The sequence below is a fragment of the Nelumbo lutea genome, chromosome 2 (genome assembly GCF_056320005.1).
Source record: "Nelumbo lutea isolate HS-2025 chromosome 2, American lotus-T2T, whole genome shotgun sequence".
NCBI lineage: Eukaryota > Viridiplantae > Streptophyta > Magnoliopsida > Proteales > Nelumbonaceae > Nelumbo > Nelumbo lutea.
In genome coordinates, this window is record NC_142685.1 from 2,648,984 (window position 1) to 2,711,422 (window position 62,439).

General features: G+C 39.2%; 2 protein-coding genes and 1 long non-coding RNA gene across 4 annotated transcripts; 1 reads left to right on the forward strand and 2 right to left on the reverse strand.

Moving 5' to 3' along the window:
- Positions 1 to 1,428: 1,428 nt before the first annotated feature.
- LOC148868084 (uncharacterized) lies at positions 1,429 to 5,877 on the reverse strand. The gene is made up of 2 exons (XR_016107979.1): positions 5,474 to 5,877; positions 1,429 to 1,923 (listed from the first exon to the last, which is right to left on the reverse strand). It is a non-coding gene; the product is annotated as an uncharacterized LOC148868084 (long non-coding RNA).
- Positions 5,878 to 10,358: 4,481 nt separating this feature from the next.
- LOC148868085 (putative protein phosphatase 2C 23) lies at positions 10,359 to 14,230 on the forward strand. Its single transcript, XM_088973051.1, has 4 exons — positions 10,359 to 12,474; positions 12,674 to 12,787; positions 13,350 to 13,614; positions 13,737 to 14,230. Exons 1-4 carry the CDS (start codon positions 10,768 to 10,770, stop codon positions 13,850 to 13,852), a joined length of 2,202 nt encoding a protein of 733 aa, XP_088829177.1. The 5' UTR covers positions 10,359 to 10,767; the 3' UTR covers positions 13,853 to 14,230.
- Positions 14,231 to 19,238: 5,008 nt separating this feature from the next.
- Positions 19,239 to 53,366, reverse strand: LOC148868086 (pectin acetylesterase 5-like). Of its 2 annotated transcripts, XM_088971950.1 has the most exons (12): positions 52,911 to 53,366; positions 52,607 to 52,689; positions 52,260 to 52,389; positions 45,673 to 45,752; positions 45,438 to 45,527; positions 44,758 to 44,882; positions 27,986 to 28,046; positions 22,561 to 22,614; positions 22,359 to 22,436; positions 22,157 to 22,262; positions 21,668 to 21,816; positions 19,239 to 19,854 (listed from the first exon to the last, which is right to left on the reverse strand). In XM_088971950.1, exons 1-12 carry the CDS (start codon positions 53,122 to 53,124, stop codon positions 19,738 to 19,740), a joined length of 1,287 nt encoding a protein of 428 aa, XP_088828076.1. In that variant the 5' UTR covers positions 53,125 to 53,366; the 3' UTR covers positions 19,239 to 19,737. The 2 variants fall into 2 exon arrangements, with proteins under 2 accessions (XP_088828076.1, XP_088828077.1); XM_088971951.1 differs by lacking the exon at positions 44,758 to 44,882 and having other exon boundaries at positions 27,986 to 28,066.
- Positions 53,367 to 62,439: the final 9,073 nt, after the last annotated feature.

Consider the following 62,439-nt stretch of genomic DNA (forward strand, 5'->3'; position numbering starts at 1 on the left):
CGGTGCTTACAGCGAGGCCGTGGCCGGTAAAGCCTACCCGAACTGCGAAGCCATCCCTTGTGACCAGTTCGAAGAAGTAGCCTTTCAAGTGGTGGAGCTCTGGATTGCCGATCGGGCCATGTTGCCCGTAGAGAATTCGCTGGGATGTAGCATTCACCGGAATTATGATATACTCCTCCGTCACCACCTCCACATCGTGGGAGAAGTTTAGAGGGCTTATTCATTCATTGAGGGCTGATATGACAACTCTAGATTGTACATTTGGAGAAGATATAAAAAAATAGGGGACAATAATGTTTGTTCAGAACTGATCTAAGGCCTGTCTTTATTTCCATGCTTGGTTGCAGCTGTTCTTGGCCGTTGTATACAAGAGGACTTGGGATTAACTAGCAGTCGGTTAATATTGTAGTAGGATTTCTTCCAAAGTGATGCCCAATCAATCACTTGAAGTTCTGTTGGAAGGCTTAAAACCTCCTTGTCCCATTCCAAAGTGATGCCCATACTCGATTCGCCCGTCTGGCTTTCCCTCCCTTCCCTCCTCCTCTGTCTCTCTCATGCTCAATCACTGGATCAGCTACGATGGTGTTGGGACTGAGCTTCGTGCTCAATATTTGCTGTATTTTTCTCTGGGAAGAATAAAGGGGAGGAGAGAAAAGGGAAGGGGAAGAAGAGAGGGAGGGAGGACTTCGAAAATCCGCCGCCGCTGCAACAGTTATCATCGCTGCTGTTCGTATATGGAAGGTGGGGAAGATGAATATATATTTTTTAATTATTATAAGGATAATATGAGAATTAAATAATATTACAATGGCGGATTTTAACCAAATGCTAATGGAATCTCACGGACATAATAAAGGGGGTCTTTGTCACAGACTCCGTCGTACGGAGTTCTTTATAATTTACCCAAAGTGAAAATATAAAATACAAAATTCCTTTCTTTCCTTTCTTTTGACCAGAGACTGTGTTGAATGGTTATTTTTTTGGTGTTTTATTCCACTTGCACATTAAGTAAATTGCTTGAGAAATAAATGGTTTTTCTATTTTCAACAAAGTGAGTGGTAGTTATTGAAAAGTGATATCCATTCAAATTTTGTTAGGTCATTTTTCAAAGCGATCGTCATTTTCAACAGCTCAGCTTCACTTTTCAAATTCAACTGATTACCAAGAAAATTAGGAAATTGATTCATTTTCCTGTTGAACACCATATTCTTGGAAAATCATTCTTTTCTATTTTTTGGGTTTTATGTGTAATCAAAATACAGCTTCCATGAAAAATGGGTGTGAAAACAAAGTTTTGTTTTGGGTCTCAAACACCAGAAACATAAGACGGTGTGATTGAGATTTTATGCATTGAATTAATCTTTCACCTATTTTGTGATGAAACATAAGGCAGAAAATGGAAAAAGAAATCGAATAGTCAGATCAGTCTAAAGAATCGTTCAACTTATATGTGAATTTGTAAGGAACTAAGGACTGTCATTAAGAAATTCATTAATGAAACACTTGGCAAAAGCTGAAAAGCCTGGCGAAGTTGAATCATGACGGGTGATGGGTGGGGGAGCTGTATATCACCTGAAGACAAAATTAATTATGTGGGAACCCGTGAGTACAACAAATTATGAAGGTTGACATCACAACTTTAACCTTTTTCCAAATTTTGCCTGATTAGAACGTGGAGGTCACTGCAACCTTGCAACGCCCCTTCATTATAAAAATACAACATTAATGGTGTATTGCAAAATGCAAACAACTCACTCTCTCTCTCTCTCAAACCAAGCTTTTTCAAGTTTCAAGTTCCAACAATGCTTGCCGTATCACGCTCACGGGTGTCCAAGCACCATCACTATCTCACTGATCACTCAAAAAGAAAAATTTGCACCTACTAAGCGAGAATCTGCTTCTGGCCTCATAGGTACATTCACCCTGTATGGAAAACATCTTCCTATGAATAATAATTAATAAGTATTGAAGATATTCTTATGCATGAAGCAAATTCGGTCTCTGCTACTTTGCTTGTGCGGAATCGGATAGTTGGCTAACATTAGCCGGCCCCAACACAAGATGATACCACACATTCGCTCATCAATGTCGTAGCTTTCTCCTATTGGCTGTTGCCTAATGCCTACGGTTAAGGCAACCAAACAAATTCCTTCGGCTTTGTTGGGGTTTCAAATGACACTCAAGTTCCCCTTTTACACGAGGCGGGATCTGCTCCTCACAGGCGCCTTACATATACATCCACTATGCACTGGGAACATCTTCCGTAAATAATAACTAATATTCACGGAAAATATTGTCAATGCATCATAGGATGCGCATGTGAGTTGCAAGGTGTGAGGAGCAAATCTGGTCTCCTTTTACACAAGTATTTCTTGCAAGTAGTGACTTTAAAATGGATGATGCACTTTTTAGGAGTTTTTATTGGTTTCATTTTATTTAATAGCAGTTTTTTCTTATTATTAGAAAGTTTAGTTTGAAGAAAAAAAATAGGGAAAGGAAGGAAAATATAAGGAAATCTTTAAAAACTTTGTATTGGTTTCTTTATATTTTCTTTTCTTTTCCTATCTTTTCCTTCAAACCAAACATAGTCTAAAGGAGTTCCTTTTCCCTTTTCCCTTTTTTTTCTTTTCAATAACGGAAAAGCTTTATATATAAATGCAGCAGTGGGCTGGCTCTGCTTAACAGCAACTTGGTCTAATCCTAAGAATTGGGCCTAAGGCCTTGGATCAAGCTTTAGGTTAACCTAATCTGTTCAACCCAGGCCCAGCCCACTCAAATTTGATACAACCAAGTTGGGCAGTCTCTGGCTGGGCTCGGGTTGGGATAAAGTGAAATCAGACTCTGGCTACCTAAGATTCGAGCCCGGCCACCAAGTCCAGACCATGTAAAATTTTAAGCGAAAGTGTTGTGAGATATTGAAAAAGAATATTTAAGGTTATAATTGAACATGAAGGTGCAAGGTGGGTCAGATGGTAAAGCCAATTAATAAAGTTTGCACTGGTTGGGCTGAAACCCTCACCACCACAATTCTCAAATTTGACCAATTTTCCTATAAGTGCACTTCCTACCATTAAATTAAGGAAAAAGACTTGGCTGCTACGTGACTCCCACTAAAGTCATTTTACAAACTAATTTTACGGTTTCATCCAATCATGGTAGGAGCCGAGTTTTGCCCCCCAAATGAAGAAAATGATATGATATTAGGGATTACATAACTGGTGCTAGCCCAAATGTCTGGTCCGCAAATTTCCCCAAAATTTCCCGTTCAGGCCCAGTTTGGGTCTATTTTTCATTTTTCGGGCCCAGTTTCCGAGCTGGGGGCCTATGTAAACTCCTGAGAATAGGTCTTAGGCCCAATCCATAATCAACCTAATTAATTACCATCTACAAAGTTAGAACTTAGAAGCAGTCAAACAGTTAGACATGCAAACTGATGCAGGGTGATTTTGTCCAAACTAGTAATAGGGGGACACGTGGACACGACCTAATCGACAGGATGACAGTTCACTCCGACCCATCAAGTCTGTAACGAACCGAGTTCGGATAACCAAACCACCTCGGGACAAGTTTACCTCAGAACACGATCGCATCAGGACCACCTTGGTTCCGAGGCACTTCGGCATTCGTACCAGGTTGGATCCAAAGTGCACTAGCTCGGGTAATATTGACTGACCCCTGCATGACAACCCTGAAGATCTCGCCTCCAAATTCCATGCTTTATGGGATCATGCCTCTAACAACTAGTACTATCTCCCCATCCTATTCGGACGACAGTGATAAGCCTTATCAGCTAGCATCGTTATCTCCTGTTAATATGGAAACGAGCCTCATCATAGCAAGAATCCCAGAACCACTCCGAAAAACCCACGAAGACTCCAGTATATAAAGACCTCAATCCTTCAGGGGTGAAGGTACGCGTAATCTCTGCTCACTAGCTCCCTTACTTTCTAAGCTACCATAAGCTTGCAAGTTTCTGACTTAAGCATCGGAGCAACCTTGCCGGGTAAGCACCCCCGGGTTCTCTGATTTTCTTTGTACAGATTAGTCAAGTTTGTTGTCTACTGGAAGCTAAGTCATCTCCAGCTAGGAACAGCCGAATTGTGTCGCATCACAAACCTCTAAGTTCCAAAGAGAAACTAGAAAAAAGTAGATGGAACAAATTAATTTAAAGTCGTTTCTTTTCTCCGGGGGCTGGGTACATTGCATATTTTTGATAAAAATAAACTGGGCCGAGGCCCAACAATTTCAGAATTCTCTGGAGCAAATTAAGGTGGGGTGGATCTCTACTCTACATCAGCTGAAGCTGAGCTGAGCTCAATATGATGCCCTAGTAGATGTCAAATGTTGGGTAGTGTGGGGAGAGAGAGAGGGAAATTTATTCTAATCAAATGGAGTTATACTGCGAATCACATATATTTAATAAATAGCAAGCAGTAAGCACCCACCCACCTAGACCACCTGTAGTGGTAGAGGACAAGAGGTCCCTTCGTTCCACATGCGGACACTACCTTTATTTGCTTGTTTCTTAAATCTCCCAATGCCACATCCACTTTTTCAGCTTCTGTAGCTTTTCTTCTTTTAAAGCTGACGAGTGAGGGGTGACGACGATTCCCCCATAGCCAAGGCCCAATGCGTTGCGGCATACATATTTCATAATCAACAGCACTTAGACTTCATATATTCCATTGCCTCTCCTCAAATCTGCGTGCGTCCCACTCGCAATTTTCTCATTATTCCTCATAAGTCACAATATTCCAAATAATGCATCCAACTTCCAGCCAAGCCTTTGTATTGCCCAGGCGGAGTAGCTATTAATTTGGATAACTTTGGTAATTAAACATGCATTGTGCTTTGGGTTTGAGTAATTACTGATATTTTTCTTGTTTTCTCTTCTCTCTCTCTCTATATATATATGTATGAGAAACTTAACAATTTACAATTATTCTTCCTCTGTAATTTTTCCCATCTTCCTCACTCTTCTTTTATACCAAATTTAATTTATCCCATATCTCGTCTTTAATATATAATACCCAATTTCTATCATCGTCTTTATTTTTAGTTCCCTCTTCCCTGTGCATCTCCTCCTGCATGTATTTTTTTTTGTTCAAATTTGCAGTTTTAGCACTAACCCATCTCCATCCAGGAGAAGCCATGGGGATAAAATTCAACAAATTTGAAGTGATATATATATAAAGGAAGCCACACACAAAACCGGGGGTGATGGTGATAGTTCCAACAGAGATCACAGAAAGAAATATAATTAAGCTAGCTCGTTACGACAGGAACATATTGTCATTTGAAGAAGGGTATTACATTCTTTGATAAGCTATCCAATCACATATATGTGTGTGTGTTCTGGGTCATATTGATAATTAAAATATCACCCAAGAAAAATTCTAAATGTATAGAAGGATAAAATATTTAATATTGGCAGTATAACAAGTATGGAAATTAGTGGAAAGTGGAAACTTACCCTGGACGAGTAAATGCCGATGTCGAAGGTGCGCATGGTGGATCCCTTAGCTCTTCTTGCACATAACTCCGTCAGAGGAGAGAGCTGAAACTGGAAGGCCCGGCCGCGGCCAGGAATGATCATCAACCAGTGACTCTTTCATTCAGTACTGAATTTTCTTGGAATAACACTCTCGGCGGGCTACATATATATATGTTGGTGGGTTTGATCAAACACTTGCCTATTTCTCTTATTTACTATCAAACTAAACAAAAAACAGCCTTGAAGAGAGAGCGATATTGGTAAGGAAGAAGGGCTGTACAATTTCCTAGTTTGAAAGCATGGACACTGGTTGACGTACAGGACAAGCTCATCAGGAGCAGGAGCTTGTACTATATTATGGGGAGCCAGAAGGAAGGACCCCCTGACTCTAAGAATTAGGCCAAGAAAATGATACCCACCAATTTCAGCAAGGGCCACCACACAAGTAGGTCATCATGGGTTCGGATCTCTTGCCCACGTCTATCCATAATACACTATTCCCTGTGAATTAGGAATATCTTTCCCTGCATAATACTATGTAGAGGATAAGATGTTCTCCATGTGTGATTGCATAAATATGGACAGGGTTCTTATGGGTAAGAGATCTGGACTCGGTCATCATTAGCACGTTGCCACAGTGCCACTTGCCAGTGTTATCTAATAATCGATGTGGATTAGGGATATCCGGATCTCCTGCACTCAAAAATCAAAATGGTGTGGGGCAGGGTGCACTTCCAATCAGAAATGAACACGTCTGGTGTTCACATGAGCACCCTGCTCCCAGCATGGAGCAATACCAATCGGTAAAACTTCCATTAACTAATATTTTTATTTTAAAACTTAAAGAGAAGTTGAAAGTAAAAGAATAGAGGAAATCCAAGTCTTTTAGGCTTTAAAGAAAAACATAGTGATATTCGCTATTAACTATTACATAAGATGAGTTTAAACAAGCGTAGAAAATTTATCTCAAAGAAAAAGCTTAAACTGTCAAATAAAATCCATGAATCCTTTTTTTTTTCTCTCCATCAAGCAATCTCCCAACTCCCAACTGCATGCATTAATCCTTTTCCCTCATCATTCTGCATGCTCTGATCAGGATCATATATTTCTATAAATCTTGTAGCTACTTGGAAATTTGGTATATATACCTTGTTTGATATATATTTGGAGTATTGTGTGAATGAATTTTCCAAGGGGTTGACAATATCTGGCTAGCTATGAGTATTATTCATTTCACTCCAAAATCTAAATAATGAGATACTTGACTGGCCACCTGTCCTTTTGGTTGGAACTTGGAAGAATACTGAATACAGCACCTATGATCTGCAGGCAGGCTGCAGCTAGCTTATATATATATATATATATATATATATATATATATATATATCTTGTGTGGAAGAATGGGAATACTTGTTCATCCGTGTAGGCCATTCATTCCTATTCGTGGGTTTGTCTGCTATCAATGCACTCCATGTCAGCCATCCATGGTTGTCATCACCATAAAATTCCCACTTTTGTTCCTTTGTGTAGAATTTTAGTAAAATTTCACACACACATAAAAGTTCCCACGAAGGAAAAACCAAAATAAACGCTGATCAACAGCTTTAGGCCGGCAATGGATCACTACCCTCATCAGTTGGAGACTCTGTAGTCTGTACTGTTGTCTCTCTGTTTACCCAATATTTGGTCCTAGGCTCCCAGCTATCTGGGTTGCTTGAAGGGGTGGATCGGATATGGACTTCTTTGGTACTTTTTAGTACAAAAATGGCCGCTCTCTGGCTTCAATGTTGTGTGTTGTCATGCTGTTCATCTGGAGGTTTTACAACTACACACCAAACAATGGCTGTTCATTTGCATTCATGGTAATACATGTCTTTTGTCCTCAAAACTGATGCAAAACCTTTGCCCTCTCTTATAAAGTTGGACCACATCATTTTACTCTTCTCGTATAAACAAACATTTTTCCTACTTTGATTTTCTCTCTCACGGCTTTGGCAGATGGAGGATGTCCTTTGGTTAATTGTTTGAGTTCGATCGAGTCTGATGTATTTGTGTGAATACTGAACTGGGTTATCAACGAAAACAAGGAAGTATACTAAACTGGTTTGGGGATTCAATGAAAGTGACAACTCCAGACCTGAATCGAAATTCATTTTAGACCAGATTATTTGATGATGAGCCATTTTAGAATTTAGACCAGATTGATTAGACTTGAACAAAGTTAGACATTAAAGCAGAGCGTCCGAGTCTGACAATCTGAAGCCGAGTCAGGTAAATATTTTTCGGTGCCAATGAGAAGACAAAAGATTGGTTGGAACTGGATTCTAAAATTGGCAATGAATGTATTATTATTATTTTTAAAAGTGTCAGGTGAAAAAAAAGTCGAAGCAGAGAATAAAAAATGGATCAATACCGCACAAATAACTAATAATGTCCAAGATAAATAATGGTGGGAAGGGGTAAAGCAAATGCTGGCCCAACCTAAGACTAAGAGGAATGACGTGTATTATTCAAATATTCAGAGAGGAGACTAAGGAAGCTTCTAGGGCTGAGTCTAAGGTTGGGAACTTGTGACATTTAAAAAAAAAAAAAAAGAAATTATATTTACTTTTTCTTCTCCCCCATCTCGTTTTCTCCAGTAAACAAAATAATATTTTCAAGAGAAGGGGGGGGGGGGGTTGTGTATCTTGTTTTTATTTCTTTGGTTGTTTGTCTGAGCTAAAACTGAAATACATAATAGATTAGCTGGCCAAAGGAATGGAGAGTGGTAAGAATAAGGGTTGAGATGGGTGGGATGTGGAAAGGGGGGAAGAATTAGAAAGAGTGGGTGGGGTGGGACAAAGGGGGATAGATGGTGGTTTAGGAAGGTGTCTCCACTTGCCTTATTCAATGATGCTATCTTTGAAATTCTCAAGGGGGGGAGGGGGGGGATTTGTTTGTATTAGTTATATATAAGTGGAAATTGAGCTTTTTCTCTTGTTTGTATATAAGAAGATGCGTAGGCTTATGCTTATCATTCATAGGCTTTCCCTTGGCATATTTTATACCCTAAAGATTAGAGACTATAATAATCATAAGGTGAGGGGACTGAGGTGGGTCATATATATATATATATATATATATATATTGTACCCCCAACCCATTCATCCACTTTCTTTATTTTATAACTTTTTATTTTTGCTTCTTTTATTTTCCAGGTGTTGGATGCAATTATGTATGGCACGCACAGTGAGAGTATGAAGTGGATGAACATGGGGTACCCGATACGGGTGGTGGATTGCCACATGGCCCCCACAATTTAGCCACCTGTCCCAGTTTTATTTTATGAGTGTAGAGTGTAGATTGCACTTGCAGAACTGTATGATCATAATTGTAGTACTCTTGTTACTATTAGGAGGCGTTCTGACTTCCGCGTAGGCCTCTGGCCTGGCCATCCACATTGCAAATAATTTGCAATAGCAAATTAATTAGTAAGTCAATACAATAGGAAGCGCGGATTCTGATTTCTCATGGAGAGAAAATGTGTCGTCGTCAACGGTCAATCAGAACGAGGGTGAGGGCCGAGGGGTGAGGGGTGGTGGCTGCCTTGTGGGGGTGTGTGTGCAACTGTTGTGTATGACTTTGCTCCTTCTATATTTTGACCTTTGGGTTTGGGTTTTCTTCAATCTTATCCCACGTTTAAAATGATACAGCATTCACGCTTTAAACCTATTAATTGTTGCCCCTAAAAACCATTACTGACTTCACCATTATTAATATTAAAACCCAATTAATTACGATGAATTCAATGAAGTAATTGATGATGATCATTCATATCTCTCTGCCTCTAATTAAAAGTCTATCCCTTCCCTATCCTTCCATCACCCCCCCTTCCCAAACAAACACCTATAAATGGAATTTGGACCCTCCAAAATCCAAATCTAAATATATAATAATAAATAAATAAAAGGGCGATCATACCACACCATTACAAATTTAGACAACTGAAAAAAAAAAAAAGATAGTCCACCTCCACCTACAGTCCTACTTGGTGACGGTGTAAGGGCATGGAACCAACTTGTTGGCCTTTATAATTTTTATATAACATATAAAAATGTTTCTTTGTCAACGCGGTTGGCTCGAGATGTTTTGAGCAAAGGGGGATCTGAACCGTTCAACGAGGGAGGGAATCAAGGGATTTCAAGTCAACTGAGAGCAGGGGCATTTCCGTCAGGTTGCCGAATAATGCTCACGCGGTAGTAATAAGCCACATCTAACCACCCAACTCCTCACCAAAATAAAATTATTAATGGAAAACTCCATCCGCTTCCCTTCCGAGTTCACATCTGCGCCCCAAAATATAAATAATAAATAAAGAAGAGAGAGAGAGAAAGAGAAAGAGAAATCTATCTGAAATATATCTCCCTCTCCCCTCTCTATTCTACAGTCTACACCCTACACTTCCCTAACTTTTAACAAAACAAAATAAATAGGCCTCATAAAATTAAGGATAACCAAAATAAAAGTCAGCTGTCTGAAAGTAAAATAAAAACAAAAGTGGAGTGCTGTGCTTGTTTGTCTCTCACAGCCACAGGTTTAGATGAACGTCCACGGCTGCGACTCTAAACGGCCACGTGTCGGTCAACTATCACTGATCATCTGACTTTTACCAGAATCCAACGGCTGGATTTATTAGCTCTCCCTTTAAGGAGGGTTGGATTTCGGTCTTTGACTTTTTGGTATTATTAGCCCTCCCTTCTTCTTCCACTTCACCTTATCAGCTTTCGTTCGTTTACTCGCCTAAAGCAACCCAAAAAGTCCAAAACCCTATCCCTGCCTTCATATTCATATTCTTATATATTTAGTAGTTAGTCAACGCCTCCCCACAAAGCCAAGCCAGCCCCCCGTCCCCCTCTCCTCTCTCTCTCTCTCTCTCAAGTCTCAACTCTCAAAGTCTTAAGTTTCAACCAAAAAAAATCAACTTTTTTTTAATTTTTTCTCAAAACCCACACCCAAAAGTCAACGCCTTTCCTTCGCCCCCTTCTTGGCTTCTTCATCTCTTCCTCCTTTTTCCTCTGTCTTCCTCAATCCTCCTCCTCCTCCACATTTCTTTCTCTTTCTCCTTCTCTCTTTTATTAGTTATTATTTGAATTAAGAGCTGTTTGCTTCTCTCCTCTTCTCAAACGATAAAAATAAAAGGTACATCAAGAAAAAGCGGACACTAAATATCGGCAATGATATATCGATTCTGGGGATTGTAACGCCCGAAATTCTCTATCTCTCGGTTATTTTCCATGGGTAACGGTTGCGGGAAGCTTGGCACCTCCTGCTTCCTCGGCGCCGGTGGAGTTCGCCGCGGTCATGACATAGCTGTTGTTATATCCGAGCCTCTCGATGAAGGTCTTGGTCACTCCTTCTGCTACGTTCGCCCCGATCCCTCTCGTCTCTCCTCCTCCAAGGTTTACTCCGAGGAGACCACCACCTTTCGATCCATCTCTGGCGCTTCTGTAAGTGCTAACACGTCTACCCCTCTCTCTACAGCTTTGGTTAATCTCTATTCCTATAACAGTCTTGATCGAGCTGCCGCTTTTGAAAGCTCTACCTCCTTTGCTTCCATTCCCCTGCAACCTGTTCCTCGCTATCTCATGAATTCTGGCCCATTGTCCGGAAATTTCGGGGGAGTTATGGGTTCCGGTCCCCTCGATAGGGGATTTTTATCTGGTCCGATCGAGAGAGGCTTCATGTCTGGACCTCTTGAGCGTGGCTTGTTTTCAGGTCCTCTGGATAAGGGGTCTGATCAGTTTCAGAGGAGCTTCTCTCATGGGGGTTATGCGTTTAGACCAAGATCCAAAAAGGGGTCTCTGATTCAGGTTCTCCGGCAGGCCATCGCAAAGACCATCAGTCGTGGTCAGAACTCCGTGGTTGCCCCGGTCAAAGGGGTCGCCTCCGTCAAAGAATCTGATTGGGTTGTTGGGTCGGAGAAGAACGGGGAGAACCTCACCGTCAGTAGCACAAATTTGAGCAGCGAAGGGAGCTTGGATGACGACTATTCTTTCGAAAGCCAGAATCTTCAATGGGCTCAAGGGAAAGCCGGGGAAGATCGAGTCCATGTTGTGATCTCCGAGGAACACGGGTGGGTTTTCGTCGGGATTTATGATGGATTCAATGGCCCTGATGCGCCCGATTATCTTCTCTCTAATCTCTATTCTGCTGTGCACAAGGAGCTCAAGGGGTTATTATGGGATGACAAGTATGAATCTCCTTCCACCATCACCCCCGCCTCCCCCACTCCCGCAGCCACGGGTCCTAATGTGGAAAAGGATGCTACGGCTACCTCTCATACATCGACATCCGACGAGTCTGATCAGGGTAGGGTATGCGATCGAACGGCTGCTGGTTGCTCTCACTGTGTGGAGCCGGAAAATTATCCATCTCCGTCTGGTGTTGAAGATGCTAATTCGAATCCCAAGAGAAGTAGTCGTAGGAACTCGAAGAACAGGTATAAGGGGGCAGCGAAGAAATGGGAGGAGAGTCAGAGGAGGTGGAAGTGTGAATGGGACAGAGAGAGGTTGGAGCTTGATCGGAAGCTCAAGGAACAGTTGAGTCGTTCTAATTCACAGGGATCGGCGTTGGCGGCTATTAATCACTCGGACGTCTTAAAAGCTCTTTCTCAAGCTTTGAGAAAGACGGAGGAAGCCTATTTAGATATCGCGGATAAGATGGTAATGGAAAATCCGGAGCTGGCTCTGATGGGTTCATGTGTTCTGGTAATGTTAATGAAAGGAGAAGATGTCTACTTGATGAATGTGGGTGATAGTCGAGCGGTATTAGCTCATAAAGCAGAGCCCGACCTTTGGCTAGGAAAAGCCCGGCAGGACTTGGAACGGATCAATGAGGAAACTCTGTATGATCTTGAAGCATCTGGTGGTGATCGATTCGATACATTATCCAACTTAGCTGCCTTTCAGCTCACTATCGACCACAGTACTTCTATCGAGGAGGTAATGTCCTACAACCTTCCTCTCGAAAAGAAAGAAAGAAAGAACAAAAGAACCAAACAAAGTTTTCAAGCCTCTCTCAACCATACACAATACACAGTCTGGAATCTCCTCTATAGGATGGATGATTGATAGGCTTCCGTGGATCTGGAGTTGCGGATTCAGCAGCAATATATGACCTTTGTTTTATGTTGTATTTCAGGAAGTCCAGAGAATAAAGAACGAACACCCAGATGATGCTTCTGCTGTCACAAATGACCGCGTGAAAGGTTCCTTGAAGGTCACACGGGCTTTTGGCGCTGGCTTTCTGAAACAGGTATTTTCTTTTTTTGATAATTCACATTTGCATCACACACATAATTGATCAAACGAATGCCCATTAAATCTGGTTCTATTTCACCATTTCTCCTATGGTTGTGGTCCTCTTTCTGCCAAAATTGAGAAAACTCTAAGTCGGGGTAAGAAGGTAGAATAAGATGCCTCTCTGCCGAAATTGAAAAAACTCCTTATTGTATAAAATACTACTATTAACATTGTTAGGTATAGTTATAATTTCAATAGTAGACCACAACAATGTGATGGATCTTTGCTTTAGGTAGGATAGGAATCACTTCACTGAAATTTGGTCCAGACCAACCATGAACTCCGTAACGTTTGAAATAGATGCACAGCATGAAGATGGTTATTCCTGCCCTGAATTGGCGCTTCTGTAAAATAGAGAAATTAGTTGTTGTTAAAAGATCTTGATGTCGATTCAAAAGAAATTCCAAGATCAGGCAGAGTTTGAAAATGCTGTTCTTTTCTACATGTCTTGTTTGGTTAGATGTGTTGTTTTTTTTATATCATTTCTGATACACGACTTCTCTGGGTTTCTGCAGCCCAAATGGAATAATGCACTTCTGGAGATGTTCAGAATTGACTATGTAGGAACTTCCCCATACATCACCTGTTCCCCATCTCTCTATCACCATAGAGTGGGCCCTAAAGACAGGTTTTTGATACTGTCATCCGATGGACTCTACCAATACTTCACCAATGAGGAGGCTGTGTCTGAAGTTGAACTTTTCATTGCTTCATGGCCCGAAGGGGATCCCGCACAACACCTTGTTGAAGAAGTCCTATTTCGTGCAGCAAAGAAAGCTGGTAAGTTCCATGTTTCAAGTTTCAATCAAAACCAACAGATTAAAACAAGACAAGTAAGAAAAATGACTGAGAAAGCGAACTAGATTTGACTTGATTATTTATATATAATGCATAAATTGCAGGTATGGACTTTCACGAGTTGCTAGAAATACCACAGGGGGATCGTCGGCGGTACCATGATGATATCTCTATCATTGTTATTTCGTTGGAGGGAAGGATATGGCGGTCGTGTGTGTAAATATAGATATCCAATCCACAAACAGAAAATATATATATATAGAGAGAGAGAGAGATAGAGAGAGAGAGAGAGAGAACCCACAGAAAACAAAAATCAGGCTTTTTTGTTTCTTTATTTCATTTTTAATTTCTTTCCTTTTTTTCTTCCCGTTCACCTTTGTAACATACTTTGAACAACTGCGGAGAGAGACAGAGAGACTAGTTGTGACTTGTGTATCAGGTGGTGGGAAAACTGTAAAGGTGTACAAGCTGCTGCATTTTAATTTTAAGCTGCCATAGATACTTGTAATTTTCTAATAAATGGTGCTCCTCGAAGGAGTTCCATTATGCAAATTAATAACTAAAAGAGCAATTCCTTGGCCTCGAACCTTTCAATTTATTCCCTTATTTTCTATTCTCCATTGTTGGAACCTTCTGCTTCTTAATGGTAATATGAGAAGATACCAGTAAGTGGAAACTTTGAATTGGTATTTTCTCTTAAAAATGATGTGCTAAAAGGAGCAAAAAATCGGAGCTTATTACTACTAGTTATGGTGAGGAAAGATTACGGGTTTCAGAACTATGATAGCATAGTAGCCTTTTGAGCACCTTGTTGCCAGTGATGTGATGCAATCAACTGATGTAGTGATTGTTAATGAAGCCCATGATCTGGGCATTGGTTATGTTACTATTTTGTCCATTTCCATGGGAAGAAGGCCTCTATTATTTTGGGGTGTCGATAGGATTCTGACCAGTGACCACTCTCAAACTGCAACCTGCATTCTCAGGCCCAACTGCTCAACTGCACCAAGCAATGGTAGAGTTTGTGATTGAATATTTGAATAATGTGATCAACCCATTATTTATTTAGGCCCAGTTTGGTGCGTCTCTTAACTCTTTATGGGGGTTGTTAGCTGTTTAGAAGTCTGGCAGCTTGAGTTTTGGTCTTTTTTCCCGTTTCGTTTGGGAAAGATTTAGCCATCAAAAAATACCGCCTAAAAAATACGTGCAAAGCTTGTTTTGTGTTATTTAGAAAAATTCCACATGAAGCTTTTTTAACTCTTCTTTATCGCGTCTTTGCACAAAAAGATATGTCTTAACCAACCAGTCTGGAAAAGATGTTTAAAAAAAAACTTGCCAAATGTCACCTTATTTATTTCTTTCAACAACCAACCAATTCCTTTCATATCTTCATACTCGTACATTGAAAAGCTATTCCATCCCCACGCTCTAAATGCCGTTTAGAGAGAGGAGTGAAACCGAAACTTAATGCTTCAGCAATCCTTGGAAAAGATGAAGCTTTTAGTGATCTTGCCAACCCTCCCTCAGAGTCAGGACAAGACCTGTCAATGGGTTGGGACTTGGGACAGTGTAGACTCGGGCCCAATTCAATTTGAAAATAAACCTTGTTGATTTGTCTCTCTCCGTCATCTACAAACATTTCTTAAAATGCCAATCCTGTTCTAACCCTGTTATAAATTACAGTAGGGCCAGATCAACTATGATCTATTGGGTCCAACCAGACCGTTGACAGATGCACCAAGGGGCCAGGGCTTTGATGCGCAGCATGTGTGTACCAATGGCAGTGTGGGATAAGAAGCCAAGCTATGTATGAAGCACTTAGCATTCTAGATTGAAGTTTTTGGTTAATTAATTAAGACAGGCAAGTGAGTTGTGAGAACTTCATTAGCCCAGTTCAACGCGGTTCTTTATTTAAAAAAAGGGGGAAGGTTTCTCTGTAACTTTAGAATATCAGTTTTGTTTAGTCAACCTGTGACTTCCCTGGCAAATTTTAATACCACCAAGCTATTGTTCAGCTCAAGATTAATAAATTAATAGAACTATAAAGGAATAGAAATAGAAATAGGTTTCCAAATTCCAACTTGCAATAAATAAATATATATATATATATATATATAGTATATATATACCTCCAAAGTCCAAAGTCCTAACTCCTAAGTTAAATAAAATTTTTCAAGAAAAACAAAAAAAACACTCCTAAACTAAACAATGGGGATTGGGGGTTTGTGTGAAAATGAAACCAACTTGCTCTCTTTCTCTCACTTACAAGTCTCAAACAATGACCGTAATCCTCTTGAAAACTTGTTGCCTCCGGAACTAGAAATCTACTCTCACACGTCAGAAGTCACAATTGTTGAGTATGTATTTCTTGCTATAATTTGTTCTTTATTCTGAGGTCTGAGGTCTGAGTCTGACTTGATTGATGTTTTGGTCTTTTCCTCCCCGTGACCTACTGCTACTATTGTTAGTATTGTATTGTATTGTATTGAATGTTTAAAAGTTCAAAAACCCTGACTTGTTTTCATTTTATAGTCAGTATATACGCAAGAATAATGGCACATTACCTATTATTTTATATTTATATTTTTTATTTATAAAATGGATATTTGCGTTGGTTTGATTTTATAGAAGGCCATAAAAGTTAAATGCGATTATATAATTGCCTTGTAAAAATACTTACACACGTACATAGCATTTGATTCGTGTCATTACACTAGTAAACATAACACCAAATTCACCAATACAGTAGTACTACAGTTTCAAAGTTGCAACTTAATTTGTTTGTTTTTTTTATTCCTTCATTTCATTTCATTGGGCCTGCCATGGGCCATAGCAAGGTAACAGGCAGCCAGCCGGGTCACTGACAGGGCTTCATGACTTGACGATATACTATATAGAATAGAATGGAATGGGCCAGACCATACTCGACCCGTATCCTAATTATAGGATTTGGGTCTTAAACGAGATTCGTTTTCGTTGGACCTACGTACAGTCGCCACACTAATTCTCAATTTCTTGACCATTCCTAGACCCGACTTCACGGGAGAGAGATCGTATGTCGCAGTTCAATGCATCAGCCTTTTTGGAGTCTCACCTTGGATCCGGTTATCCGAACGAAACCCTCAACCTCGTTACAATTTGTGAACAAAAGAATGATTAGATAGGATTTTTTCGGATCTGGGATCGCATACAGCTCTTTCATATGGGGATTAGAAGTTTAGAACAGATGAACCTGAGCCTCCTCAAATACCGAGAGAGAGAGAGAGAGAAAGAAAAGGATGATGGGGTGTGCAGTGTAAGCAGCAGATCCAATGTGTTTTATGGATGCCTTCAAGGCCTCACCTCACCCAGTTGCCGAGTTCCTCCGCCACATGAGTGATGATGAATCCTAGAAAGTAGAAAGTGGCCCTTTCTTGAAGCAAACCACTTTTGCTGTGACAATGGCGTAGCGCTGCATTAATTAAAACAATGAAATTAAAATCTTTGATCCATCGCTCCGCCACCTTCACTGGAATGACGTCTTGCTGAGGCCATTCCAATACATCTATGACCTTGATTCTCGGTTTTAGCCCTCCACTACAACATTATCCTAGCAAAAGTTTTGTGCAACTTCCTATTTTTTTTTTTTTTTGTCTTTTGCAAAGTGAATTCTTGTTGAAGGGAATTCATGTGGTGCCACTAAAAAGTAAGTCTTTTCGTCATTTCATCTGAGAAAAATAAAAAACAATTAACTGGGTTTCGGACTCTAAGACACACCTTTGGAAGAAATAAGTCCATTAAGACACTTCTGATGTGTTACCCACAAAATGTTCCCACACTTCTGTTGCCCACGAAATGTTCCCACTCTAAGAGATGTGGGAACAACTTGTGGGTAACCGATCCAAGCCCCCGTTAGGGCCATAGGTGTCACATCAATGGATTGATGCAAACGCTACTGCGCTAGGTAAAAACCATGCCAGCACTAACACCACAGCATCCGCACTTTGGAAGATATAGATCCATTAGGATTTAGGACCGTAGGTGTCATATCAATGGATTGCAACATGCACTAGGTAAAAGTTGTGCCAACACTCTAAAAGCACAGTGTCCAACCATCATGGAAAACATCTCCCTAGGAATTTAACATATTTGCATGAAAGATATTTCCAATGTGCAGCTGAATGACATGCTCTCAGACTAAAAGCATTAATACAGTTGTCATTTTCATAAGATTCAGGCTCTACTATAATGTCTATGAGCAATATTTGAAATATATCACCTGGCAATTCATTCCAATCTACTTTTTTCCTTGTGGAGCAACTCAGAGTCAAAGGGACTGGCTTAACAGTTAAAATTGCAAGCAAAAACTTCGCTCACACAGCTCCTAACCACACATTGGGAATATCTTGTATTATAGAGGATGTTCCCAATGTACGGATGAATGCTCATTTTTACTGAGTGTGTGCAGAGTTTTTGTTCGCAGAAGATCCCATTGCGCATTGCGTTACTCCCCACAGGAGTCGGACAATTCAACTTTCACTAACGAGGCATGATCAAGTCTGTCTGAATAGGATCTTATCAAACAACCATGTTTAGTACCCCTAGCGCTGCCAGGAGGATTTCCAAGTTCTTATTACAATGACCTTAACAATCTATTCCCTGCCGGCATATCGATATTTTGAACCTTGCTCCAATATAAATAAAAAGAGAGATGAAGTCAATCAACGATATTATTATATTTTTTTTCTGAGAAAAAGACAACTGTTCACAAATTGATTCATTGATTGGCTGCCTAACCAAATGCAACTTAGTTTTTATCCCAGTTTTCCTTTTAGTGGAGCTACAAACGATCAAATTGAATTGGATGCAGGCAAATTCCAATTTGATTCATTTATATTCAGAATTTCAGATTCAAATCGGATTTATTCATAGGTTTATATCAAATTTGAATTAAATTCAGATTGAAGTTAGATATTAAATAGTAAAATAAATTAAACTAAAAATGATCGGAATATTATATACTATTAGTAAAATGAACTAAAAATAAATTTGATATTGCATTTCATGAAAAAATTGAATTGAAAATTACTTGCCTGAAACTTTAACCTTACGACGATTTAGTAAAAATACTACATCCAAACCACCTCTACTAAAAAAACAAAACAGCAATAATCCTCACAGATTAATCAAATCTTAAGAAGAAAATGGAAGAGAGTTCAAATCAATAGAGAAGTTTGTTTGGGAAAGAGATTGTGGCTATCTCCTGGCCCCCAAATGGAGTTTTATTTGATCTAATTCTGAGCATAATTAAATGTGGGGCAAAACGTATGGTACATCTGCTGTACCATAAAACAAAAGATGTGATTGGTTGAATGTAATGATAAGCACACCTGTTAAATGTGAAAGTACATTTTTGAAACATGAATTAAAAGTAAAGACTTTAATGCGAAAGCCATTACAATTAAATGTACAGTTGATATCTGGGTTTATCGTGCAGCAAATATTACTAAATGTACCATAGTTGAACTCTTAAATGTGTATTACAAGACAGCCATTAACAGTATATAAAAAAGAGACTTGTGTCCATTACAATTAAAGCTCATAAACATAAAATAAAAGACAAATAATAAAAGAATAAGGAGCTCACACAGATCGATAGGCCCAACAAATCAACATAGATACAATAAAAATTTTCAAGTATACATGAACATACATAATTAAATCAATCAAATTATATTGGATCTACCCCTCCCAAGACTAAAGACCCCGAAAACTGGGACCAACACTCGGTAATGGCCTTTTTTTTATGAAGTACCCATGAAGGATCGGGGAGTGGATTTTAAATGATAAAAAGTAGAAAGGAGAATCCATGATCTACACAAGCCAACAAACCACATAATTCTCTTTAATTACAGAACAAACCAGCAAGCTACATAATTTTCTCTATTAGTACGGGAGAACAAATTAGTTACCAATAAACTTTCTGTTCCTTCATTTTCCATCTCCATGGGCATTCCTTCACAACTTCAATTTCTATACATGTGAAGAGCAGTTGTGCCAATAACATGGAGTAATCAGCCAGATTTAAAATCAAAAGCTCAATTGACACTGAAATGATCCTGATCCTCATAGGCCTCCGCTAAAATCCATATTATGACAGGTAGGATTGCATGGATAGGGGCAATCAATTTCCTTCACTACTTTTCGGTCAAAAAACCAATCTGCAACAGATTCTGCAATAGTCTGTTTGGAAGAATAGCCAAAAAAACAAGTCACCACTCACCAGTCCAGCCCATAAAAATTTCTTGGACTAAAGGTTGAATTTTGTGGTGACAGCAAAGGAAGATACAAGGAATAACAAAGTATGGAAGGGCAAGATATTTCCAAATCATATTCTAGGACAACATATCAAATTTAAATCAAATCAGGATAGTCTGAAGCACCAGAACAATAAAATCAATAACAGTTGAGTAAAACAGATCAGATTGTGACCCTACATGGTCATATAACAATTAACCACCCAGGTTACTAAATACATGGAACTACAGAGTTGTCCATTTGGTAAACTAGCAGCAATGTTTTAAAACGCAGACGTGTGATGCGAGGCGTTCCACTACCTAGAGGTGTGAGGCATAGTTCAGAACACAAGAGGCATAAACCTCCCGGACACAAGGAGGCATAAGCCTCCTTAAGAGGAGGGGGTTAGGAGGAAGAAGACGAAGGGGGGGGGGATCTCATTTTTAATAAAAATCTTTTATATTAAGAATAATAAAAATGCACAACATTAGTGGAAATGAAGGGTCTTGTCAAAGCGCCGGAGCGGACCCCTAACTCAAAAAAACAAATTGGTCTGCATTGAAAAGGGGGCAGGGGGCGTCTAGGGGGCTTTGCCCCCCAGCCAAAGGGGCAAGGGGCAAACCACTTTCTTTCCCCTTATCTTTTCTTCCCTTCCCTTTCCTTTCTTTTTATTTCCTTTTCTCTTTTTTCTTCTCTTTCTTTTTCTTCCCCTTACCTTTCTTTTCCTTTCCTTTCCTTTCCTTTTTTTTTTTCTTTTTTTTTGTCTTTTTATATAAGATGTACACGAGGCACATGAGGTGTACGCCTCATGAAAAAAGTGCATGGGGCGTACTCCTCTTGCACCTGAGGCGTACGCCTCAGAGGTGTCAGCGCCTCTGGCATACGCCTCAGGGTGTTTTGGGAGTGCCTCGCCTGGAGGCGCTCCTCCAGGCGTATGCCTCCCATGCCTTTTAAAACACTGGTTAGCAGCGCTTCCATTTCATAGAGAATTGAACCAGTAGGCCCATGAACTAATAATTTAATCTTCAAGATTCCAAGTCCATATATCTTGCAAGCCATGGTGTTTGATCTCTATAAGCAATAGACTTTCTATGCTAATATCCAGAAAAAACATCAGAAGCTGCAAGGGGGTTCACAGGGAAACTGACTATGACATCCAATTTTGTAGATAGAATGACGACGGATTTTTTGGCAGTTTATGTGATTTGAATTCCTACTTGGACAAGTGCCATATACCAACACCAATTGGCAATACCCATAGAGAAGAACAAAAGACAGACTCAACCCAGAGAACACGCTAGGAACTCTTGCATTTTAAAGACCTTTCTCCCTCCCCCCATGGGGGTGATGCTGCAGCTATCCAAGCAAGGATGAAAGCAGATGTTATTGAAAATGAATAAACAATGAAGAACCAGCAGCATATTCTGAGGGAATCACATGATTCCAATAAAACTTCAACAAGGCCTAGAGGTCAAACCATTTATAAATTCTATTAACTAGATCAATGTGTTACATTGGGGTCTAATAGGGCACACTGACACAGGAGAATTATTAAAAACAAGTCCAAGTAACACCTTAGACATGAGGCATTATAAGTTGCATACAAAAAGGAAGATAAGGAGCATCCAGGGACTACAAGTTGACATTTACAGAATGAGAATCCTAACATGAGAAGGTAGACCAAATTTTCAAGCCACATCTAAAACTACAAATATCATTTAGTGTTAGTACTCTAACAGACATTAATATGTCCCCTTACCTTGTTATTGATTCTTGGAGAGCTAGGTGAATGCCATGTACTAGCCATCCATGTCTGGCAGTGAGCAAAACAAGAATTTATGAACATCCCCCCCTCGTCCTTGTTCTGCTGGAACTCATGAAGAGACTTTAGCATGGAGTTCCGGAATCCTGCACATGAGAACTTTGTAAGTAGAGCACACTATAACATGGATGACAACATCTGTATGGTATATTTATAGCATAGGTAACTTAACTGTAAAACATATAAAGGTGAAAGAAAGGGAAGCTCTTTCAGATGGTCAGGAACCTCCAATTCAATTACACTCATCTAGGAGATGACCCTAATGGCCTAACCATACCATGCTTCAAATCATTTTTGTGATGAAATTTCTTCACCTAATGGTCCAGGAAAGAGTATGTGCATTGAATGATTGTGGTCATCAAGTTCAATAGATTGTTGAACTGAGACCATTTAGGTAGGAGAGGAATAGAGTCTTGAATTTATTACCTTGTAGTCTTTCAATCTGGCTGGCGTTACAATTGTTTATATTCAATTTACACTTTCGCCAGTTGTTGTAAGGGTCAGATGCATCTGGTGCCAAAATGTGTTGTATCTGAAAAACAAGTCAAAATGCAAGAAATACTAATGTTTGGAAAACCATCACCATCATCATTATAAACAAATGTAAAATATGTATAAAGATACTTACCTGCCAAAAATCATAGGCTGGGTTAACAAGAAAAACCGGGGTCTTTGTGTTCTTAACAATTTCTTGTGGAAAGAAGCACTGTCATCACATTTTCAAAGCACAAAACAGCAGCTTCCAATTAAACTATTTTGGGAAGCAACAAGAAACTGTCAATTATGTTATGGAATATCATAAGAAAATTAGAAATAAAACTAGCACATGCCTGAAATGGTTCCATTCTTGAAACACAAGCTCTCTGCAAACTTTTGGCTACACCCTGAAAACATGACAATGAAACAGAAGTTATCATTACATACTAGCCTAGAGAGGGAAATGCTTGAATAAACCATACATAAGTAAACTTTCTTTTGTTTTAATGGAAATAGTAAAAAATGTATCATAATTTAAGTTAGAACCTGGCTCCACTTCCCCCCATTTTGGGGAATGGCACTAAGTTCATTTATTTTTATTTTATTTTTTGGAGCCATATCATAGAACATAGACAAACCCAATGATGGCACATGATGGATGGGTCGCATCATCTCAATCATACTTCAGGGTATAAAGAAAAGGGAAATGATAGGCATCCTAGGTAGAGTAGAAGTCTACAAATAAGAAGTGCATTTAATTTAACCTCATCTTAAAAGAAGCAACCAAAAAATTCCCCCATGAACTGGGTAACCTGTAGTATAATATGGACAATGGAGTATCCCAAGCTCATCTCAACCATACCATATTCAAGGAATGCTTTTGGCCACTTCTAATCTATCAAATTAAAACTTTTTGATTGGCATCTGAAATCTTCTTTAGTGACATGAAAATGAATGTATAATATGGACAATGGAGTATCCCAAGCATCCCACTAGGTTTCAGGTTAGCCCTTCTATCCAACCCACGATCAATCTTTGTCCATCAAATTAGAATTTGATGGCTGCTTTTTAGGAAATCCTAGCCCTCCTATGATTGGGGAGGCATTTACAATGGTAAAAGCACAATCTTTATTTCTAGTCAGGTCAGTGGGTTATGGTGATTCAGTTTGGGAGGATCATTATTTGGAGAGGTTCCGATTGCCAATGGGTGGAAAAGGGATTATTCTTCTGGAGAGCCATAGCCATACTAGAGAGGAGAGATCATTGACATCTTATTTTCTGATGGGGGTTCTTTAGTATCTTCATGTTCTGCTACATTCATGGATCTGCTAACTAGAGAGCTGATGGTCTTACTGAAGGGCTGCAGGAAGAGGGAGGTGGGGGCAGGGGTTATTATTACCTCAACAGTTTGTGTTCTGCAATGAATAAGACGAAAACTCTGACCACCTACTCTTGCACTGGCACTTCATGTAATGTCTTTCGGATCTCTCTCTTTTTTTTGGTGGATTATCCACCCAAGGTCAATAGGAAAGATGTAACAATCTAGAAGCTGAATAGTTAAGCAGAAGAGGCAAGATTCTTTGGAGTGCCATTCTTTTGGTGATCATATGGAATATATGGTAGGAAAGAAACTTCAGGATTTTTAATAACCAATTCGAAGAGAGAGAGAGAGAGAGAGGATAAACTTCGGTATCAAATGGAGAAATTGGATAAAAGTATGTCTTTCTTCTTCCTGGTTTTCAGTTCTTGTAAATGGTTCCTCGTTTGGACTATATAGGAGCACTGGTGGTCTCTGACAAGGGGACCCCCTCTCCCCTCTCTTATTCATCTGTGTAACAGAAGCCCTCTTCAGGATGGTAGAGAGAGCCAGGGTGGGAGGGCTATTGGAAGGCTTCCAACTAGGTAATGGGGAAGTAGAGATCTCTCTTCTGCAATTCACAGATGACAATTTTTTTTCTGTGACGCTTCATGGGAACAAATCTGGAATGTAAAGGCAATCCTAAGATGGTTTGAGGCTGTTACAGGCTTACATATTAACATTCAAAAGGATGAGATAATGGCTGTTGGGGAAGTGGCAAACGTAGAATCTTGGGCAGATGATTGGGGATGCAGAGTTACTAAACTCCCACCAAAATACCTGGGTATGCCTTTGGGTGAAAACTGTAAATCCAGAACTAGCTGGGAACCCATAATTGAGAAAGTTGATAGAAACCTGGCCTTGTGGAAAACTAAATATCTGTCAAATCGGGGAAAAGTCACCTTAATTAAGAGTGTTTTATCCTCCCTCCCTGTTTATTATCTGTCTTTATTCCCAATTCCAGCTAGATGGGCTGCAGCGTCAGAGGAAAAGATGAGAGACTTCTTATGGAGGGGAAGGGAATCTAAATGTCATCTGTAAATTGGAAGAAAATCTGCACCTCCAGGGCTAAGGGGGGTTTAGGGATAAGATCAGTGAAAGATGTTAACACAGCCTTGCTAGGGAAATGGCTGTGGAGATTCAATGATCACACTGACAGTTTGTGGAGAAGATTAGTTGTTTCAAAGTATGGATCTAGCAGGGAGTGAGAGACAGAAGAGGTAAGATCCCCCTATGGTGTTTCAATTTGGAAGGCAATCCAGAAAATTCGTCCTCAGTTTTTGAAGGGCATAAAATATGAAGTGGGAAGTGACCATAGGGTGCTTTCTGGAAGGATTACTGGTGCGGGGATGGCCCCCTAGTGACCGTATTACCTGATCTGTTCAATATAGCTGTAAATAAGGATGCATCAGTGGCTGATTATATGGAGAGACAAAATGAACATTGTATCTGGAACCCTCTTTTCAGGAGTTTAAACGACTGGGAGGTGGAGTATTTAGTAAACTTGCTGCAGATTTTATATGACTCCAAGATCTCTGGAACAGGGGAGGACAAAAGGAAATAGTTGTATGAGAAATCGGACTCCTTCTCAGTGAAATCCTTCTTTAACTGTCTATCAAGGGAGGATACCTCTCACTTTCCAAGTAACAAGATCTGAATCAGGTCTGTACCATCAAAGCTAGCTTTCTTTGTTTGGACTGCAGTGCTAGATGAGATTCCAACCAAGGAAAAATTAGTTAGAAGAGGCCTAGAGGTGGCAGATCTGGATTGCATCTTATGTAATGGAAGTGTGGAGACTGCTAGCCATCTATTACTGCACTGTGACTTCACTTACTGGATTTGGGTAAGGTTGCGGGAGTTTTTTGGAGTTAAAATGTGCTTCCCGGCTGATGTGAAGGGCTTCATAGAGGCTTGGTTCTTAGGAGGCCTTAGCAAGGTAGGTAAGGTAGCTTGGAGCATCCTCCCCTCTGCTGTTTTCTGGGCAGTGTGGGGTGAAAGAAACAATAGAAATTTTGCAGGGAGGCAGAAATCAAAAGAAGAGGTGCTCAACAGGATTATGGGGATGGTGTTTTCGTGGCTGACAAATCATACTTTTTTAAAACAGACACTTGTTCTTTTTTTTTCTTTTTTTTTTGAGCTTGATTTCCTTTTTGTAAGAAAAATAGTTTTTTTTTTTTGTTGATTGGGGGTTGACTTTGATGAGTTTTACTGTATTGTATTTTCCGCTGTACAGTTTCTCATTGTACAGGGGCCCTATTGTATTTGGCCTTTTGATATTAATGAAACACTTTACCTTACAGATTCAAGAGAGAGAGAGAGAGAGAATACTGCATATGTACATTCTTGGCCTGATACTCGTACTGTTTTAGGATGTTCCTCACAATGTTTATTTTGAGCTGGGTGCTTTGTTCATATAGGTTAGTTTGAGGCATCTGTGGTCCCCTATTTGAGGGAGTGATAGACGAGATAGTTTTTGTATCCCTTTCTCAAAAAAAAAAAAAAGGTGCTCACTGCACAAGTACTCACCAAACAGTAAGGATTAATGGTTTCCATTAACTGCTACCATTAAGATGCTATTCCTTTTTTGGCCCTAGAGACTGTTGTTGGGAAGGTTGAAAGCACTCTTGCACAATGGGCCATCATCCACAAGCAGTTTGCAGGAATTAGAATGGAGCACTTTCGAGTAGGGGATGCAAGCAGGTTGGTTTTAAAGAACATTAAACTCACAATGCAACCATGCTTGGATTAAGGCTTTAGGCAGCCCCACCCCAACCTGAACCTTTCATGTAGTCTAGACATTTAGGGAAGCTCCTAAACAACTCAGGAACCTTGCACATGGTAAACAAGTTTGGAATCCAAAGGACATCCCATGTTCCTCTCTCCTCCCTTTATTCATGGACCAAGCTTTGGGCCAAGAGATCTTGCAAAATGTTCACTATAAGCCCTTTTATGGGCAAATTTAATATTAAAAATTTTTAAAGCTCTCCATTGCTAACTTTAGTTGGGAAAACCACCAGTACAAGGTGGAGAGTAGGAATAGATGAGTAAACATGTAGCCAACCAGAGTAGGTCATCATCATCATCATCTAAGCCCTGTCCAAATTATATGGGGTAGGCTACATGAATGCTGCTCAGCCATTCTATTCTGTTGAGCTCCATATACATTGTTAAATTATGGGCCCTTAAATCACTTCCCAATACTTCAACCCATGTCCTTTTTGGTCTGTCCCTTGCTCTTCTGACCCCTTCAACTTGTAACAGATCACTTATTACTGGTGCTGTAAATGGGCTTCTTGCACATGCCCAAACCATCTTAGTCTACATTCCCTCATTTTGCCACCTATTGACTATATTCTTTCTAGTTTTCCCATTCATCCTCTCAACATTCACATTGCCATAGTTAATCTAGAGGGTCCCCTACTTATACAGTTTGAACTAGTCATACCATTCACATGTGGCAGGAATAGGGTAGGTCAAGCTCTCTACATACTTAATAATATTTTTTTCCTACCTAGAAAGGGAAAGGATTTGCAAGTCAATTCAAAATGAGAAGAGGTACAAGCTAGGGCTGTCAATGGGTCAGTAGACGCAACAAACATAAACCAAACTAATCCTAATTATATAGGGTCTGGATCTGCATTATGCATCCTCATTATAGATTTATAAGGTAAGGATCGGTCTTGGTTGCTCCAAACCAGCTATATATATAATTGCATATATAATTATGCATATGTATATTGGCATATTACAAAGATACCCCAAGTCTAATACCTATTGTTTATTTTTCACCATAAAATACCTATTTCTCAAATTTACTTATCCAGTTGAGACCAGGCCTACTTGGATCCAGACCTGACCCCATTGACTGACAATACTGGTACAAATAATCCAGGAATCTCACAAAAGGAAGCACTATTGGGACACAAAGTACACATTGCCCAAGTTCCGGGCCTAAACGCCCTAAAACTTTGCCAAGATAAGCTTTCCATTCAAGCATTTGTTTAGAGAGAATAAAACTTCCTGATGTGGGACACAAACACTATTATTCTTATTCAAAGATTTTGGTAGCCTCAACCTAGACATAAACTATCTCAGATTATGTCACTGTACTTGTGGCCAATTATAGGAGTCAAAAGTTAACTGTTCTGCTTGATTTAGTTAGAATGTCAATTTGATTATCCATCCAATAAGTTCAAGATTATTGACTTAGACATGAATTGAGCAAGTAAATCAGAATTATCTAATTTTGAGTTGTTTGTATCCTGCATTGGATTTCATTACTGATGGAAATATTGTGCTAAATTTTCTTTGTCAGAAACAGCAGTATATTGATGCACATACATTTTTGTCATTTCAAAAATTACTCAACATGGATGCATAGAAATGTACATAAATGAGCATTTGAAAATTGAAAGCATGACCTGGAGGCGGACAACATCACGGTAGAAAGACTGCATAGCATGATTCCCGGAGACATCTTTCCTGCAGTTGAGGAAATGTATCCAACACAGATATAAAGAATCAGATAACATGATTAAGCATGATAAAAGTGAAAGAAAAGTTACTTATTCTGTCATAAACTATGATATTTTTAAGGTTGATACTCTGGTCAGACCTGTCCAAATTACATCAATATGCACTGATTTCAATAAAATTCCTTTAATAAATGATATATTCAAATAGTATTCTAAGGAGAGGGACTAGGGAAGTTGAAATGGTAACTGTTGATGGAATTCAAAATTATTTCTCTTCTGAGCAATGTTTTCTTCGACCAGTCTTGTCTGGATAACAGGATCTGGACAGCCTCTCCTTCTGGCTCTCTCTTCTGCTTCTTTTTTCACTGCCTTCCTCAGCTCCCCTAGTCAGGCTTTGTCCTTTCCAGATAAAGAAGTATGGTATAATCCAATGCCTCAAAAGATCAGAGCCTTTTGCTAGAAAGCAGTTCTTAACAGGGTTAATACTTGTGAAGTGGTTCAAAAAAGGACAAATTGGTGCCTTTCTCTTCATACCTGTATCCTTTGCAATAACTAGTAGTACACTTACTAATCTCCTGTTCATTTGTTTCATGTATTTGGTATTGGTTTTCCTCTCTATTTGGTTGCACGTGCCTGCTTCCTCTTTCTGTGATAGCTTTGTTGATGCTAGCTTCTTTAGACAACCAAAGGGAAGAGGAAGGTTTATGTGGAAAACCACTAGAGCAGAAATCTTGCAGACAGTTTGAGAAGAAAGGAAAAAATCGCGCATTTCAAGGTTCAACAAAATCCAAGGAGAAGCTAATAGAAAGCATCACTTTCAAAGTAGCACATTAGGTAAAAACAAATGTTCGAGGAATTTTCAGTGCAAGATATAATCAGGGAATGGAATGCAGTAGCTAATTCATCATCTATCAAGGCTGTGGTTCAGGAGACTTGGGTCCCTTAGCAATTCAAAGCTTTGATAGGTCTTTTGGCAACCCAGTACCATGGCTCTCTATTTTGGTCCAATAGGGGTGAGAGACTCACTGAGAGCAAGAACTATGGCTCTCCTCCATGGACTGAAATTGGCTACACAGTTGGGGTTTCAGCAAATAGAAGTGGAAGGTGATTCTAAGCTAGTGATAGGGTTGATGCAAACAAGGAATTTGGGGGTGTGGACCCACAGGCAAGTCATGAGGGAGATAATTTATTTACCAAGGGAGATTGGAGTCAGCTTCAAGCAGAGTAGAAGATCAGCCAATGGGATGCACGACAGTTTAGCTAAACAAGGGACAAATAGGGGAGAGTTCTTTTAGGCTGCTTTGTAATTGATTTCAGCACTCTTTGCCTTGGGAGTATTAACTGTTGTAACTGTAGGAAAGTAAGTATATATTTGAGGACAAAGAAGTAAATTCCCACTAATATCAATATGCATAATAAGATCCAAAGGGGATGATGAAACAAAGGCCTTACAGCGCAACAAAGGATCGCAGACGAAATGGAATTAATTCAGTCTCACAAAGACAAAACACCCTAACATTGCAAGTTGCCCCCTGAAGCTGTATTAATTTAAGTCTCGCAAAGGCCTTGCTTGCCTTGTGTTAGTGTCAACTGTATAGGGGTAGTTTAGTCTTTCTATTTATGTTTAAGCTGATGTGAAATGTTTATGTTAAGTGATGTGTCCCATACTTAAGTAGGGACATAATAGTCTTTTGCTTTATTTAATAGAAACATATAAATATAACCTGGCCAACTAGAGAGAGTGACTTTTCTCTCTTGTTTGAACCAGTTTTCTCTTCCTTTCTTCTCTCTTCTATCTCCTCTAATCTTCCTCTAATACTATTTCTAACAGAATTCTAGTGCAGGTCTGAACTTTATCATGGTATCAGAGCCACTGTGACAAAATCAGATCTGCCCAAAATTCTGTTCTATCGCTGTCCAGCCTAGGGTTTTACAGTTTTCTTCATCATCCATTGGAGATAGGGAAAAGCGCTGAAAAGGAGTGATCGCCCTTTCCCTTTGGAGGTTTTCATGCCTCTTGTCAGTGATTTAGTGGGTGTTTGTGGTAGTTTGTAGGAAGCCCTCTAATCGATGGTACACAGGGGCTGTTTCAGGTGGTACAGTGGACAGTCGAGTGTCAGGTTGGTTTTTGGTGATCAAATAGGTGAGCTATATGTGTGTTTCAGTGTGAATCGAGTGGTTGGTGAGTTGCTAGTGCTATGGTGTGTATTCAGGTAGTTGTGTGGTAGTTTTGTGGTGCTGAAAGTGAAGAAATCAGTGACAGGTATTGCTGAAAATTGTGACTGTAGGTGGTTTCACTAGTTGCAGTGTGGTGAAAAGTGATTTAGAAGTTTGATATATGAAAAAAAAGGAATTCAAATATGGGAGACAGTAGTAAACACAAATCTAGTGTTATAGTTCCCACCGACTATCTGAATGTTCAGATGACTTCTATCAAGTTGAATGAGGAGAATTATGTGCCTTGGCCAAAATCTGTAGAGGTCTTTCTTAGAGTTAAGAAGAAAGTGAAGCATGTAAAAGAAGAAAAACCTCCTGCTGACTCTTAGGAGTATAGTGATTGGGAACAAGAAGATGCATAGATTATGACCTAGTTATGGAATAGTATGGAACCCAAGATCAGTGTGAATTTTATGTTCCTAGATACAGCCAAGGAGATTTGTGACCATGCCAAGAAATTGTACTTGGGACAAGACAATACTACTAGAGTGTATCAGCCTTATCAGGAGTACTTTAATCTGCAACAAGGTAATCTAAGTCTTGAGTACTATGCTACATGAGGAACCTTCATAATGAGTTGAATGTGTACCATCCCCTCACTTCTGATGTTAAGATTCAGCAACAACAAAGAGAACAACTAGATGTGACCAGATTTTTAATAGGGCTGAATTCTGATTATGAACCAGTGAGAGCACAGATACTAGGAAGGTGTTTGCCCGTCTTCGGAGGATTAATGTTAGGCCCATAGCGAATTCTAGTATCTCTGGCATGTTTGCCTTTGTAGTGACGAGAGGAGGAGGCCGTGGTGTTAGAGGTGGAACTCGGGGAGTTCAGCCCAGTCGCAGTGGTAGCAGTGGATCCATGTATGGCTGTAGTGGTGGTGGTGGACCCATGTGTAGTCGTGGTGGTGAACGTGTTGGAGGTCAAGATTCATGGGGAGCTCGTGGCAGAGGACGTAGTAATGGTCTGAGGAGGTGTACACATTGTGGCATGGAAAGGCACACCATTAACTTTTGTTATGATTTGCACGACCCACCTTCAACTTGGGAAAATCATGCACTTGCCAGTGATGGTAGTTCAAGACAGGATATCCAACAAGCTGATCAGATGCCCTCTACATCTACAGATGTCTCCGGGAAGGAGATGATGAGTGTCCCATGTGATGAGTATGAGTGGTTTATCCAAGCCACTTCTCAATAGAATACAACTACTCTCGCACATTAAGGTATGGCTTGTCTAGCATCCAAACCCACTTCCTGGATTACCGACTCTAGAGCTTCTGATCATATGACTGTGACTCCAAGCATGTTTTCCTCCCTTTCACATTGCTCCACATCACATTTTGTTACCCTTGCTAATGGTTCCACATCCTCCATTTGTGGTGTTGGTAATGTTGATATAGACCCTTTATCCTTGTACTTAGTTTTGTATGTTCCCAAATTCTCTTTTAATCTTATGTTTGTTAGTAAGCTAACCAAGTCCCTTAGTTGCTCTATCACCTTTTACCCCTCTTTTTGTGTTTTTCAAGATCTCAAGACGGGGATGAAAATTGGTGGAGGGCCTAAAGCTGGTGGACTATATTATCTTGATGGTGGTGATGGTTTGTCAATAACTCATCAGACATCTCTTTCTCCTCTTCAATGGCACTATAGACTTGGTCGTCCATCGCTTAAAGCATTGAAGTCACTTATTCCATCGTTGAGTCGTATTTCTATTTTGGATTGTGAGTCATGTCAGTTGGGGAAACATCATCGTGTTCTCTTTAGTCCTAGGGTTGATAATCGTATGTCGAGTCTTTATTCTTTAGTTCATTCAAATATTTGGGGTTCAAATAAAATAGTCATACAATGGTTACAAATACTTTGTTATTTTTGTTGATGATTATTCAAGGATAATGTGGCTTTACTTAATGAAAGAAATGAGTGCATTGTTTTCCATTTTCCAAAAATTTTATGCCGAAATATGCAACCAAATTTGGTGTACACATTAAGATTTTTCGTTCTAATAATGGCTACAAATACTTTTATACATCGTTTCAAGAGTATTTGGAATAACATGGCATTATCCATCAAACTTCATGTACCTATACACCTCAGTAAAATGGGGTGGATGAGAGAAAGAACCACCATCTTTTGGTAATTGCTCAGTCCCTTTTGCATCATATGAATGAACCCAAACGTTTTTGGAGTGATGTTGTGCTTACATCTTGTTTCCTCATTAACCGGATGCCTTCGCCCATCCTTGAAGGTCATTCTCCTCTCACCACCTTGTTTCCTACCTTTTCCCCTTACTCCCAAGGTTTTTGGGTGTGTATGTTTTGTTCAGACCCGGACTAGACAAATTAAAGGCATGATCCACCAAGTGTATCTTCCTTGGCTATTCTTGGACCTAGAAAGGGTATAAGTGTTATAACCCCAATTCTCGGCATTCCTTTATGTGCCTTGATGTTACTTTCTTTGAATCTATTCTGCTTTTTTCTGGGTCAGATGATGTCTCTTCTTCTTCCTCACCTCCTACTCCTCTTCTAGATCCTATTGAGGACCCCATCCCACTTGTTCCGGTTATGACTAAGTCTTCGCCTCCAGTACAACTTCCTATTGAATGGCCACCCATCCGCCAAGTGTATACGCATCGACAACATGTACCAGCTCCTCCTCTAGCTTCTTCACCGTCAACAGATCCAATAGTTGTCCCCCCACCAGCTCCACCTCCTATTTCTGACCTTGATCTTCCTATTGCCTTGCGAAAAGGTAAACACAATTGTACACTTCATCACATTTCCAATTATGTTTCTGTACCTCACCTTTCTGCTTCCCATCATCAGCTTGTCTCTCTCTTGCCTTCTATTTCAGTTCCTACGGATGTCCAGGAAGCCCTTGCCTCTCCAAGGTGGCACCATGCAATGGAAGAAGAACTCCCAGCTTTGGCTCATAATCACACGTGGGATCTCACCACGCTCCCTCCTGGTAAGCATGGTGTGGGTTGTAAGTGGGTATACACTATTAAGTATTTACCTGATGGTAGTGTAGAGCGTAGGAATGGCAATGGGGTGGGTTTGGGGCGGGGCACCCCCTCCCGATCCTCACCCCGAAGTCAAGATACTTTTCCATCCCCACCCCGTCCGGATGGCAGGGCGGGTTCAGGGCGGGGCATCCACTCCCCATCAGGGACGGGTAATCCCCAAGTTTTCCCCACTCCAAAGGCAACTTCTTAAAAATTATTTATTTTGTGGACAATTTACACATATAGTATAGGAACTTGGGGGTATTTTAGGAATTGAATTATAATACTTTGGGGATACTTCAAAAATGGAATTATGGGATTCTAGGATTTTAAAAATTTAGGAAAAACTTAGAGATATTCTAAATATCAATATTAAGAATAGAGATACTTTACTAATTTTACCTTCGGGTTCGGGGAATTATATACAAAACCCATCCCCGGTTCGGGGAAAATACTTTTTCCCTGTCCCCGTTTAGGCCCATTCGGGGTGGGGTGGGTGGGGCCCCAGTTTTATGGGAGAAATTTCCATCCCTAGTAAAGCGATTGAAAGCTCAACTGGTTGCCAAAGGCTATTCCCAAACATATGGTATTGACTACATGGAGGCCTTCTCTCCTATTGCTAAAATTGGTTCTATTTGTGTTTTGATATCTCTAACTACTATGTATGATTGGCCTTTGTTTCAACTTGACATCAAGAATGCCTTTTTACATGGTAATCTCCTTGAGGATATGGAGCAACCATCGGGTTGATATAATAGGCCTCTGTTTCAACAGTCACCCCATGCATGGTTTGGTAGATTCAGTGAAGTGATAAAAAAGTTTGGTATGAAACAGTGTCAAGTTGATCACTCAGTATTCAGCCATGATTTGCATGTTGGGAAGATCTTACTGGTGGTATACATAGATGATATTGTCATTATCGGCAATGATAGATTGGGGATTGATAGGCTGAAGACCTTTTTGCAAGAGCACGTTCAAACAAAGGACCTTGATAAATTAAAATATTTATTGGGAATAAAAGTAGCAAGGTCTAAGCACGGTATTAATTTGTGCCAGAGGAAGTATTTTCTTGATTTGTTGAAGGAGACAGGATTGTTAGGTGCCAAACTAGATGAAACGCCTATGCAACCAAATACCAAGTTGAGCAGTGATATGGGTGAGGAGTTTGAAGATCCTAGAAGGTACAAGCAGGTGGATAAGCTAAACTACCTAACCATTACCGGGCAGATATTTCATTTGCAATTAGTGTGGTGAGTCAATTTATGCAGAAACCTCGGGTTCCACATTGGGATGCAGTTCTAAGGATTGTAAGGTATTTAAGGGAGCTCCTAGTCGTAGCTTGATATACAAGAGTGGAGGAAATCTTGAAATAAAGGGATACACCGATGCTGATTAGGCTAGTTCTGTATTTGGTAGAAGGTCCACTATAGGTTATTGTACTTTTCTTGGGGGTAATTTGGTGACATGAAAAAGTAAAAAATAGACAGTTGTGGTAAGAAGCAGTGCAGAAGCTAAATACAGAGCCATGACACATACCACTTGTGAACTAGTGTGGTTGAAAAATCTTCTACAGGAGATGGGATATTCGATTGACACTCCAGTGAAACTTTATTGTGACAACCAAGCTACAGTCCACATCTCTTCTAATCTAGTGTTTCATGAGAGAACAAAGCATATAGAAGTTGATTGTCGCTTTGTGAGAGAGAAAGTTCTTAGTGGAGTGATAGATACTGCATATGTTAACATAGGAAGTCAATGGGCAGACTTGTTCACCAAAGGGTTGAGTCGGGGAAGAATGGACTACATATGTAACAAACTGGGACTATATGATATATACTCACCAGTTTGAGGGGGAGTGTTAGTGTCTACTATATAGGGGTAGTTTAGTCTTTCTATTTATGTTTAAGCTGATGTGTAATGTTTATGTTAAGTGGTGTGTCCCATACTTAAGTAGGGACATAATATTCTTTTGTTTTATTTAATAGAAACATATAAATATAACCTGGCCAACTAGAGAGAGTGACTTTTCTCTCTTGTTCGAACCAGTTTTCTCTTCCTTTCTTCTCTCTTCTATCTCCTCTAATCTTCCTCTAATACTATTTCTAACAGAATTCTAGTGCAGGTCTGAACTTTATCACCTCGCAAGGTCGCAATAATTTTGCCTCGCAAGAATAAACTATTTTTCCTCGTAAAGCCATGCCTATTTCACCAACTTCGTGAGGCATTCAGAAGCGAGTACACACATGTAGCTTGCGAGGTAAGTTAGGCAAACAAAAGTGTATGATAAGAGATAGGCCCAAGGTGTCAAACGCGTAATTGGTGCCTCAAGGAAATCATGACTAGCTGTACCGAATGTCGTACCAACAAGTGTCGCCTCTTGGGGAGACTCAAGATCATGCTCTAAGCCTCCAACCATCTTGTGGTCCTGAAGGACACGTCTTGAGAAGAGAAATAAGTGGGACTTGTCCTCCGGTGCTACACTAGCCAAACAATATTTTGGAATTCTAGCTTCATGCATGTAGTCTTGTTCCCTCACGTCTATAAATGGAGAGACCATCCTTTGTGAAGGGGATTCCATTACAACTCCATTCAAGACTAAGTCTTGTCTCCCATTACATCTTCCTTCCCCGCTTCCAAGACTCTAAGTCCATCCTTATCCCTGTTGGCTTACAATAACGACAAAGTTACTATTTCCATTAAAAAACAGTATACTTCCAAAAAATAGATATTGAAAGTGTTCAGCCAAACAGAGAAGGGATGAGAGAGAAAGAAGAAGAAGAAGAAGAAGAAGAAGAAGAAGAAGAAGAAGAAGAAGAAGAAGAAGAAGAAGAAGGGGAGAAAGTGTCGAACTGGGTTATCTATTCATCTCACCCAATTGACCATATACTTTGCATTTGAAAACATAAGATACAAAAGACTGAAATGTCCCTGTATGTGAGGAGACATATAACCAACATAATACATAAATGGAAAAGACTAAAATACCCTTCTCTAACTGACTCTAACACTCCCCCTCAAGCTGGAGAATATATATCATATAATCCCAGCTTGTTACATATGTAGCTCACTCTCCCTGAACTCAATCATTTTGTGAACAGATCTGCCCATTGATAACCTGTTCTCACATGCTCTGCCTTTATCACACCATTGATGACCTTTTCCCTTACAAAGAGACAATCTACCTCTATGTGTTTAGTTCTCTCATGGAAAACTAGGTTAGATGATATGTGAATTGCAGCCTGATTGTCACAATATAGTTTCATGGGTTTGCTTACTGAGAACCCGATTTCCTGCAATAGATTCTTTAACCACACTAGTTCACATGCAGTGTGTGCCATGACCCTATTTTGCTTCTGCACTGCTTCTTGCTACCACTGTCTGCTTCTTGCTCTTCCAAGTCACAAGATTTCCTCCGAGAAAAGTGCAATAACCTGTGGTGGATCTTCTGTCTGATACAGATCCAGCCCAATCTGCGTCAATGTATCCAACTATTTCAACATTACCCCTTGGCTTATACAGTAACCCACGACCTGGAGCCCCTTTCAAATACCACACAATCCTAAGAACTACATCCCAGTGAGGTACCCGAGGACTCTGCATAAACTGACTTACCATACTGATAGCAAATGAGATATCAGGCCTAGTGATAGTTAGATAATTCAGTTTTCTCACTAGCCTTCTATACCTTCTAGGATTATCAAACAATTCACCTGTGTCACTTCCCAACTTCACACTTAGCTCCATGGGGGTTTCAGCTGGTTTAGCACCTACTAACCCTATTTCTTCCAACAGATCAAATACATATTTCCGCTGACAAAGGTTTATGCCCTACTTTGATCTAGCAACTTCTATACTCGGGAAATACTTCAACTTCCCAAGATCATTTGTCTGAAAGTGATCTTGTAGTAAGGTCTTCAATCTGTCAATCCCAACTTTATCACTACCAGTTATGACTATGTCATCCACATAAACAACTAACAAGATCTTCCCAACCATAGAGTCATAGCTAAATACTGAATGATCAACTTGACATTGTCTCATCCCAAACTCCTTCACCATTTCACTAAATTTTCCAAACCAAGCATGGGGAGACTATTTAAGCCCATAAATTGCCTTATTGAGCTTACACACCTTACCATCCTCTCCTTGAGCAACAAACCCCGATGGTTGCTCCATGTACACCTCCTCTAGAAGATCGCCATGAAGAAAGGCATTTTTTAATATCAAGCTGAAATAGAGGCCAATCATGCATGACAGCTAAGGAAATTAACACACGTATTGAGCCAATCTGTGCAACTGCAGAGAAGGTTTCAACATAGTCTACACCATAAAATTAGAATACCCTTTTGCAACTAAGCGGGCTTTCAGGCATTCTACTCTTCCATCCAGCAACATACACCCATTTACAACCAATAACATGCTTACCTGGGGGTAGAGTGGTGAGTTCCCATGTCTGATTGTGATGAAGAGCAAAGAGTTTCTCTTCCATGGCCTTCCGCCACCCTGGTGATGTAAGAGCCTCCTGAACATCCTTAGGAATGGATACAAAGGACAACAAAGTAATAAACTGGCAATGGGAAGCAGAAAGGTGAGATACAGAAACATAATTGGATATGGAGTGAAGTGTGCAACTACGTTTACCTTTCCGCAATGCAATAGGAAGGTTAAGATCAGAAGCCAAGTCAAATGTGGAAGAGGTCGGATCTGCCGCCGGAGTAGAAGGTGGTGGAGGTGCTGGTCTCTATCGATGAGTATACACTTAACAAATTGGTGGTTGTTCAAGACACTCCTATAATGGGACCGGGGGAGACCCAAGCACAAAAGGAACCACCGGAATGGAATCGTCAATCGGAAGAGGAAGATGAACCTCCGTAGGCAAAGGATATGTACCAGGACCAAACAAGTAAGGCACTGATTCAAAAAATGTAACATCAGGACAAACAAAGGATTTCTGGGTAATAGGATTGTAGCATTTATACCCTTTCTGGGTCCTAGAGTAGCCAAGGAAGATACATTTAATGGAACGAGCATCCAACTTGTCTAAACCAAGACCAAGATTCTAAACAAAGCACACACACCCAAAGATTCTAGGTGTCAAGGGAAATGGAGACAAAGTAGGAAACGAGATAGTGAACGGAGAACGACCATCAAGAACGAACGTGGGCATGCGATTAATGAGAAAACAAGCAGTAAGGACTGCATCACTCCAGAGTCGCTTAGGAACATTCATATGATGAAGAAGAGGCCGAGCTGTTTCAAGTAGATGTCTATTCTTTCTCTCAGCTACCCCATTTTGCTGAGGAGTGTGGGCAAAAGAGGTCTAATGAATTATACCATGTTGTTCTAGGTATTCCTGAAAGGAAGAAAGAAAATACTCTCTACCATTGTCAGAGCAAAAAATTTTAAGTGAAACACCAAATTGTGTATGCACTTCAGCATGAAATTTTTGGAAATGGAAAATAATTCACTTCTTTCTTTCATTAAATAAAACCATGTCATTCTGGAACAGTCATCAACAAAAATTACAAAATATTTGTAACCATTGTACAATTCAATTCTAATTGGACCCCAAACATCCGAATGAACTAATTCAAAAGGATTCAACATACAACTATCAACTCTAGGACTGAAGGAAACCCGGTGGTGTTTCCCATACTGACACGACTCACACTGCAAAGATGACACACTACTCAATGATGGAACAAGAAGCTTGAGAGCTTTAAGAGATGGATGGCCGAGTCTACAATGCCACTGAAGAGGAATCAAGGAGGTTTGAAGCGCAACTATAGAGCCTCCACCGTCAAGATAGTACAATCCGCCAGCTCCATGCCCTTCACCAATCTTCTTCCCCATCATTAGATCCTAAAAAAACACAAGACGAAGGGTAAAATGCGATAGAACAATTGAGAGATTTGGTTAGTTTGCTAACAAACATAAGATTAAAAGGAAACTTGGGAACATATAAGATAAAAGACAAAGGTAGAGATGCAATGGTAACATTACCAACACCGTAGATGGGGGAAGTAGATCCATTAGCAAGGATAACATTATTTGATGTAGAGGTTGGAGAAAGGGAGGAAAACACACCTGGAGTCCCAGTCATGTGATCAGAGGCTCCAAAGTCAATTATCCAGGGTGAGAGTTTGGATGCTAGGCAAGCTATACCTAAATGAGCAAAGGTGGCAGTATTCTGATGTGCAGTGGCCTAAAGAAATCTCTCATACTCCTCTTTGGGAATACTCATCATCTCCCTCCCAGAAGTAGTTGTGACCGTAGAAGATACTGGATCAACTGGTTGAGTATCACTGACTTCACTACCACCAACAGCTACATGATTAGCCCATGTGGATGGTGGGCCATGGAAATCATAACAAAAATTAACTATGTCCTTCTCTTCCACAGTGTGTGCACTTCCTTGTTGTGCTCCCCCTTCCTCTGCCATGGCCTCCCCCTGAATCACGACCTCCTCTATTGGTACAACCGCCCATAGGATTACTATACCCCCCCCCTAACTGTATCTCTGCCCATAAGAACCACCTCAAGTACTAACCAGTGCTGATCTTTGTTACTCTCTGAGGGGCTAAGAGATATCCTACGGAGTCGGGCAAACACTTCTTCGAGAGTCGCAAGAGCAGATCCTCTCAATATTTGTGCCCTGACCGGTTCATACTTTGCTTTCATTCCCACCAAGAACCACGTAACATCAAGTTGTTCCCTTTGTTGTTGCTGAATTTTAACGTCCGAGGTTAAGGGATGATAGGCATTAAGTTCATTCCGAATATTTTTCATGCTGGCATAATATTCTTAAGAGTTTGATTTCCCTACTACAAACTGAAATATTCTTGATAAATCTGATAAACCCCTGTAGTGTTGTCTTGTCCCGAATAGAGTTTCTTTGCATATTCCCATATATCCGTCATTGTATCTAAAATCATGAAGTTAACACTGATTTTTTATTCCATACTGTTCCACAACCATGTCATGATCTGAGCATCCTCTTGCTCCCAATCACTAAAACCTGGGGATTCAGCACTCGGTTTATCCTCCTATACATGTTTTCACTTTCCTCTTGGCCTTCAGAAACACTTCCACCAACTTGGCCCATAGAACATAATTTTCGCCGTTGAGTTTGATGGATGTCATTTGTACACTAAAAAATCAGGGGATATCATCACACTCAATTTCTGGTCACCACTTGAATCACCCACCGACGCCATATCACTCTACAATGCTGGTCACAAAAAAAAAATCAGCTACTGCACTACTGTCCTTCTACTTCCACACCAACACACTTAAAGTCACCACGAGCTTGCCCTAGCATGCATTCAGCCACTTTGAACACCACTGATCTACACATCGGCAGATTTAAAAACACCCAGAATCCCTCTTGAAACTGCTCATTAGAGGGTCAAACCACAACCACTACACCCACTTGACCACCACAGCTGTCACATATAGTGACAGCAGTCCACACACAGACAAAACCTTAGATTTCTTGTTCACTCGAACTACTATAGTTGCCTACTGTCACCAGCACAAAAAATCTGGGTTACTTCACAGTCCTCTAACCCAAATTTCTCACACCATTAAAAAAATTGCTGCAGAAACCTTAGGTATTGCTGCAGAAATAGAAACCCTACTGTCACGAACCTCTAGATGTTGCCGCAAAGACCTGGGTTTCTTCTTCTCTAACCCAGATTTCTCACGCCCAGAAAAAAACAAGAAAATAAAGAAGAAGGAGAAGAAAGAAGGTTGCAGCCATCTTCTAATACTGGCGCTCTGATACCATGAAAGTGTTCATCCGAACAGAGAAGAGAAGAGAGAGAAAGAAGAAAGAAGAAGAAGAAGAAGAAGAAAAAGGGGAGAAAGTGCCGAACTGGGTTATCTATTCATCTCACCCAGTCGACCATATACTTTGCATTTGAAAACATAAGATACAAAAAGACTGAAATGCCCCTACATTTGAGGAGACATACAGCCAACATAATACATAAATGGAAAAGACTGAAATACCCTTCTCTAACTGACTCTAACAGATATTATCAATTATAGTGAATCAAACTTTTGTGCTAAATTATGTGCAAATAGAAGTTTTCAGTAAGTTCTCTTAGCACAGTTGAATGACAGGAGGAAACTGGTGTGCTGAGAATTTGTCAAATAGGAATATTTCATAATTTACCAAGTCATACTTATTTAGATATCTTGATAAGTAGGGGTGCAAGTCGGACGGGTTGGGCCAGGTTTATGGTCAACCCGGGCCCGACCCGCATTGTAATTTGATGCACTCAGGTTGGGTTCAGGCCCAGGCCGAGCACAAGTTGGTCAATGAACCCACTCTAAAATTATATGTGTGTGTGTGTGTGTATTTATGCAAATATGTATACATATATTTATGTATATATGTAAATATGTATGTAAATTTTACATATATATACATGTGTATGTATAATGTGTATAGTTGTGTCGGGCTCAGGCTGGGCCCATGCTACATAAGGGCTAGGCCCGGGCCCGGCCCGAAAAATAAAAAATCCCGACTTTTTGGGCCCGAGCCCAGCCTGAGGGCCAAAAATCCAATCCCATCCCGTATAAAATTTCGGGCTAGGCCAGTTCAGGCTCAGGTTGGTCCCCGCCCAAGTTGCACCCCTATTGATAAGTCTTCGGTTGCTTCAGTTAGTAGCTTATAAGAGATTTACCTTGATTTCCCTCAAACAAAGCTTACCCCAACCATAATTAGAGACAGCATTTTCTGTTCTTATAAATGAACAACAAACATTCATGAAAAGATAAGAAGCAGTCTAGATGTTCCCCAACTAAGTAGGCGTGCAAGTCAGGCTGGGTTAAATCAGTTTGAGGTCCACCCTAACCCAACCCAAGTTGTTGAACCCCCAATCCTAACCAGGTTGGGATTGGATTGGGTTCGGGTTGGGTTCAAATTGACTTTTTCATTTCTTTTTGCTAATATTTCTTAGACTTTGTATTGTGATGCAAAGTAGGAAGATTCCCCACAAAATACTTGGAACTTCCACTAAGGGTGAGGTGTATTTTGAAAGTTATTTGGGACACAATGCTGGAAAGATATGGCAAGAGATTGACCTCCTAGAAGTCTAAGGGGGAAAGATTACATTGTTGGGGAATGTATTGTTATCCCCCCCAGTTTATTTTCTTTATCTCTTACAACTACCAATGAGAGGTAAAAAACAACTAGAAAGGAAGATGAGGAATTTCCTGTGAATGGGATGGAACAATAGCTTCAAATTCCACTTGTTAAATTGGAAAAACATATACTTACCAAAGAAATAAAAGGAGACTAGGGTGAGAAGGATGAGACTGAATACAACTTTACTAGCAAAATGATTCTAGAGATTTAATCACAAAGTGGAAAGCATAGTGGAGAGAAATTGCTAAGAAATGTGGGGCGAGCAACAGGGAATGGGACCTAGGGTCTAATACATCTTCTTTTGGATGTGCATGTTGATTTCCTAAAATCAACCCAGCAGAGCCTTATCCTACTAACTGGAAGGGAAGGGAAGGGAAGGGAAGGGAAGGGAAGGAGGGAGACTAGGGTGAGAAGGATGAGACTGAATACAACTTTACTAGCAAAATGATTCTAGAGATTTAATCACAAAGTGGAAAGCATAGTGGAGAGAAATTGCTAAGAAATGTGGGGCGAGCAACAGGGAATGGGACCTAGGGTCTAATACATCTTCTTTTGGATGTGCATGTTGATTTCCTAAAATCAACCCAGCAGAGCCTTATCCTACTAACTGGAAGGGAAGGGAAGGGAAGGGAAGGGAAGGGAAGGAGGGAGTTTTCTTCATCAACGCATAAACTTGGTTTTCTGAATAAATTACTTTGCCTTTTTTTCTGAATAAATTACCTTATCTTTGTAAGATTACAAGTCAATAAATTAGCTGTAAATTAAGGTAAGGTAATTTACCTTACCTTTTTTCAAAAAAAAAAAAAAAAGAAAAAAGAAAAGGGGATCTGTTACACAAATCCTGTTAAGCCATTCTAGTCTTTCAAGGGATATATCCCTTGTAAGATTGCAAGTCCCTGAATCTTCTCTCACATACTGATTTCCTACATTTTTTTGCACGAATACACATCTCAATTTAAAATTCACAATGCTCCTTTTATTATTTTATTCTTTTCTTTTCGTTTGGGTGAAGTGTTCTTAGAATTTGTAGTATTTTTTTGTAGGAACTAGAATTTGTAGTATCCAACTCTGCCAGTTGGAACAATCAGGTCCATCCTTGTAAAATTGAAAAACACTAGAACAATCCCAAGCTGTTCCAGTCTCTCCCTGTAAAAGGACTAGGACATTAAAATATCTTTTGATTTTCTCAATTGTGTTGCAGCTTAACCCATGATATTAAAAAGTTCAATGAAAAACTGGTTGCTAATTTATAAACAAGGTTTTAAAAGAGTAAAAGCAGAGACGAGGGAGTTGGGTGCGAAGAGGTAAGGCGTAAGCCTTGAGGCAGTTTGAGGAGTAAGCCTGATGTGGACGCTTTATTGGGAAGACATATCACCCAGCAGTAAAGGGAGCAAGATTTGCTGATTCTCATCTTATCTAATTCTAGCTAGATACAGTTCTTATCTTATCAGTTCAGTCTTATCTTATCTTATCAGTTCAGTAGGATAGATTAAGGGAGTCTTATCTTATCTTATCAGTTCAGTCTTATCTTATCTTATCTTATCAGTTCAGTAGGATAGATTAAGGGAGTCTTATCTTATCTTATCAGTTCAGTAGGATAGATTAGTAGGGAGTCTTCTTAATTAGCAAGGAGTCTTCCTAAAAGTAGGATTCTTATCTCTTGTAATCTCCTATTTAAGGAGCTGATATTATTCAATAAAGGCATCGAAAATTTCAGTCAAGAAAGAGAGCAAAGGAGAGTTGGTGACCTCTTGAACAAATCACCTTTAGGGCAGCAAGATAGGTTCTTCAAGAAAAGGAAGGAACAAGGGAAAACAGGAGGTTTTCCCCATGGACCGACCCGTGACGAGATCCTACTCGCGGGCCCATAACAAAGCCTCAAATTATAAATATACATTCTTTTATTCGTATGTACATACATACATGTATGTATATAGATACACAATTTACTTCATTTCATAGACAACTTAAATACTTTCTATATATATATATATATATATATATATAGCCGGGGGGGAGGAATTTTATATTTATACTCATTTTTTTGTTCATTGTAATTAGATTTGGAAAAAGAAACCCTATTCCAAGGCAGTGAGGCATATATGCCTTCAAAATAGAGGCGCTGGCTACTAGTAGCAAGGCAAGGCGCCTGGCATTTTGGCTCCGACTTGCCTTGAGGCATGCACCTCAATGCCTCACCTCAGCACCTTTTAAACTATGCTTATAAATGTTTCTGGAAAATTTAAAAACTGGTGGCTCAAGACTCGTGCTATGGAAAAGATATTGGCAAAGGCTTGAAGTCGAAAGACAACTAGATGCATAAGGCAATTGTCAAGCTTACTCATTAAGGAAAAAGCCTGCATCTGCAAGACACTTGACTCTAGCATCCTTGGGCAAAATTTTACGAGAATCATCACAGTGTAGGAGAGTTGCTAACCCTCCAGCAGAGCATCCTGAAAGAAGAACCTGTGAAGTGATTGGGTATATTAGCAAGAAATTGTAATTTCTCTATTCTTATTTGCATAGGTGGCAAAGTTTTCATAATAAGCAGAAAACATTTTTGGTATGAAAAATTATTGAAGGTGGCATATCCATCAAAGGAAACATGCTATCAGTGAAGCAATTTCATTACCTATCTAAGGAACCTGCCAGCAGTAACCTCATCTCTACAAGTGATCAAGTTTTAATAGTGAATGAGAACAGCACAAAAATCTGCCTTTATTTTGCTTCCTAACTAAATTGCAGTATGGCTAGAGGAAACATTTTGGATTAGACAAAAAACTCAGTCACTTAAATAAATCAAGTAAACACAAGAATTCATTTTCAGAATAAAATGTTAAGGAAAAGATAAATAGTTGACTCTTACTTTCATTGCATCAAAGATTATGCATAGGCAATAGAGCACAAATTATTATCAAAATGTCTCAACATTGTATCACCCTACTAAATTGCACAGATTGATGCTCCAGTTTAAAATGAGACAAAACTGATTAAAGTATATAAGAATTTTAAGGAAAAGACCTGTCTAGCATTGGCCATTCCTACAGACAGGAGTTCATCCATAATTGCTTCCCAGATAATCTGACCCCTGAAAAAGAGTTCTGTTCCATTCTACACAACAAGAGTGTGATCAAAAGTAATTAGCTAAACGTACTAATCTAACCAGGTGCAGACTGCAAGGTAAAGTAGCACAATCTACACAGAAAATAATCATTTAAATATAGTAACAGATGGGGAATGTTTCATTTCAAGTTACCTTCAATTCACTTTCTGGGTTCCCAGAGAATGATGCACCATCACAGTACCGAATCTTTACCTTGTTCCAGTTGAAGAAATCTGAAGAAAGACCAAAATACTAAGAATTTTTTTGATCAAATATGAGTAGATAAATAGTGAGAACATCAAAAGCAAGCCCTACATATACAAGGTCATCTATGAATTATCTAAAATTAATGAATAAATTGTAGCATAAAAAATGGCACTATAGAAGTGAAGACAAATAAACCTTCTGCAATCATCCCTCAAGTCAAAACAAACAAAGAAAGCAAAAGAAGATAAATTGGAAAAAAAAAACAAATTAAGAGACACTTGAGGTAATCATTTCAAGTACAGAGGTACTAAGGGGCATAGTTCTCTCACTTCCCAACTTGTGTAAGGAGTTTCATCAGGTCTCCACAGACAATTTCTGTGAGATCATGATACAACTGTCTCCTGATGGCCCCTCTTACAGTCTTCCTCCTCTTCTCCCATCCCTGGAGAGCTTAAGTTTTGGTGTGATGGTATATATCTTGGCAGCTACAGGGCAGCTGAGATTGGTGGGGTATTTATTTGGCTGATGACAGTATCTTTTAGGCAATTAGATGGATCATCAAGGACACAAAGTCTGCCAAATATGAGGTACTTACATTCCATACTGGCACTGGGAATGTCAAACAACAGTACATCTCTTTGATGGCCATTGACAAAGTGTAGGTAGGGTGTGGTTAGGCTACAAGGGGGTGGTCTCCTTGAAAGGCAAAGGAAGGCTGGGACAGGGAATCAATCAAGGAGTTAGGGTAAACGGGAATGATGAAGCAGCTCAGTGGGGAGTCCAATGGTGGAGTGAATCAGAGATCGAATGAATCCTTTCACTATGGGGAGAGTTCTTATTTATAGGGAGGGATCCCAAGATCCCGAAAAGAAGGAGGAAAGAGTGATTGATTCCTATTAGGAAAGGGAACATTAGATTTTCTATCGGTCATTGAGGAGCACTGCTAGGGTTCCACCACGTGTCTTATGAGATCTCTCAAGGTTGACTTTCCTTTTACCCAAGGACTCTCATAATCCACGCATACTACTTCCTTTCGCACCCTACTTGACCGACGTGGCACTAGTGACATTACCGTTTGGCGAGCACATCTTTACTAAGCTTACGTGGCACATTACCACACGCGTAATTTAAAGGTCGCACATTTGACTGATGTTCAGTTCCGGCTCGTGCTGACTCATACTTCTATCATAGGTTTATCACAAAGCTGTGTGTCATAGGTTTATCGCAAAGTCACACACATCCAAGGTTTATCGCAGGACCTAACTTAAAAATTCATCGCAGATCTAATCTAGGACTTATTTTAGGCTCGGGTTAAGCGTGGGTTCATCACAAATCGTGCGATGAACCGTGCGTTTATCGCAAATGTGTGATGCACTATAGGTTCATCGCAGGTGACCGATGAGCTAAAGTCTAATCGCAGGCGTCCATATGGTATCGATTCAGTGTCTTCTGGATTCCAAAGGATTGATCGAGCACTATGTACCTACACAAAGACTTGGCCAACATGATGCAGTGGAGTCAAAGTGTGGGGATTTTGATGCAGAGCCCAAAGAGAAAACAGAAGCAAAAACTATGCTTTTGTCTAGGTCTATACAACCCTTTATATCCTCTAAAGGGGTATTGTGATGGACTAGAAATTGAGCTTCAACAAGCCCATGCGGAATGATCCAAAACCATGGGTCTTGACCAATTATCCAGCTAGAAAGAGAAGTGATGGGCTCCACAGGGCCCACAAAGATTTCTTACACTAAACAAGAAAACCACACAAAACATCCTATAGAATCTCTTTCTTCTTGAGTTTTTATTCATTGTCTGGTGATTCTACCAAGTGTCAAGTTAAGATATATTTAAGAGAGCTTTCTTCATTTTAATATAGAAGTTAGCACTCTCTTATAATAAGTAAATATTCCACCCCATGAGTCTACAAATAGAGCAGGAACCCTCTGCAAGGGAATTAACGAATGAAATACATGCCATATTAGCAGTTTTTATTTTCCTGTTTGGTGTTGAATCATAATAGATCCCACATAGGTGCCAACTCCTAGAGACCCTGGTGATAACTCCTAGATCATCCTACTATTACTTGCTTATTCCACAGATCTGATTTAGGATTGTATCTACATATCATATCATATTCATTTTTTTTCCTTTTTTTGTCTGTAGCAAAACACATCTCCCCATGTACATACTTTTGACTAATTAATAGAACCAACACGATTACCCTCAGAAAAGAACAGGAAAGATATTGATAATACTATAAAAGTTCAGTTCTTCAAGAACACACTCAATAAACAGTCCAAAACTTTGGAACTTAGAAACGGAGATGTACCATTTGACTGTTTCAAGCTTTCAGCTATCTCCAAAGCTAGGGAAATGTCAAGCACAGTGAACTCCTTTGTTATACTTAATATTATTAAAAGGTTTCTTTGTCATGAATCAGCCAGTAAACTCATCCATTGTACAAAGACAAAGTAGTAATGGGCTCCTAGTTTTGAAATGGCCAAGGTTTGAGTAGTTACTAGGTCCTCTGCTCAAAATGATGCTTATTGAGATATTTCCATGTTTGCAATATAACTATTAAGTTAATTGATCAAAAGAATATCTATCTATCTATCTATATACACACAATGAGTTCAACTAGGGGTGGACACGAATCAAGCTTTTCACGAGTTATTTCAGCTCGATCTAAATCGAGCTTTGAGCCAAACTGGCTTACAGTCAAGCTCAAGCCAAGCTGAGCTAGAACTCAAACTTGATCCTCGTGTTTTTCTAGCGAGCCAAGCTCAAATAGCCAGATATTCGGCTCAGCTGAGCTCGAGTCCACCCCTGAGTTCAACCCATCATTGACCCAAACAGTTGAACCATTTTACTTGTCACTCGAAGGTCAAGATGGTTTAGTTCAACCCCAAACCTATCAATGTACCAAAACCCATTGAATTGGTTGAAACCAGTTCAACCTAGATATTTAAACCACTAAAGCATTCAACCCATCCAGGGGTCACAGTTCGTACCATTTTACAATATCAACCTTCATATAATTCCTCCATCATTTGATTATTAAAAGTTAAAACCAATCAACCATTCAATTCAACAATCATCATCATCCAAGCCTTATCCCAACTATATAGGTTTGGCTACATAAATCTTGCTTCACCAGTCCATTTTGTTTAATGCCATATCCATTGTTAAATCATTGGCGCTTAAATCATTTCTGACTACTGCAACCAAAGTCCTTTTTGATCTACCCCTTGCCTTTCTAGCCCATTCGACTTGTAACAAATCAATTCTTCTTACAAGTGCTGTTGATGGCCTTCTGTGCACATGACCAAACCATCTTAGTCTACTTTCTCTCATAGTCTCATTTTATCACCTACTGGAGCTACTCCTAAGTTCCTAAGAATGACTTAATTTCTGATACTATCCTTTCCAGTTTTTCCATTCATCCATCTCAGCATATACATGTCTGCCGCACTCGTTTTCTGGGCATGTTGTTTCTTGACTGCCCAACACTATCAAACCTAAAAAAAATAGGGTTAAGTACACTGCAACCCAATGCAGAATTCTGAATGACAGCCCCCCATAGTCTACTAGTACCCCCCCCACTATAAACCGCATCCTGTGTTAGACAGTTTTTGTATGCCCTTAGCTTCAATCTGATTTGATGTACTTTTGTTATTTAGTGGAAATAAATAAAGTGCATGTTTGATTCATGTTGTTTGGTTTAATTCTGTGTAAAACCCTAAAACTGGACATTTATAGAGACTCATGTTAGTTTTAAATGTTCACAGCCGTTGGATAAGTCTGGGGAGATTTATCCTGCCAAGGCTGATACTGGTGTGCCACCAAGTGTTGGGATGGCCTGTCTCAGCCATCAGGGTAAGACCCGAGGCACATGCTGTATGGGATTACTTGAATCCTTGAACCGGACCAGATTTCCAGTATTGCCCTGGACCTTGGAGATAGATGGGCAAAACTGAAAAGTTACACCTGACCCCTAGACTCGATTATGACATTTCACTAGGTGTTGGATCAGGCTACCTTTGATATGCCATTCAGTGAGATCCTTAGCGGGGATCAAAACCTGGGTATGTTGGGGCAGTTTGAGAATTCATCTGAGTGGGTGATCATAGTGACAGAATCAGCCACTTTGTCGGACAAAGGGTAATGATCGGGAATGCACTCTCTCTGATGGAAACCAAACTGTCGGCAGTTGATTTCAATCGTTGGAATTTTGTTTTGCAAAATTAATATATTTATATATATATGTACGGTTTCGAATTGTTTGCAAATGGTTTTAATTCCCGGGATCCATGTGAGAGGAGAGTGCGGCACTGTACCTTGCAGCCGAGGGAGAGGTCCTCTCTTGTCGGGCAGTGCTTGATCATTAAGGGCTGAGAGGTTAAGTGTAAGACCATTGAGGATAATACCTAATGGGCTAATCTTGCACCTGCCCACAGTCCCTGGGTTTTTATAAGATGGCTTGGCCCAGGGACCACTTAATGTAAGTGTTGGGCCCATAGGGTCCATATGATGGACTCAAGGGGTTCATTGAGTTTTTTAGTGAATTCGGCTGGGCCTTGTATTAAAGGCTGGGCCGAACCCATGTGGCTGGTGTGTAGATCAATGCTTGGGTCCCACGCCATACAAAGAAGCCCAACTAGGCAGCAGATTGGAAAGTAATTAGACACTGAACACTTAATGGGCCAAAAGCCCATTTCGAGGTGGGCTGATATGATCACCCATCCATGGGGCGAATTTGAGATTAAAGTTAGTAAAAGGATTGGGCATTTTAGCCTTATCCACTCTAAGAGACCAAATTCAAATTAGATTTGAATCTGGTAACCTCCTGATAAGATCAGGAGTAAGCTAACTCTATCTGCAGAAAGGATTAAGATTATCCCCTATCCAAATACTGATTTGGATTGGGATAACTCCTAAAAAGGAGGTTTCTTAATCAAGAAGAAAGGAGGAGATTTCGAACCACCTTGAAGAGGTATAGGATACCTCCTGCGAATTCAGATCAGATCTGATTCATACTCTCCAGAAAAAGAGAAAAAGCAGTTCAGCCTTTTTCGTTTTTGGAGATCTCCTCCTGCCGCCGCCATCTGCCATTGCAAGATTAGATCTTTGCAGAAAAGAAAGTCAAGAAATCTGTTCTTGACATCAGTCTTGCAAGAAAGACTGAGAAGGATTCAGTGTTTAGTACTTCCAAAGGATTCTTGTGAAGGATCCAGTGTGTAGGACGCACCCTGCTGGTTCTGTTCCATTCACAGCTGTGTCATCTTCAGCAGGAGCGGATCTTGGAGCATTCTTTGGCCGTGAACACCAACTTTGGGAGATACTGCTTCTCTGGATCAGGTATATTCCTCCCATTTATCTTTTGGTACAGATCTGGTTTGATTATGGTTCAAGTAGGATCCTTGAATATTGTATTCTTAACTTTGGGAATATGATTCCCAGTTGGGAGAAGGTAGGAAATTTTTGAAATTCGCCCACCCATTCCGCAACCTTTATGGCGTCCATTAGATGGATCATACCCTTCTTTCATCCTGCCTATGAATTTGGCATCAATTAACGGTCAAGATTCAGTCCCTGTACGGTGGGGCTAAAAAATTCTGACCTGGAATGATCAGTCATTCTCTCAAAAAAAAAATATTTATTTGAATATTATAAGTTGAAATTTATCTCTAACTAACCAATCAATTAAACAGTTAATCTTAGGAAAAAAACTGAGAGAGAGAGAGAGAGCGTACAATGACAAGCAACTGGCAACCTCCTCTTTCTTTCTTTCTCAGCTGCCTCTTCTTCTTTACATATATTTTTAAGTTATTCTGATCTAAGGGTCCAGATTTATCATCATGTGTTAGTCTAACCCATTTAACTGGAAAGTCAAACCAGTGACCCATCACCCAGAAAGAAAACCGGATCAGTCTCCAGCTTGATTTTTAAAACATTGACTAAAAACGCTACTTTTTTTCTGGAACAATAATATCAATTGATGATACCTACACCAATAAAGATGACAACAAAAATATTAATGGACAATTCCCACAGCAATAAACACAATAACAAAAATATTAAAAAATGAAAGTTTGTGGTGATTCAATTGGGACGACTTTTGGACCTTGGTTAGTGAGAAAGGGGCTAATTATTTGGGTGGTGTTAATCTTCCTCTATTCACGCTACATTTTAAGTATGAACTCTGATGTCTCTCTGAAATATGAAATACCATATTATTAGTAACAATTCTATCCCAGGCTATGAGGTGCATGATCAAATTAATAAGATTATATTCAAAAGAAGGTTGAATTGTTTATTTGAAGGAACCATCAGTCTCTTGTATTCAAGTAGATAACTGAGTTATTAATTCCCCACAGAAACAACAGTGTTTCATTTTCAAACATTATTATCTATAAATGCAAACATTAAATGACAAGCTTAAACTCGAAACCCTCTGGGCAAGGTTATGTACAGGAAGAAATATATTGCAACGTCCAAAACCTAAACGGTTTGCAGTAATGAAGTGTCCATACCAGGATTTTGTAATGGGTCATGGCTTAAGATTCCAAGAAAGGGAATTCGGTGATCCATATAGAGTGAGGACCCTAGTGCAGTTCGTTTACGTGAAGAACATGATGCCACTGTATCGCACCAACCCCCACCCTACGAGCATAAAAGAAATGTCTAAATAAACACAACAAAGAGCCAATAAACGACTAGGAGACAAGAGTCGCAATATGGAGAAATTAAAGCATGCCTTTGTTCATTCATTAGCATAGAGAAGCAAAAGTAAAGGTGCCCAAGCTACAAGCTAGGTAACGAAACTATGAAATTTCTTTGATCCAGCAGAAGAAAGAGTGAGTGCTGTTCTAGGAGTTACCTCAATGTGGAGAAGCCAGTTATTGGTACCAGAGCCAAACCCCTTTCGAAGATGGTACCCAGGTGCGCTACCATCTAAACAAACTACAACAGAAAAAAAAGGCAAATATATTCAAACGCTTGCTTTTGCATTCCAATTTATATCGAAAAAAATGTTCTCAAAATGTTCCCTGCTGAAAGCATCATCACACCCAAACGGATAGAGTAAGTCCGTCTATTGCAGCAGAAACCAACAGTTATTGATACTTTCGAAGGAAATCAATCCATTTTCCACAAAATAGAATGATTAGGAAGTTTTCCATTACCAGCGCCTCTATCCTTAGCATTTCGTAATAACGTCAGGTCGACGAGAGAGGTCTTGGGATCAAGCGATCCGTTCGGGTCGCTCTCTTTGCTCCAAGAATCAATGGTGACAGTAAGAGCCAACAAGATAATTGTGAAGCCCGCAACTAAGATAATCCAGTTAGTTTTTGCCCATCTTTTCCACCAAAAGAACCCACGAAGCCGAGGGTTCGCCATTGTAGGAATGTTTAATGGATATCATGCAAGAAGGAAACAATTCAATTAAATTTTGAAGAGATCTAAAAGTGAATGCATTCCAACGTAGATAATTCGGAGCCGTAGAACTTGAGTTTGCAGATTCATTAGAGCAATTGAAAAAGCACGGTTAGGAGACAACGAATCCAAGTCTGCTGAGACCGGAAAGTTAAAAACCAGCCCACACGTGCTACCAACAACACACTACCAACACGGCGTCCAACGTCAGTCCGGATGAACTGCAGACAAAATTATACACATCAGGCTGCTTACACGAGTGAACACGCCACGCCGGTTTTCATTATAGGCCCCATCTAAACCAGTGTTTTCAAAACCGGACAGGACCGGACGGTCACCTGGCTGGTTCCGTTTTCCTCCAAAACTGTTGATTTTAGTTAGTAAACCATTGAATCAGCCGGTTAACAGTTTGAATGGTTTTAACCATTTTTCATTTTTTTTTATTTTTTTATTTTTTTTGTCAGAATTGACCAGCTGTTTGGATAGAATGATCGAACTGTTCAAATCGATAATTGGACCCCTGACCAGTTTGGTCACTGATTCGTTTTTAAAAACCAAGATCTAAACCCATTTGGGTGTTTTTAATCTAAATCTATATAGGTAATACAGCCAGGTGTGCATAATTTTGTCTCAGAGTCAATCAGATCAAAGGGAGCACATCTCAAGAGTCACTCATCACTACACAGAGAGGTTGAATGATTGAGAATCCCATATATCCCATGACTGGTGTGGAGTGTTATTGTTAGTTTGGAAACCTATTGAACAACTATTGCATTCCGCTAATCCTGTCCCATTGACACGAAGAGATGAAATGACCAAATATAATATTTCTCTTGTCAAATGTGTTAATATGTTTTTTCTAATAGTTAAATAAAAGATTAATTATTTAAATATACCTTGCGGGTTTACAAAACTACTTCAATATACCTGAAGCTTCTTTATACCCTCTTAAATGTTAGATTTATGGGAAAAAATTAAAGGGCAAAAAATGCCCTTTAATGTTCTTTAAATTTTGCAAAATATAGACTTTATTATATGTTAGACACCTCTCCAATCAACATCACTGATTACTGGTTGGGGTTCAGGTAGAGGAAAAAGGAGTCCGATTTGCTCTTTAGCGTCACACTAACTTAACAGCATATATTCGTTGTACATGGAGAACATCTCTCATTCTTGTATTTAATATTTATAGGGAGATATTTTCAATACACAATTAGTTGTGACTGTGAGGTTGATGTGAGGAGTAGATCCCAATTCAAAAAAAAAAAGGCAAAAAAAAGGGACTTACAAGATTGATGATTTTATTGTCAATGCGGGTTGAATTCGTTGTCCAATAATATGTTATTGGACTTTAACATCACAATGCACAATCACTGGCACATAGACTTGGACCTCAAGGTGGAGATATGTCAACTACTATTTTAAAGCTCCTCAACCAGTCCGGTCAAACCCCACCTTGTTCTGTGTGATGTGATCTGCTCCTCACAAATGGGCGCCTCACAGGCACATCCACTATGCATTGAGAACATTTCCTATGAATAATAACCGATAAGTATGGGAGATGTTCCCAATGCATGATAAGATGTGCATGTGAGGAGCAAATCTGGTCTCTTGTTCTGCAAGCACAATGTATATGTGTGTATGTATATGGAGCCAAACATTCAACACTTTCCAAATCTGGGTTATTTCCCTCTTGATCATATTTTAGAATATCATTGTTCGGAGTTCGGTTTCCATCAAGGCAAAGCCCGTTAGAGCAGCCCTTATAGACTTGCATTGAGAATATCTCTATACTTATGTGTTTTATTTCATGAAAAGATATTCCCAATGCAAGATTGCAAATGATAGTTGAAACAGTGTGGGCACGGACTTGCCCAGAGGAAAGCCGATCTCCATTGTTTGACTGACTGAAGGAGTTAAACAGATCAAATATCATTGGTGCAACCATCGTAGGCTTGACCATTGATTGACCTTTTTAGGATTGGTATAAAATGGTATAAATCATAACCAAGAAACTATAATGATTCGAATGCATGGGACAAATAGGTTTTAATCGAATTAACAAGTTTTTATATATTAAATAAGTTTGGGGTTGAATCATACCGTCTTAGCCTCTCTAGTTAGGGGTGTCAATTGAACTGGATCTGGTCCAATCCAATCCAGCCCAATGTGAGTTCATTGTAAATGGATCAGGTCCAATTCAATTCAATAAATATATTGGATTATTTTGGATTGGTCCAATTTAATGTCTAGATCGTTTAACCTGTTAAAGTTCATTCTGATTTAAATTGATTTCAACCCAAACCTAGTCCATTGACATCTATATTCTCATCTTATATCAATGGATCATATATTAGTTTAATTCAACTCAATCCAATATAAATTTATTATGAATGGACCAAGTCCAATCCAATCTAATAAATATTTTGGATCAATGTGATCCAACCCAATATGTCTTATTGATCCATTCAATCCATCTAAATTGATTTTGGAATGGATGGGATCCAATTCTAAACCGGTCCATTGACACCCTTAACTCTAGTTAATGAATCGAATGGTTCGACTACCAGCCAACGATGAATTAAAAACATTGGCTCGTGTTATAGAACAATCATGAAATACAGTATGGCAAGCACCCAAGAATTATATAAAATTTATTTGTTTATTAATTGGTAATAAATAAATTATATATTGGGCGTATTGGTTGTGGGTTGTAGCAATGGATATAAATTGTTAAATTCACATGCTTTAATACACGGAGATGTACATGTGGGGCACAGATGTTCATGTTTCACGGTTCTGAAACTTGAAATGTGGGCTCCACGAGTGGATGTTAATAATATAACTTCTAATGTGCGTTGCATGACGTACAATGCATCATTCTATTCTAACAGCTCCAAATTTAACTATGTTTACATGACAATGAGCGGTACGCTAATAATTTAAAATATTACATAAAAAACCAAATATACATTAAAATGATGTCTTAAACAAGATTAGAAAAGCTAATATTCATTAATACTTACTTAAATATAAAATAAAGCAACTAATGGACTAAATTAAACAAATTGAAAAACCTTTAAGTCATAGGAAATTCATTTATTAAAACATTTTTTTACTTACAATTGGCAAGTAGAAAAAAAAACGGAAAGAACATAAAAAACACCCAAAGTATTGACATAGATTTACATGATTAAGCCTATAGCCTACGGCATATGTCAGAAAGGAAATTCATTCTCACCAATAGAGATTTAGGCTGCAGTTGACATTTTTAGGATTTATCTCTTTTTTACGGTTAAAATGCCCTTATGACTTTACGAATACAGAGTTTTTAACAATAAAAAGGAAATAAATCCTTAAAATAAAGAATACCAAACACAGCCTTATAATTACAATTTACAAGTTACAATGTTTAGAGACAAGGTCTTTTGCCGAAAACCTAAAAATACATCTACTGTTCCATATCCCCTATTTTCTTATACACATTCTTACTCTTTTGGTCCATAAGTTATTAAAAAATAAGGATATAATTAGTCAATTAATTTAATAGTAGAGATAGTTTAAGAAATTTACCCTTAACAAAAGCTACAATTATTTATTCGAACATTGTTGGACCATATCCAAATGGAAATGTGCTAGTAATCTAATCTAGTATAGGGGTTTGGAACATTTTTGGGGGATTCATTTACCTTTTTTTTTTTTTTTTTTTGACAACAAGAAAACTCAGGTACAATCAGAATTGATCACCTCTGGTAAAAAGGAAGGCACGTGACCAAGTATAAGAATTAGAAATTGAAAGAGCATGGGGATCAACTTGGTTAGCGGCCAAGTTACTGCTAGAAAGATTTGAGTAGATAGATCTGCAATCGGCAATTGTTGTAGCAATTCGCCAAGGGAGATTGTGAGGTTTTCCCAACAGAGCTTTAACAATTAACTGTGCATCTCCCTCAATATCAACATGTTGTAATTCAAGAGGGGATAATAATACTAGTAAGAAAACAACTTTAAGAGCAAGAGCATCACTTTCCAACGAAGACCCAGCATGAATTCTGATTGCACGAGCAAGAACAAAAGCGCCATGGCGATCCCTTAAAATCAAACCAGCTCCAGTTTCATTCAAAGAAAAAGAAGCATCGAAGTTCACTTTCAGTCTGTTCTCTAAGACTATGTTTGGTTTGAAGAAAAAGATAGGGAAACCTATACAAGAGGTTTAATCCAATTGAACCTGCTTTTTCCTTCAAACATTTCCCTTCCTTTCCCTGCTTTTTCCTTCAAACCAAACACAGTCTAGAGGTTTAGTCCAATTGAACACCGAACCAGGATTTTGGATTAGAACCACAGGATTGGTTTGACCAACGGTTAAGAGTAACTACTCTTTTGCATCTGTCGGCTGGCCTGTAATATCATTTATTACTCTGCAGGGATCAAAGGGGATGCCATCCATGATCAATCTGCACCTAATGTCTCCAAATATGCCAGAGAGTAATTGCACATTTGGCAAACAGGGGAAGATAATTGTTGTGTTTTAGGATCGTCCATCATCTCAGTCCAGTAACAACACCAAGCCTCCTTTAAATTTCCAAAATGAAGACCACTCCACCTGCCCGAAGACAATGTTTGAATAAGAGAATTGGGGGTAGTTTGGGTAATCCACTCACATGCTGAGGCTGTAAAGAATATACCATTGGTTGAAGGTTTCCAGACAAGTAAATCTTCAAATCAGCTTCTTGAGAAGGGAGTTTAATTTTCAGAATTGCTTCAGGAGGGAAGTGGTGAATGGTGACTAATGAAATCTCTCCGCCAGTTTCTCGAGTAAGGGTCAATGAGTTCCGCTACCTTACAATCGAGAGTCACTCCTGCAGCATAGAGGACCAGATTATTCTTGAGTTATGAAGTTCATAATACATCTAAAATTAAATGAAGTAATGAATTATGAAAAAATATAAATAAAAAATCATTTACTAAAATACACCCCCCCCTAATTACCTACCTTTGGTTTGCGTTTTACTAATACATCTCTTATAATTTGCAGCCGATTTACTTACAAAATGTTTGGCACCATAGTGTTTCATGAACAATTCATTTTTTGCCACAACAGCAAATAAATAGAACCGGTTGAAAACCGTTTTTGTTTTGGATCATTTTTCCAAGAAACGGTTAGGAAACGTTTCTCGCTCAAGATTCCCAAATCACCCTTTAAGCTGAAAATACAAGTTTGACATTTTCTTGAATCCCCTTCCCCCTATTCGACAACACTTCATCCAAATCGTCTGAAATAAGGTTTTCGAACCGCGATTGACCAGGATGGTTAGACCATTCGGCCTGGGAATCGTTAAGCAATCGGTTCCGTTTTATCTCAAACCCAGTATTTGCTCAAAAATCATTGAAAAAATCAATAATTCGTTGACTCGGACAGTCAAATCGTCGACCCATCAATTCATTCAATGCTTTTGACCATTTTTTTATTATTTTTATAATTTTTTAATTTACTTGTCAAAACGGACTATCCGTTCGAACTAAACGATCGGACCGTCGACCCAGAAACCGGTGAGCAGAACGATTCCATTTCTGAATCGTTTTTTAAAATGTTGGTCTGAAAGAGCACCAAATTAAAATGCATATTTGTCACTGCGTTCAAATATGTTCCCATCGAAGAAAAACGTAATGCAACCCATCACCCTCTATTGCACAAGTTTTGTTGGCGTTTAGTTGTTTTTCCCCCAATGCCACTGTGATATGTTTTACCACTACTATGCCCATCGTAAGAGGTTCTTTTTATCTCTTTTTTCTTAGGCTATATTTGGTTTGAAGGAAAATATAGGGAAAGGAAGGGAAATGTGTACATTTGTAAAGGTTTTCCTATATTTCCCTTCTTTTCCATACTTTCCTTCAAACCAAACATAGCCTAAATGTTACTGTGGATAAAATTATAATACATCCTGTTGTGTTGGTGTCTTGAATTCTAATTGAGATATGTTTAATAGCCACACATGAACAAAGTTAGAAAAACTTGAAAGCAAAATTTTATAATGGTTTATGATGGAAGTAGAATGGATTCTTATGCTCCATTTGCTTTTCAATAAGTCACTTATTTGGGTAAATGCACTTACTTAGGTAAGTGTTTCCTAGGAAAGACTTACCCGGGTAAGTGCATGTACCCATGTTCTTTTATTTCCCATGTAAATAAGGCAATGACAATCTTAGTCATAAAAATTTCATTATTAAAAGGGACATTTTTGTCTCATCCAAGTATTGGCAACTTCCCCCTAGATGGAAAAGCTAATTTATGCACCTAAGAGATGGGTATTACTTACCCATAAAAATAAACTTTCATTGGTCCTCACATAAATCTGAAAAATGAACATGGGTTTCTTGGTCAATGGGAGTTTGACCAACTTTTCCCCTCTCAAAATCCAAAAAAAAAGCCCGCCCCTTTGGGCTATGTTGGTTGAAGGAAAATATAGGGAAACTTAGGAAAACCTACACAAGGCTTGTAAAGGTTTTCCTACATTTCCCTTCATTTTTCTACTTTTTCCTTTAAACAAAACACAGCCTTAGTGTTAAGACAATTGCAATTGAGTTAACTACAATTGAATCAAATTCCCATTCACCAACTTTTCCACGCTCAAAATCAAAAAAAAAAAAAAAAATCCCCCTTAAGCTATGTTTGGTTAAAGGAAGGGAAATTTAGGGAAACCTATATAAGGCTTGTAAAGGTTTTCCTACATTTCCCTTCCTTTCCCTACTTTTTCCTTTAAACCGAACACAGTCTTAGTGTTAAGACAATTGCAATTAGGGGTGTAAATGGATCGAATTCGAATTGGATAAGGCAATATCCAAATTCGAATCCAATTAGAAATCCGATATCCAAATTCAATTCGATATCCGAGGGATATTGAAAATTGATATCCGATTAAATATTTGAATATTCGATTTGATTCGAATTCGATTAACTAATTATTTTAGATAATTAATAAATATATAAAATAATTATTTTATTGATATAAAGTATATAAATTATTTATATAACTTAATTATTATATATATTATATAAAATATTTTATATATTATATATAAGAATTAAATAATCGATCGAATTTGGACATTTATTGAATTGAATCAGGTCATATCCGAATTCGAATCCAATTAACTATTTGGTAAGAATAAAATATCTGAATTTTACTGATTAAATATTCGAATTATCCAAATTTAATTTGATTATGATGAATATCAAATTTAAAATTAGATTTTAATCACATGGCACTTGACCGTGTAGTAAGTTGTAGATCGTAGTCACTTGACTCGCAACGAAATCTCATTGGATTCATCACAAGATTTGATTCTCAGCGGCTTTAAGGGGTCAATCCAATTTAGGGTTTTTCCCATTACAAATAGCCTTGTATTTTTATAAATAAAAACATGAAATGTCAAAATAAAATCCACATTTCACGAAGCTGGGCTTTCGTTGCTCCGTCTCCATTCTATTTCTTATTTTTCTCTTTCTTCTTCTCTTCTCATAGTTTTCGTCCCCCTGTCACCACTAAACCAGTGGTAGTGAATTCGGCCGGCCCTTTTCACCTTATTCAAAAGCACTATGCAAGTCGGAATCATTTTCTTTATTCAGAATCATCACAGGAAGCTGGGCTTTCTCCTATGCTTTTCAACACTACAGGTTATTGTTTGATGTGCTGGATGGGAGTCATCGGCTTTGATAATGGGAAGGGAAGGAGGGGTTTCAAGGTTCCGGGATTCTGGCAGGGGTTGCTACAGGGTCCGATGCCTGAGACAAATCGCACCAACAACATTTTTTCTTATGTTTCTTAGAAACCCATTATACAAAAACAGATTTGGAAGAGAACCCAAGTACAAAAAGTCCAAAAGTCTGTAACTATCTTCAACTAAAATAACATACAGTGAAAGAAATACAAGGCCCCAACAAGAGTTTAGAGTGTTGATGGTTTATTAATTGAGGTTCTTCTTTTTTATCAAATTCTTCTATGGATTCTTAATTTCATTATATGGTTCTTGAACTATTCTTTCTATCTCTCGCCGCCTCTCTACTTTAATCTTTGTTATCTGAAACTAAACTCAAGATCTGAGATGGAACAGTTCAATTCAAAATTCCAGGGATCTTGTTCGGAGATGCTTTTGTCGATTTTGTGGCATACATTTGCTTCGACACGTTTCTTCTAATTTCTGCAGTTTTATTTTACTGTGCCTCAGCTGTAATGTATGGTGTATGGTTTTCCCCCTCTTTTGCTGTTACTTAAATATCTAAGCCTTACAATCAACGTTTCAGCTTGACCTCATATTTAGCTTGCTTTTCTTTTAGACTGGTTTAACTTCTCTGTCTTCTTATCGCACCCCTAAATCCTATCAGATCCAGGAGAAGGTGAACGACATGCATGATTATCTTCTGTCTTCGTTCTCAATTCCAGCTTGATTACAGTCATCAACCATCGCTTTAAGAGCATGCAGTTGGGGTTGTCTCTGTTCTTGCAACCTTGGATGATTCTTCTCGTAATGCCGTGTTCGAAGGGACCTATAGTTTGTTTACAATGAAGTGGGGAGAGAAAAGGGGAAATGAGAGGAATAAATAGTTTAGACTGATGCAGGCTGGGATGGTGAAAGAGCGAGGCTATCTCAATGCCTGTTCCTAGTCATCAAAGAACATGGGACAGAGAGGGGGATGAGGAAGATGATAAGAAATGGCTAGAATATTGAGGGGAAAAACGAAACGGTAATATTGGGTTTAAAAAAAATATATACATTGCCTAACGTCACATGTTTACCTATATTAATAGGGGGTAGATCTAGTCAATTGTCAAAAATAATAGGGGTGGTGCAAGATAATAGTTAAACAATAAAGGTATGGGTAATCAATTAGTTAAACAATGGGCAGTCAATTGTAATGATACATTGTAAGAACAACAACAACAATAAACAATTGCAATGATACATTGAGAATATCTCTCATGAATTTTGATAGATACCTCAAAACACATCGCCACTGTGTATTATTATGCATGTTGGAGAGCCATTTTGGAGTTGCATCTATACTCCACAGAAGTGCTCCACATGCACATCTTAGCATGCATTGGAAATATCTATGATAGTTGTCATTGGGATTTGGGAGATGCTCCCAATACACAGTTGGGATGTACCTCTACCTCCTTGTAGTGAATTCAAATGGTCACCTTATAGGGTACACCCCCACATGCAATAACCCTGCCCACATAACACTGCAGCTACACATGAGGAACATCTCTTCCTAATGCA

What these genes read in the sequence shown, in the direction of transcription:
- LOC148868085 (XM_088973051.1), top strand. Translation starts at nt 10,768, where the DNA reads ATGGGTAACGGTTGCGGGAAGCTTGGCACCTCCTGCTTCCTCGGCGCC. An exon ending in GCGCTGGCTTTCTGAAACAG is followed by an intron (nt 12,788 to 13,349) that starts GTATTTTCTTTT and finishes GGGTTTCTGCAG; the next exon opens with CCCAAATGGAATAATGCACT. An exon ending in TCGTGCAGCAAAGAAAGCTG is followed by an intron (nt 13,615 to 13,736) that starts GTAAGTTCCATG and finishes CATAAATTGCAG; the next exon opens with GTATGGACTTTCACGAGTTG.
- LOC148868086 (XM_088971950.1), bottom strand. Translation starts at nt 53,124, where the DNA reads ATGGCGAACCCTCGGCTTCGTGGGTTCTTTTGGTGGAAAAGATGGGCA. An exon ending in GAATGGCCAATGCTAGACAG is followed by an intron (nt 44,883 to 45,437) that starts GTCTTTTCCTTA and finishes ATCACTTCACAG; the next exon opens with GTTCTTCTTTCAGGATGCTC. An exon ending in CAGCCTATGATTTTTGGCAG is followed by an intron (nt 22,263 to 22,358) that starts GTAAGTATCTTT and finishes CTTGTTTTTCAG; the next exon opens with ATACAACACATTTTGGCACC.